At 42.8% G+C, this 56,727-nt stretch overlaps 1 protein-coding gene and 1 pseudogene across 2 annotated transcripts; both read right to left on the reverse strand.

The window, feature by feature from the left end:
• Positions 1-1,396: 1,396 nt before the first annotated feature.
• rc3h2 (ring finger and CCCH-type domains 2) lies at positions 1,397-36,650 on the reverse strand. 2 transcript variants are annotated; one of them, XM_015940742.3, is made up of 20 exons: positions 36,429-36,650; positions 20,718-21,035; positions 20,517-20,634; positions 17,807-18,040; positions 15,666-15,841; positions 12,883-13,083; positions 12,673-12,805; positions 11,701-11,819; positions 10,556-10,668; positions 10,142-10,402; positions 9,730-9,935; positions 9,114-9,415; positions 8,891-9,034; positions 7,887-8,021; positions 3,647-3,811; positions 3,319-3,550; positions 2,630-2,714; positions 2,222-2,426; positions 1,898-2,061; positions 1,397-1,796 (listed from the first exon to the last, which is right to left on the reverse strand). In XM_015940742.3, the coding sequence occupies exons 2-20, from the start codon at positions 20,946-20,948 to the stop codon at positions 1,622-1,624; spliced, it is 3,399 nt and encodes a 1,132-aa protein (XP_015796228.3). In that variant the 5' UTR covers positions 20,949-21,035; positions 36,429-36,650; the 3' UTR covers positions 1,397-1,621. The 2 variants fall into 2 exon arrangements, with proteins under 2 accessions (XP_015796228.3, XP_054600232.2); XM_054744257.2 differs by having other exon boundaries at positions 1,471-1,796; positions 1,933-2,061.
• A 7,095-nt stretch (positions 36,651-43,745) lies between these two features.
• Positions 43,746-48,419, reverse strand: LOC129164393 (zinc finger and BTB domain-containing protein 26-like; annotated as a pseudogene).
• Positions 48,420-56,727: the final 8,308 nt, after the last annotated feature.

Genomic DNA, 56,727 nt, shown 5'->3' on the forward strand with positions numbered 1-56,727 from the left:
ATTTGCAGCATTGATGTTTTATCTACACGAATAACACAACCCTGAAAGAGTTCTGCCATGTTGTGGAGTTGCTAATGTTAACAGTTAGCTTCTAGTAGCTCAGCTCTGCTCTCTTCTGGGCACTATATCAACAACAGCCTGTGTTGGAAGTCTAGATGGGTGAGACCATGACTGCAATTTTACAGTACAATGCAGATCTGAGTGACTTTTCTAAGCCAAACAGTACCCGGTCTGTTTTTTATCGGAGATTAATGCAAGAAATAGGGGTAGAGGCCTACTTTCAAATTTAGCCTGCTTGTTAAATTAATAGTTGCCAATCATCTTTAACTCATTCACTGCCAATCACGATTAAAGTCGTCATTAGCATTTTTTTACTGTGTGGGCATCAGATCGAGCCCCAGCACCGTGAGAACAAACATCTCAGCTCTAAAGCCGATCATCCACATACGTCACACATCACGTGATCAGGAAGCAGAAAATCTTTGTGTTAGGAGATCGTTTTGGGCCACTGCTATAAAAAAAAAGTGAGGCACGAACCAGAAAAGCTTCTGCCGATCACAATACAACAACGGATTATGAAAGAACGGATAAAGCTCGAAACGCGAGGATTCTTCATGATGTAGGAGGTGAGTCTCCGCTTTATTTTAGTTGTTTGGGGTCGACCTCATTTTAGCGCGCAACGTTCTGTGACTTTTAAAAAAACTGTAAAAACGGCGAGAAACGCTGGCAGCAAAGGGCTTTACCGATCAGGAAATGGCTGGCAGCAAATGAGTTAAAAAATAACAGGTAAAAAGAAAAAAACGGTTTCTCAGTGAACTTGGTTTTTAAAAACAGCAAAAAGGAGCTTAACCCTCTGGAGGCAGGCGTTGCAGATTTGCAACGTTGAAACCTACCAGGTTACTCCACATACGTATTTCATGAGCATTTTTTAACTTAGAGGTACCCTGAAGGACTTAGTTGTTTCTCCTTTTATCAAAACTTATTTTGGGCCTGAGAGGGCTAAAAATGTTCCAATATGGATACGAGAAGAAAAACAGAACTTGTATTAAAAGTTTTGGATATTGTAATAAATTAAATTAAACTTGACCAAATCCCTCAGCGGAAACCTTCAAAGTCTAGTTAGAATTTTAAAAAGGCTTTAAAATATACAGCAACTCTACACATTTGTAAATCGCTGCCCATTAATATGTTTTTTTCCCCCCAGAATTAGATGTCCAAATATACATAAAATATTTCACAATTAAATATATGTATTAGTAACATTATGACTAAAATGTTGAGTAGTAAACCTGTGAATGGGTTTTTTGTATGGTTTCTTTCTGGGAGTTTGTAATAAGGCATGCTAGAGCAGTAGAAGAAGCTAAAAGGTTGGCCAAAGGTTCTCAGAAGTGACCAATCAGGTGCTGATAACGTGGCCTTTCCAACCCTGAAATGCCACCAGGTTCAGCAACTATTTCTTTATAAAATTGCTACTTTGGGGCAGTTTAGCATGTTTTCTGTCTTCACTACAAAGACTAAAAATCTATAATTGCCAGGTCTTATTTAGACACTTAATTATTAAGGCTGGAAATAAGTGTTATTCCCTTTACCAGGATCTGGTTAAGAGCTGCTGAGCTTGAGCTCAGTGTAGGTCAGACTTTGTGTCTTCTGAGCTTCCACTGAGCAGCATCTCTGTCCCAGGTGTTTCAGAACACACCCTGTTAGAGGCATTGCCCAATTGAGGAGGTCCAGTTCGCAGCACCAACTTCCCAATGCCCAGACCTCCTGAGGCCAACCCCCCTGGAGACATAGACTTCCTGAAAGAAAGGATATAAAAATATACAGCAAACACTTTCGCTACTAATATTCTCAAGGACATGTCAAACACAAAATCCTGCTAAACGTGAGGTGAATTCACCTAAAGGCCATTTTTTTCAGCAGGTGAGGATCCACCTTTTCTGTTGTAAGACGTTGAGTCTTGGAGTGTTCGTCTACAGGCGAGGAGCAGAGTGGAGATGAGCAGGGAGGTGGGAGGAGGTGGGAAGCATCCTGAGAGGGCGGGCTATGCAGATTTAAGGACTCCTAGATGAAACAACAAGATTTACTGTAGGCATGATTCAGGGAGCTGTGTTTAAAGCACATTTCAACCAAAGGCACCAGTGGCATTTGGAATGAGGTCATAGGAAACATGCAGATATGGTGATTGTGGTTTAATCTCGCAGTCTCTGAAAATCAAACCAACCTCTAAATTGGTCTCATGCTGGTCTGAATCCTCCAAATCCAGAGCACTCAGTTCAAGCTCAATGTCCCGATCAGGGTCCTGCTCACCCCCTGCTTGGTTCCGATCTTGGCTGAAGGTGGGGTGACGAACTTGCAGGTCAGACACTATTTTTTCCCCACTTATTGAAGTTCGGCGGCCATCTAGCTCTGATGTGCAAAGGTGCTCACTAAAATGTGCAATTATCAAAAAGGGTTAAAAAAGAGATTGGTCTAATAAATAATACTAAACTACACTAATCTTGTCTCCAAGTCTACATTTGTGCCAGATTTTAAATGCAGCAAGCAGATTTAAAAGGCTAGAGCATCATGCATAGAAAAATTGCTGCAAAATGCAGAATTTTAATCACTGAATTGCATTTAAATATCATACCTCTCAAGGAAACTGGAGTGGCTAGAAGAATCAGACCCCCTGGAGCCCCATCTATAGTCACCGTGATCCAAATGGTGGTTGTAATCTGTTGGAACATTATGAAAATGAAGCAAAACATTTTCTAAAACTCAAACAAGGTTGAATAATCTAAAAACTGCAGTTAAAAATTAATAATGAAAAAGAATGAATATAAATACACTTATTTCATTTTAACCTTTAAGGGTATTGAACACTCGTTTTATCATTATAAATGGTCTCTGGTAGAAATGAATGGCTTGCAAGCCATACTTGGGGTAAAAAAACCACTGACTCTGTTCGATCTGTGACATGAATGTTTTATCTCCACAAATAACACAAGCCTGGAGAAGATCAGGGTCCCTAACCCATCACCAAGTGGCTAACGCTATCAGTTAGCTGTAGTTGAGACATTCTCTGCTTTTTCCTGGATGCTAAACCAACAACAGCCTTCACCGTCACGAGTCACAACGGTTGATGAATGTTAAGTGACATTGTGACATACCGTAGATCTGTCTGGATTTTCAATTCCTGGAGTTTCACAGTCTATTTTCTATCAGAAGCTAATGTAGGGGATAGGTGTAGGAGACTATTTTCATATTCAGCCTGCATGAAAAACTCAAAGTGACTGATAACAAAATAATCATTAAAAATAGTTTTTCAGTTTTCCAAACCTTTAAAGTTTATGGGCGTGGTGTTGGCACCGCCCTGGCAGGATGTAGCTTGGACCGGGTCCGTGTTGTGGTAAGCCGTGCGGGATGCTCTGGAAATGGCGCCCCACTTGGAGATAATAGGAGCCTCGCTGAAGGGAATGATGGGATCCTCCTCTTTCAAACGTCTATAGTTATCCAACGTGTGCAGCCATTGTTTCCTGGAGACAGCTTCTCCTTCAGTACCGTCCAACTCCTGCATCAGAACCGCATCAGTGCAAAACGTGGATGTGAACAAACTTGTTAGTCTTTGAGAGGTGTGCTAATTGTGTGAGCGTGCAAAGAGTCTCACCGGATGCTTCGAGCAAGAGTGAGCAGATGTGTGTGTGAGAGCTTCAGGCTCAAACGGGCTCAGGGAGGACCCGGTGGACCCATAGGACCACGGAGAGTAGTGTGCCAGACTTTCTTCGTTTCTGATCCTGCATCCCATACACTGACCTCCGCTGCTTTCCACATGCTGAGCAGAACAAACATTATTCAGCTAGTCAGAGACTTCCTAGTGCCACTGAAGCAACATCACTCAGCAGTTAGTAAAATAAAAAAGAAACAAAATGCTTGGGAAAGACAAAAGAGACAATCTTAAAGTCACATCAAAGCTGCAATTAGTTGCTCACAGAAACCTGCACTAACAGGCTGACTAAATCATCATTCATGGCTGTTTGTTTAAAATATAAGGTATTTTACTCACTACCCGAGATTTAGCCCTTTAAAGTGACAATGTGTAGTTTTTACCATTACTCTCTGGAAATATCCATTGAAATGTTGTATATGAATTAAAAGATGCTCAGTTGTTTAAAAATATTGGCGGTTTCATAACATTTAACCATAAAAATCTGTTCTAAAATACATGGGATTGGGTCTAAGTCTCTGGGCGACACCATATTGGATGCCATGTTTCTTTCTACAAGAGCCCATGGGGACAAATTGTTTTACTGATTTGTAACAAATGGTTACAAAAATTTCAGCATTAACTCATTCACTGCCAATGACGACTAAAGTCGTCATTTGCATTTTTTGACTGTTTCAAAATCAGAACGAGCCCCCGCGCTGAGAGAACAAACATCTCAGCCCTGAAGCCGATCTTCATCCGCATACGTCACACGTCACGTGATCAGGAAGCAGAACATCAATGTGTTAGGAGATTGTTTTGGGCCGTTCCTGTAAAAAAAGTGAGGCGCGAACCGGAAAAGCGTCTGCCGATCACAATTCGACAAAGGATTATGAAAGAACAGATAATGCTGAAAACACACGGATTCTTCCTGATGTAAGAGGTGAGCCTCTGCTTTGTTTTGGTTGTTTTGGTGTCGACATCATCCTAGCACGCAACGTTCTGTAACTCTTAAAAAAACAGTAAAAACGGTGAGAAACGCTGGCAGCAAAGGCCGTTAGCAATCAGGAAACGGCTGGCAGTGAATGAGTTAATAAACGTTCTTTTACACAATTACCTCTTCACTCATTGCAAGTGATGAAAAGGAATCTGATGTTCTTGTTATTTTGCTGGAGGTTACACTCTCAAGGATTTTTGACCTTAAAGGGGCATTATGGAAGTCTGACAGCCAAAACATGTATAGAAATAATAAATTTCTTCTTCATACATTCTCCTGCAATACCCTGGTCCTGTAGAATGAGCCCTGGCATTTTTATTGTGATTGCCTGTTTTTCTGTAAAATCACAGAAAAAGAGAGCTGCTCGGGTCAAGCAGGCTGCTTCATGCGCGTTCACGCTCAGGCATAGCCCTCCGAACCGTTCTTTGAACGTTGTTTCAGCTGTCATCAAGAATATAAATGTTACAGATACAGAAGTCACCACCGGTGATTTAGCTCGCCTAGTAAGATTTTGGACTTCCGTGCAGAAGTCCTGGGTTTGATTCTGGAATTGAACATTGTTGTTTTAGAGTTTCTTTTTTACATTAATGATTTATTTTTTTACAGTAAGATGCCCAAATTTTTATTTGAGACTCGCTGAATGGCATTCAATTCACAGATAAAAAAGATGTGGGTTCAACTTTCATTTTGGAACAATTTTTTAAGCAAGGGAATGGAATTATCTGAACATGCAGGAGGACTGACCCATCATAAACCTTTGTCGGCTGTGCTGAAGAGAAAGGTACAGAGCCAAATTATTTAATTAATTAGCTGCGCGTTCTCCTGTCCTCTGTCCTCCGGGCCACACACACACAAACACACACACACACACACACACACACACACACACACACACACACACATACACACACACACACACACACACACACACACACACACACACACACACACACACAAGGGACTGTCAGCTTCACAGAGTCTCAGCTGTTATTTTCGTTACAGCATGTGCGCCTCGTGCACGAGCCTCCTATTGAAGCTGCCGTTACGCTTTTGGCCTAAAGGGGCAATCGCGAGCATAAAAATTCAAAACTCCGTTGTCCCTTTAATGGGCATCTGTTGGTAAGGTCTTACTTGAACACAAAAATGTGTGCTTGCAATGATTTAGGTTACTGCCCCTTATCGCCAAGGAAAATACACACGGTCAGTTTAAGAATAAAATTTATCATATGCAAAATTCCTTTTTCTGAATCTCCAGACCTCTACCTCTTCAGCATGATTACTATTTTCTTTATCTGGGTTTGTCATAATTGTGTTGTATTACCATAAAGGAAAGAAAAGAAGGAAGCATTTATAAGAGCCTACATGTTGGAACAGTGGAATGAGGCAGCCTCTACATCTGGACACAGCCATAATGTAGTTGTAAATTGGGTCAAAATGATTTCCGCAGCAGTTCTGTGTATAAATGATCACATTTCCTTTATTTTTATTACAGATATTATATGATGTAGACTCATTTTAGGGAAAGTTGTGAATTATAAGAAACAAAACAGGTAATCTATAGAGAATAACACTGACTTAAAAATGCAAAAGTGGATAAAAATATCTCCTGGTGGTTAAAGTGTTTAGTTCTGAGGTGAGGTAACGTTACATAACTACTTTTGTGTATTCCTACTGTGTGTTTCTTCTGATTGCATTATTAGGTTATTTTTTTTAACACAGGAAATGTTGTTTCACCTTTTTGCTGACAGTTTTGACCACTCCTGCAGTCTTCTTCAGAGCTAGCCGCTAATGGCGGCGTCACTTCCTTATTCCGTCATTAGCGGCTAGCTCTGGAAAAGACTGGAGGAGTGGTCAAAACTGTCAGCAAAAAGGTAAAACAACCTTTCCTGTGTTAAAAAAGAACCTAACAATGCAATTAGAGAACAAATACTAGAGTAGAAAAGTGTATATTTTTCAGGTCTTGTCAAATTTTCTTTCTGTTAAATGTGCTCTGCTCAAGTGAATGATTCTTTTAATTGTAGGTATGGCATTGGTGTAAGCGCTGTCACATTCAGAGAGGGGAGACACGGGTTTCAAAATGCAGAAAGCATGCACACGAGATAAAACCAATAATAATAATAATAAACAGATTTCTTGTACTAACGCAAACATTTGTTTAACGTTGTACAATGCTGATGCCCTGCTGCAAACTGAAGACTTTTATTTTGAAAAAATAAAATTAAAACTTAACTGGTTTTAAATTAAACTATAGTTTAAGTAATTCACATGTTAAACACATGCTTTAAAGTGAAATCAGAGCTAATAATTTTGGTTTGATCTGTTGAGTTTTGTAATTGTTCAAGATTGGATGATTAGGACATTTGAAATGTAACCTGTAAATCAACCTGAGAGGACTGTGGGCAGCAGCTCAGGGGGTAGAGCGGGTCGTCCAGTAATCAGAGGGTTGTAGGATCGATCCTGACAGAGAATGCTGCCGCTGTGTCCTTGGGCAAGACACTTTAACCCACCTTGCCTGCAGGTGGTGGTCAGAGGGACCGCCCAGTGTTCGGCAGTCTCGCCTCTGTCAGTGTGCCCCAGGGCAGTTGTGGCTACAATGTAGCTCATCACCACCAGGGTGTGAATGTGTGTGTGTATGGGTAAATAACTGATTGTTTTGTAAAGCACCTTGGGGGGGTTCTACGACTCTAGAAGATGTAATATCAAATACATGCCATTTACCATGTAAATACTTAATAAGTTCTGAACTATTATATTTAGATTTCAAAATTTGTGTTTCACAAAAAAATTAATAATTTAAATCATGTGACACAATGAAACTTTACTCAGCTGAATACCTGAGTCACTGCTTGGTCATGTCTCTCTCTCTCTCTCTCTCTCACTCTCTCTCTCACACACACACCCACACACATGCCACAACTGTGCATTAGTATGATATATTTCTCCACAGTTGCTAGGCAACAATCTCCATCTCAAATCGCACTGGTCACAGCGATAGCGTGAGTTTTTGGGATGGGAATTAAATATAATTTTGTTAAAATTTGTAAAATGTCATTGTAAACTGTGTTTTTCCATCATTTACAGAAACTCGTGGGGAAACACGTCACAATGCCCTCGCAGGGCCCAAAATGATGTGTCTGCAGACGCTCTTTGTGATCCTCTGGGCTTGTGTGTGTTTACATATTCCGTCTCAGGTATTCAACTTTCTACCTCCGCTCCAAAATCAGTGAAGATTGGGGAAGACTGGGAGGGCCTGCTGGGATTGTGATGGTGATGAATGGAAGTCCACTGGTCCTGCTTCCTTTTGTAAAGACCCTCGTATCCAAGAGGAACACGTCCAAAGTCCTGGTAGAGAGGGGATGTGAATAAACAAAAACAACTCTTATCACAGCATAATGAAGCTCAACACGCTGGCCTGTGAAGTGATGAGGTCTTCAGGTGGAGAACTTTAAGCGCTTTGAGGTATGTCAGGTTGTTGGTCTAAATGTGCTGAATGGTGGTGTGAATAAGAGAGGTATTTTATAAAGAAACATACCAGAACTCGACAAATCACAGTAGTTAAGAGTTCAAGTGACCACTTTTCAGCTATTTTTAGTTAAAACATCGGGCTGCTTTTGCCACTTTGCTGCTCAAATTTTGAGCAATCACAAATCCCATCACAAATTCACCGGGTGCGATGGAGCCATTCACGGCTCCCTTGAACAGCAACGCCATGGTGGCAGGTTTACTGGTGAAGAGCTGCGTGTGAGGAAGAGAGGAGTGAGTGGGTGAAGCAGAGATGTTTCTGGGTGAGGAAGTGGGAGGACCACAGTGGAGGGAGAAGCTGCAGAAATGTGGCTGAAAGGGAAGGTGGAGACAAGGTGGTGTGTGGGAGTAAAAGCAGAAAGAGGAAGAAGAGGAAAGGCAGAAGATGTAGATATAAATATGCTCTCTGTACATCTAACCGCAACAGAGAGATGGATGGCGTTTAACCCTCTCAGGCTCAATAAAAGTTTTGATAAAAGGACGAACAACTAAGTCCTTCAGGGGTACTTCTGAGTTAAAAAAGGCTCATGAAATACGTTTGTGGAGTAACCAGGTAGGCAGGTTTTAACTGTTGCAAATCTGCAATGCCTGCCTCCAGAGGGTTAAGATTCAATCCTGTTGAACGCTGTTACAGGAGAGCGTTTTCCTCCCAGCTATGACGTAGGGTGTGAATTAATAATTGAACGTACTCTGTGCAGTGCTGCATGATGCTCTGCTCCAGAACAGTAGTTGTCTAGAGAGTTGAACCTCTCCCTGAGTGGAGGCTGGTAGACGGAGGAACGCAAAACCTCTGGAGGCAGCGAGTTACTCCTGGCGTCCTCTCTGTGGTAGAGCTGCAACAGCAACCATCACCAGATAAGACACAGAGTTCTTGATTTGAACATTTCATGTGATCATTATAAGATGGATCACCTGAGGTCTCCAAACTCTCCTGCTGTCATAGAGAGGAGCATAAACACCGTGCGCCGGTGTCAGAGGTCCATACTGCGGCTGTCCCGGGTGAGGATGGAAGGCGGGAGCGCCAATCCGATCCCTGTGGGGGGGTGCTGGGTACCCAGAGGAAGACGAAGATGGCAGGTGTGGCATCTGAGGCTCAGTCGGATAAGAGTAACCCGCTGAAGGTGGCAGAGAGGATTCTGAGACGTTGGCCGATCGAAGAAAGCGAGCCATGCACGGTTTGTGGGAAGGATGAAGCGTAGACTGGTAGTAGGAACCTGCCAGACACAGAGGTGCCGGAATGACTGGAACTTACTTAAAACAACTGAAGAAACCAATCCAGCTGAAAAAACTATTGTCTTTTTTGTCTACATTGAATCTGATCAAACTGTATAAAACTATTTTAAAGTGCGAGTATTAATTAGGGCAAGATAATTGATCAAGACACAGTATTCAGAGTTTTATTCAGTCTTTAACATATTACTATTGTTAATGATTTTTAAACACCAACAAAAACACATGAAATTATCTCAATTTGGACAAAGTAAGCAAAAAATAAGGTGGAAATGCTCTGCAGTGGTCACACACTCACAGGTTGGTTGGTAGTGAGCCGTGTCGTAAGCAGGGTGAGACTCCTGGTAGTACAGCTCTGACACCTGAGGGGGGTGCGGTGAGGAGAGGATGAACTGACCATGTCGAGGCACTGGAGCAGTACCATCAGCACCAGCTGGAGCTGCACCGAATGGAGGCGGACCTGATGAGAGGCTAACTGGTGGCCTGGCAGGAGAGATGGGCTTCCTAAGGATCAGCGAAACAACAAAATATAAAGAATAAAAAGAGACCTCTCCTCAAAACAAATGGAATAGACTTTGCTTTGGCAAAAAACAAAACAAAACAAAAAACATTTAGATGCTTTTGAATAAAAATAAACATACATTGTATTTGAATGACACTGGTTTCTATGCTTTTCAGGTTTTGAGTGTCAAGTGACGAAATGTTCTTACTGCTCTGTTGACCCTGATGTGTTTCTGTTGGTCCCAGAGAGACCGTTGGACCCATTGATCCCACTGGTTCCATTGGACAAAGCTCTCTTCCCTTCCTCTATGGTACTGCTCGACCCTCTGGGGATCAGCTGTGGGTGACTCAAGCCAGCCACTCCCTCCGTCATGGCGGCCGAGCTCTCCGTTGGGTCACTGATGCCTTTACCGGCTGACGGGAACGCACGGACCACGCTGCTGCTGCTCTTCTTGTTCTTTAATCTAAATCTGTGAATAAAAGGAGAAACGCAATGGAACAGATTGGTCATTTGTACTGAAGCAGGATGTGAGTGTGCAGGGACGGACCAGTCAAACTAGGATTATCTCAGAGATTTTCATATTAATATTGTCAAAAAGCTGTTTTTGCGAGAGCTCACTCACTTCTCTAGCTCGTCCTGCGTGTGTGCGAAAGTGCAGTTGGTTCCTCGCGGACAGCCTCCCTGCTGACGGAGATCTCTGCACATGCTGGTCTTGTACTTGCTGTTGACTTGAGGCTTACCAACAAAACAATAACACAAACATTAGATAGATAATAGGTTTAACAACAAACGCATTGACTCTGGAATATCGTCTTATAAATAAATGCGAATGAGTCACATTCATGAGATTCAAATATAAAAAGAAGTACTTTAATTTATAAGGTTTGCAACAAAAATAAAACATTCACATTTTACTGTGAAATTTAGTTTATTAATTAAAAAATGTTCTAGTCTTCTTTATGCAGAAACGTCTCGTACCTGTCTGTTGGCATGGTGTTCAGCCTTTTATCATCTACTCGCGCACTTTATCTGCAAAACGCTCTGCATGGATTTGATCCAAAATCACTTGATTACATGATTTCACAGAAAAGTAAAGCTGTAAAAATAAAAATCTGCACTTTTTTATGAAGTAAAGCTCATTATGTTAAAGGAGCTGATTCAAACTGATCATTGATTTATAAATAATATGCATTTTATTCCCTTATTCTCTATTTTATTTGTTTTATAGTGCTTGTTCAGAACATTTTCATTTATCACTGAAGTTAATCAAGGTTCTGTCCTCTAGGGTGATAACTTTTTAATTTGTTTTCTAATTATTTATTTGTTTCAGCCACACAGGTCCATATTATAAACTCAAACTATAACTGGAATCATAAAAGTAAACAGCATTTGCAATAAATACTGTTGATTCCAAACTGTAACATATTGTATAAATAACATAAGTATGCTCCTTTTCATTTTCCTTTTGATTAATAAACAACATCTCTTCTCAGACATCACCCTTTGCAGTCTTTACCACACACAATAAACACTTAATTGATTCTTCAATAAGAGCTTTTAATGTCCACAGTTTCATTATCTCCCTAACTGTTGACAGCTACTTTATTGCTGCTGCAGCAGGTGATCAAAGCTGTGGTGTTAGTGATCAGAGAGCGTTTCATATCCATCAGAAATTCCTTTGATGCCACAGCCCGGACGACTAAAACGTGCTGCGTGAAGGTGACACGCCAGAGTCTGTTGGTGCTGATCTGATCCATCGGGGAGTACCTGTGGGGTGTCGTGACTCTTTTTGCTGAAGTTCTGCATGAATTCAACCAGACCATGGACCACCAGCTTCACCGCCTGCATCACACTCTCCAGCTCTGCCCACGATGGCACCGGCGCATCTGAACACAGACATAAACATTCTGTTTGGTACGAGCTATTTTAAAAGATGCCTCTGTAAATGAAGAGAACATCATCAATATTTAAGCAAAACTGGAGAGATAAACCATGTGTGGTTTAGGTTTAACCCTTTTAACACTGAAATATAAAGTATTATTGATAAAATGAAGAACTAAGTTAAAATGAATTATTAATTCACCAATATTAATAAAAAACTAAATAATAATCAGTTTTCTTCTGTTAGCACGTAACAAAAATAAAATTGGCCCTTTCCACCTGTAGATCGTCCTTTAGGGGGCAGTAGTAATAGAGACTGGATATGTAAGGTTTGTGGTGAAAATACCAATCCTAGTGCTTGATCTGGACAATTCTGAATCCAGATGTGAATTTGTGGCAATATTACAGCATTGATTAAGCTTGAAATAAGAAAGAAACAGAATAAAAGCCTCCACTCGATCATGTTTTTAACTAAAATCTCATTCTCCAATATGTTATCTCATTACCTGATAACTAAATAACACAGTGTAGTGCATTTTCTATTAATTCAGTAAATAGTTTACATCATCACTGGATTAAAGGGCTATTACATCTTTTACATTTAAACAGGATACTTATAAATGAATATGACTCATTCATATCTGCTTCATGGTAAATGTGTAATTTGCCTGCAGTGGACCTCTTCTCAGCTTGTTGTGACAAAGCAAATGCATCAGATAAGCATAATACAGAATACACATAATCTTAGTGCTGACTTACATTTAAATACACTGAAAGCCAAACACTGTGTTATTCAATTGATTCTTAAATTTGTGGTCATTTTTTATTATTTTTTTATTTGGAAGCTTAGATAAGTACCAGGGTTGTGGTCTATGTTGGCTAGCAGCTCCAAGTGAGGTCTAAGGCTTGTGAGGTTGGCAGGGTCTCCGGTCCTCTGCAGAACTATCGTCAGTTCCTGAACACTCTTCGCAAAAGACTCTGGTGACTGCAACTGTGAAAATTGGTTTAATAAATCTAGTACTCATGAAAAATTAAAGTGATTATAAATTCTTATTCAAATAGGAGTACTTTGTCAATGATGGACTGCATATGGGACTTGTGGACCAGGTCTCCATATAACAGAGAAGACCACTGCTCAGGTGAGATCCGAAGGCCGGCCTCCATGGCGATGTGTACAGTCTGAGCGTCGTGTTCCCTCCTCAGCGCCTCATAGGTACGAAACTCCTCCTTCAGCTGCATCAGTGAGGAGTCTTCGTCACGCTTGGTCACCTGATGGACAGAAAAATTCACGATGCAGAAAAAGACACAATAAAAATCTAAACAACAATAAATAAAACTTTAATTTGTTGTCTAGTATGTATTTATCTTTGCATGTGTCCAACAAAGGCTTCAACAGTTATTTCAATGTAGAACACACATCAATAACTCATCTAATTATTGTTTACTTTAAATACATTTTTTGAGGTATTGGGGTTAGGGTATTCACTTATTGTTTGGACAAATTGATTAGCTTTTGCAAACGAGTTTTATTTAAAGGTTAAATTTTACTTCATTAACTATAAATGTGCAAGTTAAATGTCAGAGACATGTGATTTCTGGGGTCTTCAGACTCATAAACTCAAATTCTGATCATGAAAAGAGACTTTCTCTTTTAATCAGAATCTGCCCTATGAGTAATCATCACAAGACACCAACACACACACCCACACACACCCCACACAGCCAACATTAAAACACAATAAAACACAATTAGATCAACAGGGTCTATGCCACGAACCTCCGTTATGACGCTTCCTGACTTTTCATCCAGCTGAATGACTTCTGGGTTGCAGTACTGTTTGTATTCTATATTGCGCTTTTCAAGCTGTCATTGCAGGACCGGCCAAGGATAGTCAACAGGATAACGAGTGCAATGTTTAAGACACCACATTCAAATAAAGACAAAGGTTTTAAAAACTATGTGCAAGACGGCCAACTTTTGAACATTTAAATGCGCGAGAGCGCGCGTGTGCAGGATTGGAGGTGATCAGCATGAGATATTGGACGAGTGGCGAGAGAGCGTGTGAAGAGGGTCAAATGTGTGTGTATCACATTCAGTGCGTGAGAGTTGGCAGCCCTGACGTGTCCGCCAACAATATGTATGAAGTTGGATTGCCAAACTCCTGCTTTGACTTGTGATGATGCATGCTAGCTCTTTACTAGCCAAAACTAGCCACCACTGAAGCAATGCTAACAATGTTATCAGAGAGATAGGTCATGAGTCTTTGTTGTTTCTTAAATGCTAACTCTCTGCTAACGTTGTTAGCATTGCTTCCTCATTGTGCTAGTAAAGAGTTAGCATGTATCAATTTGCAACCCAAGGCTCTTGTTACCTTCATAGTTATTAATGTAGGTGGACACATACAATTTAAAACCGTTGTCTTTGATTGTGGCGTCATTGATGTGGCCTAAATTATCCTGTGTACGTTGTTGATCATTATTCTCGGCAGGTCCTGTAGCAATAGCGTACAAAAACCCTATAGAACAGTTACTGTGACTTGGAAATTATTCAGCTGGCCAAAAAGGCAGGAAGTGCAGGGGGTCTGTGGCGTATTGCCTATTGACTTCATTCAAAATCAATTCAAATTCAAAGATACTTTATTAATCCCAGAGGGAAATTAGAGTTTCAGTACACACAATTCAGAGATCAGACATACACGGGCAAGACACATGACAAGAATTGATGACTGTGGTCATATACTTCTCTTTGATTGCACATATTCTTATCATCTGGATCTGTTTCTGCCCAGCCAAAAGGGGCATTGAGGGGCAAATATAGATGACAGTTACATCACATGAAGATAGCTAGCATTTCTGCCCTACCAGCAATGTCTGTTATCAGATTGCAGGTCCAGAAATACACACTCACACACGCACACACACACACACTGTTTACAGATGATAATATCCTGATTACAGACTTCAGTCCCAAACACTTACCCCTGCTTCGCACTGGAAGCATCAGCAGAGCGGAACAGCAGCAGAATGGTTTACTTGTGACTTTCACTGTGTACCAGTACACACGGGGAGAACGTCAGCCGTGGAGCGAATTATCTGCCATGCTGCTTGTTTAACATGCAAATTTGCTAAATCTCTCGAGACTTCAAATGTTATGGTTTGTTTATGCCATCCACCATTAAACCAAAAAGAAGAAAATCACATTTTATATTGTTGTCTGATGCCATATGTGATGGTGTTCCTCCGCTGCCAGAATTAAAGCCATGAAAAATGCACCGTTGTACTTCTGGAACGATGCTGGGAGTAAATAAGTATTTAGGTCACATGTAATGACATAAAGTACATAGATATAAAATTGCATCGCTGAAATAGTCTTCTATTTTGAAAATTACCGGTTTTACATTGAAACAGTATGTGATTTCCTGTCTAGCCCCATGTTAACTACGGAAATTGACGTGTCCCAGAAGCATCTCACAGGAAATATAGATCCCCATCCTGTCTTTAGCAGCACAGTGCAGCGAGCCGCTTCTGGGCCTTCTGGCCGGAAAATGTCTGCGTCGAGGCTGGTTTGAATCACCCCCCACAGACTATATTAGACGTTCCGCTGCTGTTCCGCAGCGCTGATGCTTCCAGTGTGAAGTAGGATTTGGACTGACGTTAGGAGAAAATATTGCTTTTCTTTGATTTGAACTCGACTGAACTTTTTTTTTACTGAACTTCTCAAGGCAGCCTCAAACTGGTGACTTGTAAGATTTTGATGTCCACAGCAGCTGTGGTATACTACTTTTTACAATTCAAACTGAAGTTTTATTACAAATATTATTTATTACAGTAAATGTGCACATACATGTTACCTTAAAGCAGGAGGCCCTGTAGAGGAGCTGCACCACATGGCCTATGCTGGTTTTGGATGCCTGGGGGAACCGAGCCTCAAGCTTCTGGACCACAAACAAAACCAGCACCTTCCTGGAGAGAGCAGACCCATCCTCCAGAGCCAGTAGAACCAGCTTCAGCGCATCTTCTTGCATTGCTGAGGAATGTGGAGTGAAGGATGACAACAGGTGGTGAATGAAGAAGGCAGAATGAGTAAAAGAGGACATGAAGAAGTGAGAAATGTTTGAAAGGACACGTTCAGTCACCGCTGAGCAATCAGACCCAAACAATAGAAAGCTTAATACTTTCTAACACAAACAGGTGTCCTCAGTCTTCTCATTGAACTCGTTCTGTTATCATGATGAGAAACTCGTTCCCAGTCAGAATCTGCCCTATGAGTAATCATCACGGGACACCAGTTTGAAAAGACATAAATTTTTCCACTTTTCACAAGTAAAGATGGGAAATATTTGTGGTGTGAAGCACATTTAACAAAAGAAAACACTTGTGAAATAAGTTTTCTGCTCTAACATTGTACTTTCTGACAAAAGTTTGTATTTATTTAATCTAGGTTTGTTTTGTTGACTCACTTTGTTGAAGGATATTAATGTTGCATCAAAGTGAAACTACATTTTTCATTGCACCATGCCAATAATGGGTTGGACCCATTCACTTGTTTTTTAAATACATTTGCAGTGGTCTCTAGTATACAGGTAGGTGAATGTCTTGTACGTCAAGCTCTGTGGGAAAATGGTCTGGTGCTTCTGTTTCAGATAGTAGTTAGCCAGAAAATGATTTGGAGTCTTATTTCCGGATATATGAACATCTGGGCACTGATTGGCTGACGACAACACAACTCTTCCACTGCTTCCGTTTGTTCTGCAACGTTGATGTTTTATCTCCACAAATAACACAAGCCTGAAGGAGTTCTGTTGGTTACTTCTATTAGCTGGAACAATCTCTGCTCTCCCCTGGACACTAAACCAACAGCAGCCTTCCCCGTCATGGGCCAAGATGGGTGAGTCCATAAACTTTAATTTTCAAACTGACGTAGATCTTATTGGCTTTTCTGACCCGAGTGTTTCCTGTCTATCTGCGGCTAATGCGGGAAATAGGGATAGATGACCATTTCTTATTTCTCTTACTACTTCTTCAGGTATTCATAGAGCACAGACGCTTTTTCTCCTATCTCTTCTCCCTTATCTTTTGCCAAGGTTCTTGTCCTGTCTGTACTAGAGCGCTTCTCTGCTTTTCTACAAAAATCTAAAATTTTTATTAAATCGTGGATTTGTTTAGCTGGTCATTCCATGCGATTGACAAGATTTTTTCAATGAGAACGGAGCGGGGGGCTCTATCTTCTTGTCCAGATGGAACGCACCCGGTGGGGTATATTTTGGATTCCTGGAAGGAGTGGAATATTATCTGCCTTTCCCAGCTGTCCATGGAAGACGTTGAAGACGCATAGATTTTTGGATTTATGATTACTGGATTTCTTCTGATTGAAATGAGAGAATTTCTGGTATTTGAGAAATTTGGAAAGTCTGGGGGGATTGGAGTGCCACCCGAACTTAAGGAAAGTCTCAGTCGGGCGGGGACTGCTCAGACTCAGATGTTGCTCAATGTTAATAACAAGCTAAAGGTTCCAGCTGCGAAAATGGGTGTGAACTTGGAGAAAGTTACTGCAAGATACGGAGAAATTTAAACCCAATTGTTGGATTCACTGAGGGACTGAAGACCAGCTAACAACTCTGAATCTGACACCTTTGCAGCTTTTAAGCTGCAGAGAACACTCCCCACAAAAGAAATGCAAACAGATGCTGTGCACCAAGATTAATCAAATAATCAGTTATTAGATTCTAATTGAGCTACTAAGCAATAGTAAATTCAGCAAGTCCAAAAACGTTTAACTGGACACAAAGACTGTTTCAATAAATTCACAGCAAGTTATTATACCTTTAAAAGCTACGACAAAAAAAATCTTAATTAAAGCCAGACTGAATTTCAGTTATGTTCTTTGTAAACAATTAAAAAGTACTTATTATTTTAAATGGCAAACTTGTTTGCATCTCTCACATTTATTTGCCCGTGTGAAGAAGTTTTCTTATTATTCACTCGTACTCACCAGGTCCCAGAAACTGGCAGCCCCGCGCCCTCACTGCTGCCCAGAGGTTGGCCGAAAGCTGCTGGGGGTTCTGGTGCTGCAGGATGAGCTCGGTTACTGTCCGTTCCCCCAGGGAGCGGGCTGCTCTCACCGCCCTAACTCGGCCCTCCTCCTCCACCAGCTGGCAGTTCACAAGGGTCACCAGCTTTCTCTGCATGGGCCGACTGAGCATGCTCGGAGTGAGGTTAGCCACAGCTGCAGGAAGTGGCCAAAAGAAAAAAATCATCAACATCTGTAGATTGTTGCAAGGGACCTTTGACTAATTATGACATAACATCTAGAATGAGTTCAAGCTATACAACAATAAACCTACTTTATTCACCTAACACAGTTTAAGCCTGAGGGCTATTCTATGTGCCAGCTTCCTTCTTTTTTCTTTCACGATTCTGAGGAGCTTAAACATAATCAAGTGTAAATTATCCGAATGACACCATTAGCATATAAATGTGTCATCATTAACTAGATTTGTCTGTTTTCATTAACAATAATAATTATAATCTATTAATGCATAAAGTTTAAAAGTGAATAAAGAAAGAATGACATCCTGTGGTCAAATTTGGGTACTGCACTCTGTGTATAAAAAAACAAGGCCGCTCTGAGCGACTGTTGGCAGGTACAGCTCAGCACCAGAAGGTTCTAGATGATGAGCAAAGATGAATCATCCACAATATGTTGATAAGTAAAAAAAATAAAATAAATCATTTCACTGTAATATCCAGTTGTTGGTGACTGAAAAAGTAGCGTGAGATATTTTGAGAGCAGACTGCTTTTTTTCTTATTCATCATTGGCATTGTTGGTGCAACGTTGGCCTCTGGCCTTCTTTACGTGATGTTAGAGTAAAAAAAAGATGTCATGACTTCTTAGGGGTAAAATAATTCAAAAATACTTTATTAATCCCTGAGAGAAATTGACTACAGGGAAAGAAATTACTTCTGGGTCGCTCCTGTTACTGACTAACATTCTTTAACATTCTCTAACATTCACAGCGTTGCTGTTTTTTTGCCGGCTGGTGTCAAATTACAAATGTTGACGAACACTTGACAACCTTGTATGCTCAAACATGATTGGCTCTGGAACCAGGAGGTCAGGTGACAGATTGTGAACAATGACCATGTCCCTCATCTGCCTTTTTAAAAGAGAAACTAACAACCCCCCAGCCGGCTGAGAAGGAAATGTGTTTCAATGTTACCTGCCTTTAGGGTGACCAGATATCCCACTTTGTGTGGGACAGTCCCTTATTTTCATGACTTTTCACGTGTCCCGCAAATTGAGACTCGTGTCCCGCATTATTGACAGTTTTCAGTTTGAGTTTCAATCTCATAAAAGAAACTTTGGAAAAATCTGACTTTTGCTGTCAATCAAGCGGAGGCGGGACTTTAACGCATGTCCAGAGTGCGTGTGGAGTGCCCCCGAACCACCAAAACAAGCGTGAGTGAGCACGGGGGAGAAAATGCTGTAAACTTGTGAATTAAACGTGTTCAGAGATACTCGACAGAGTCTTTGTTGTTCCTCAGTCATTTTTTCATGTCTCGATGCGGAGTCTGATATGAAGAGGTCAAAAGCAGGTTTTCCAGTAATTAGACAGATCCATGATGAACACAATGGAGGTTCTAACATGGACAAGTTGCTGCGGTTTCAGAGACCTGCGTACATGCTGAGCCCCTTAAAGCACAGTAAAGAAATAATGAGAATAAATGGAAGCTTTGATCACTTATTCTCAGAAATTTGAGGCGAAAAATTATAGTAAGAAACTCTTATTAGATCAGAATTTTTAGAGATGAGAATCTGTTTATTCTCTCACCTAAAATTAGAAGAAATTTGTTGTCATGTTAAAAAATGTTTTGTTTCTGAATTACGAAAAAAATTGCTAAAAAGTGTGGATATTTTTTCTATGAGATGCTGATTTTAGTGGAAAATTAATTAAAAACAAACATAAATAGATCTAAAAAAATTACTGGTACTTTTGCTGTCATTCTGTTGTGGAAAACATTCAATGAAAACTCTGAAAAGCTGCTTAAACCTACATTTTTATTATTGTGGGCCTATCTATATTATTAAAATGATCAGAGCCACTACAGAGTTATGTTGTGGTAACTTGAGAGAAACTGTGAAAGAGTAAAGCTTTTGCTGTATGTTTGTTAATGTTGAATTCAAATAAAATATATACAATAAACATATGATGATAATAAGAATAATCATTTTATTAGGGCTAAAACTATACGTTTTGCTTGTTTGTTTTCTCATTGTCCCACATTGAGTAGTCTCTGTCCCACATTTGGCAAGTTGGGATCTGGTCACCCTACCTGCCTTCCAATATAATTATGACATTAGACCGTTTTGGGGTTAATTTGACTGTAAAATTCTTCCTTATTGTACTTTTATTTTCTTGCAAATTTCATTAAAGCGCAGAAGCTTGCAGCACCAGGATACGTGTGATAAGTCTGAATGCCAAGTCACACAGGCAGCTCAAGTGCGGCCCCCGCACACTGAATTTGAAAAGCTCAATTCTTTTCCACAAATGCCCAAATGTTCCATCATACACACACACACACACACACACACACACACACACACCACACACACAGACACACACACAGACACACACACACACACACACACACACACACACACACACACACACACACACACACACACACACACACACAGTACCTTTGGCGCTGCTGATAGGTTTCAGGTAGAGAGCCAGCTCTTCCACACACAGTCTGCAGACCTCATAGTGCTCAACATCTGTTGCACTGCTCAGGCTCACCGGTGGAACATCTGGGACCTGACAGCATCAACAACAACAACACACGGTGAGTTGTTTCTGTCTCACAGTCAGCTAACAGGAAATCCATCCGACCGCCTCACCAGGGCTCCGACCAGCTGCAGTAGGGCGCAGTTGACTGGCAGCAGGTCGATGTCGGTGCTGATCGGCGTCTGGTCGAAGGGGCAGGCCTTGCGGTGCAGCTTGTGGAGGCACGTCTTGCATACCGTGTGGGAGCAGCCCAGGCTGATGGGCTGGTGGCTCCTGCTGTCAAATTCATTGTAGCAGATGGGACAGGACAGGAATTCTGTCCACTGGGCTGCCTGCACTGGCATCCTGCCACCACGCCGCTGAAGGAGGCGTCACGGATCTCAGGGGGAATGCATGTCACAAGTCGCAGCAGATGCACGCCAACTAGGACTCTGGAGACATAACGAATTATCACAAAATTACCTTTAAATTTACTTTTTACAAACACATAATATTTAAATTAGGTAGCTTTTATTGGAACAAGATGACGTAACTTGGTTAAATAAATTTAACATTTCATTTCGTACAGTCTAAAAGTATGAATGATATCCTCAAAAGCAGCAATAAAGGTCTGCTTTCTGCTTGCCATATTTCATCTTTAACAACAAGCCAGTGAATTACATAATGAGTGAAGTGGGCAGAAAAGACAGAAAAACTTTCTTCTCTAATCAAAATGCAGCATTTTTTGTGAGAATGCAGAAAAATAGAGCGTTGTCAACAAAAAAGCCCTAAATCTAAGACTGATGTGTGAAAGTATGCGATCAGTGACACACACCTTCACTGGTTGGAGAAAGGCTGAGCTCATGTTGAATCATAATAACACTGGAGGGACGAATCAGTACACAGAGGGCAGATCGACACAGACAGAAATGCAGCAGACAGACGGGGGAGAAGGACACCAGAATCCTGTTTCAGGGAAAGTTTTGTCTGTTTCTGTCAACTGTTCCCAACTTATCTCTGTGTGTGTGTGTGTGTGTGTGTGTGTGTGTGTGTGTGTGCGTGCGTGCGTGCGTGAGAGAGAGAGAGAGAGAGACAGAGAGAGAGAGAGAGAGAGAGAGAGAGAGAGAGAGAGAGAGAGAGAGAGAGAGAGAGAGAGAGAGAGAGAGAGAGAGAGAGAGAGAGAGAGAGAGAGAGAGAGATGACAGTTTCTAGGGTCAAACTGACCTTGGACTTATATTGAAGAGTGGGGTGAGTTTACGTACTGATGTGAAAAATAAAAGTAAACATCTGGTCGCAGTAATAAAGAAAATTAATTTATTGTACTTTACTGGCAGCTAATTATGTAAAGGGTTGAATGAAAATATAAAATGTGGGCAGGTTCTTTTGCTACATTTGATTTATTTGAATAGTTTTGAAATCATTATTATTGATATTGTTGTTGCTGTTGTTGTTATGACAACTGCATCGAAAGAAAACTTGCAATTTATGGAATGAAATGTAAATTTTTTTTAATAAATTAGGAAAATTTCTACTGATTTTGAAAGGAAACTGCTGGACTTTTTCTATACTAACAGAAAATGTGTGATAAACTTGGAAAAGAGGTTTTAAATCACAATGGGATATGGTAACACTTTACAATAAGGGTCCCTTTATTAACATTACTTGGTGCATTATTAGGCATGGATAAACAAATGATCTCTTTATTAATGTGACTTTGTGCATAATTAAGCATTAATAAACAACAGATCCCTTTATTAACGCTACTTAGTGCATTATTAAGCATTAATAAACAAACAAGCCCTTTATAATGTCACTGCAGTGGTCAGCTACTCAAAAATGTTATTTTTATTTTGCTATTAAGCACAGCTAGACTTTATTGCATTTGAGCCCCCCTCCCCATTGGACTCTAGTAAGTTTGGCCAACATATTTCATGTTCAGAGCGCACGCTGTCCACTGAGGTAGACATGTAATAAATTAATTGTAAGATAAATTTTGAAGAAAAAAAAATTGTTGAAATTTGTTCCAGTCATACCTTAAGGTGGATGAAAAAAAATGTTCAAAAAATAATGGTTGAATTTCCTAATTCATGCATCAAAGTGTTAACGTTGCTGTTTTAGTAATATAAAGGGCTGGGAGGGTTCTCTTAGTAATGCATTACTAATATTAACATTAATATTAAGCAGTTAATACTTTATTTAATAGTCTATGAATGCTTAATAGTGCACTATCGTAACACTCTGCTATGAGGCAAGGATGCTCATAATTAATTTGTCATGCAGCGGGTCCTGCCTGTCTGCACCACACCACAGCCCACCAAAACCACCAAAACAAGATGTAAAGTGCAACTATTCAAATTGGTGAGATGCTTCCGTTGATCTTTTACTTTCAGATGTTAGATCAACATTTTTCTTCCACCTTAATGCATCACAGAGTTCCAGCATTCAAAACATTTTATTGTGGAGATAATAAAACTAACTATGGATTTATTTTAAAGTTTCACAATCAAACTCAGCATGAGGAACATTTTAAACACATTTTGTTAGATTACCTCTAAAAAAAAGGGTGTGCCCCTATTTTTAATTAAATAATATAACATAGACTTATTCAGCTTTACTATAAAGCAATAGTTTTAGTAATTTTTTGTTCAATAAAATTCTAAACATTAAGCAGCCAAAGTGCACTGTTGCACTGATGACAGAGTGACCAAAGAAACTGAACTTGGGCCTAACAATATCATAAAGATGTAAAATATCACTCACATGTAACGGCTGTTCTTTGAAAAGAAACTCAAAGGTTGCAGTGAATTTCTGCTCTTAAATCAGAAGTTCATAAATAAACTGCATGGTTTATTTTTTTTATGTTTACTCTGATCATGTATTGGGCTGCAGGTACTCTTATCATCTTGTAGTTTTCATCACATGCATAGGCTGTTTATGATGATTTAATCAGAACAAAAATATCTTGGGTGTTGAGTGAAGAAATACAACAGATGTTAATAATTAATTGTAGATTTTTCATCGCATAATCAAACTATTATTTAAGTAACACTAGTTTATTTTAAGCTCCATAATAATCATTTGAAAATTTAATTATGGGGATAAAGGGCAGGAATATCTCGTGTGATCCTTCTTCTATGTGGATAAAAGCTGATTGGTGCATTCAGTCAATAATAATAATAATAATAATAATAATAATAATAATAATAATAATAATAAACCAAAAAACTGAACTACTGGCTGAACCAGTAAACGTAACGGGTCTGTATTAATTATTTCCACCTTCTTGATAAGATAATCATAATAAAACTCTTAACTCTTAGCATCTTCTGCCCCAAACCTTCTCTGATTCAGCATAAGTACCATCTACTGGACCTCCTGCAGGCTGTTATATGTGATTAATGAAAACCAAAGTTATTCATAACACACGCACTCTGTCAGGACTCAGGTATCTCCCGGCTGACCTTCGGACCACAACTCCCGACATGCCCCTCGTGGGGAGCTCCCAGCGTGCTCCTTGCGGGGATTCCCTCCACGTCACAGCCAAGCAAGGCTATATATGGAAGACGCCGTGACCGGCTTCTCATCTCAGTCATCGTTTCTTCCTCACAGAGATACGACCAGAGAAATAATAAAACTGTTAAACGTCTCACCTTGTTCGTCTCCTTCATCCAGTCTGATCAGCCTGACAGGATGACTGAGATCCGAGTAGATTCGACGGAGATCGATCGTCTCCGCCACGAGAACGTGCAGCTGCGTTCCATGGTAGATCAGCTCAACACCAAGGTGAACTCCTTGTCCGACCACACCCTGCGTCTATCCACGGCTCTCACGGCTCTCCAACAACAGGCAAACGATCAGCAGCAACAGATCGCTGCACTCCAGCAGCCAACCCGCTCTGCTCCTAGGGAGGAGCCCCACTTCAGCCTGCCGGAGAGGTGGAACGGGGAGACGGGGAGCCCCGATGGTCTGCTCGCCACGCTGGACATGCAGTTCGAGTGCCAACCTGGACGCTACCCATCTGCGTGCTCCCGAGTGGCGCATCTCACCTCCCTGCTCTCCGGACGCGCCGCGGAGTGGGCTGCTGCGCTTTACAATTCCAAATCCCCTGCCTGCAACGACTATGCTGCGTTTGTGTCCGCTCTCCGGAAGACCTTTGTTCCCCCCAGCAGCGAAGTGGGAGCAGAGACACGCCTTCTCAAACTCCGCCAGCGAGAACGCTCGGTGTGCGCTTATGCGTCGGAGTTTCGCACCATCTCCGCCAAGCTGCAGTGGAATGACTCCGCTCTGCGGGCCGCCTTCCTGGAGGGGCTGGCACCCTACATCCGTGATGAGTTGGCGGGAAGGGAGCTGCCTCAGACCCTGGATGAGGTGGTTGATCTGGCGCTGCGCATCGACCAGCGGGTTCTGGTTCGACCCAAGTTATCCACGCGTCCACCCAGGACGCCGGTGCCTCGCCCTCGTTCACCCACGCCAGCTCCTGTACCCATGCTGGCGGAGGAGCCCATGCAGCTCGGCCACCTTCCCCCCGAGGAGAGACAACGACGGTGGCGCGAGGGCCTCTGTGCCTACTGTGGCTCTCCCGACCACCGACGCCTGGACTGCCCGCTACGATCGGGAAACGGGGGGCCCCACTGAGTATTGGGGTCGCTCAGTCTGGGTCTTCTTCTACCCCTGTCGCTACTAACCGTCTCCTTATTCCTGTCACCCTCCTCCATGGTAAGGCCTCACTCCACGTAAACGCATTGGTGGACTCGGGAGCCGCGGACAATTTCATGGACCTAGATCTGGCAAAACGCCTACGGATCCCCCTACAACCCCTGGAGAGAGTTATACCAGTGACCTCGGTGGACGGTAGGCCTCTCCAACCCTACCCAGTCCGAGACCGAACCCAGTCACTCCGTATGATCACCCAAGGCCACCAGGAGACCCTCCATTTCCTGGTCATTTCTGCTCCCTCTTCTCCTCTAATCCTGGGGTTCCCCTGGATCCGTCTCCACGACCCTCATATTTCCTGGTCCCAGAACCGCCTGCTGGGCTGGGGGACCTCGTGCCAGACCCACCTCGTTCCTCCTCCATCCTCGGCGGGTCTTCCGGACGGGGGCCCCGGCTCCACACCGCCCCACCTGCCGCTGCCCTATCGGGACCTGGCCGCGGTGTTCGACAAGCGGCGCGCCACCTCCCTGCCACCTCACCGGCCATATGATATGGAGATCAAGCTGCTACCCGGAACCAGTCCTCCCCGCGGGCGCCTTTTCTCTCTCGCGCCTCCCGAGACCAAAGCGATGGAAGAATACATCGCCCAGGCCCTCCAGCAGGGGTTCATCCGACCCTCCTCCTCTCCGGGTGCCGCTGGCTTCTTCTTCGTGAAGAAAAAGGAAGGCGATCTTCGCCCCTGCATAGACTATCGGGGTCTGAACAAGATCACGGTCAAGGACCGCCATCCTCTGCCGCTCCTCACTACCGCTCTGGATGCCATCTCCCAGGCACGGATCTTTACGAAACTGGATCTCCGGAGCGCCTACAATCTGGTCCGTATAAAGGCCGGGGATGAGTGGAAGACCGCGTTCATAACACCCACCGGCCACTGGGAGTACCTGGTTATGCCCTTCGGACTATGCAATAGCCCTGCTGTCTTCCAACGTCTCATTAATGATGTCCTCCGCGACATGCTGGGACGGTGGGTGTTCACCTATCTGGACGATATACTGATCTACTCCAAATCCGAGGCCGAACACATCCATCATGTTCGCGCCGTCCTGACCCGGCTCCTGGACCACAACCTGTACTGTAAACCCGAGAAATGCTCCTTCCATCAGCAGTCCATATCCTTCCTGGGCTACATGATCTCGGACGAAGGGATAACCATGGACCCTCAGAAAATCCAGGCGGTGAAGGACTGGCCCTTGCCAACCAGCCTGAAACAACTGCAGAGTTTTCTGGGTTTCTGCAACTTTTACCGCCGTTTTATAAAGAACTATAGCACCCTCGTAGCCCCTCTCACCTCTCTCACTCGACCAGGCTCCCCTGGCCAGCTGTTTCGTCTAACTCCCGACGCCATTCGGGCCTTCCGCCACCTGGTCACCCGCTTTACCTCGGCCCCGATCCTCCGCCATCCAGATCCTGCAGTTCCCTTTGTGGTCGAGGTCGACGCCTCTGACGTCGGCGCCGGCGCCATCCTGTCTCAAGGCGGGCCCGACGACAGGCTCCATCCCTGCGCCTACTTCTCCAGGAAGTTTTCCACCACCCAGCAGAAGTACGGTGTGGGCGACCGTGAGTTACTGGCCATAAAATGGGCATTGGAGGAATGGAGGCAGTGGCTTCTGGGCACCACTCGGCCTTTCATGATCTGGACTGACCATCAGAACCTGACCCACATTAAATCTGCCAAGCAGTTTAACCCTCGCCAGGCTCGCTGGGCCCTCTTCTTTGAACCCTACGACTTCCATCTCGCCTACCGCCCGGGAGCCAAGAACCAGAAGGCGGACGCCCTCTCCCGCCAATTCACCCACTCCACGCCCTCGTCCGAGCCAGCGCCAATCCTCCCGGAACACCGCTTCCTGGGCCAACTGAGGTGGCCGTTGGAGGAAGCTATCCAGAACGCCCTCTGGGACGACCCCGCGCCTCCAGAGACCCCCGCGGGTCGCCTCTATGTCCCCACGGCCTGTCGCAGCGAGGCGTTGTCCTGGGCCCACTCATCACGCCTGTCTGGCCACGCTGGTTTCTCCAGAACTCTTAAATTCCTCCAGCGAGCCCTCTGGTGGCCAGGCATGGCGAGGGATGTGAAAGAATACACCAGCGCCTGTGACGTCTGTGCCCGCTCCAAGAACCCCAACCAGGCCTCGGCTGGTGCCCTCCGACCTCTTCCGGTGCCCAGCCGCCCCTGGTCCCACGTGGGGCTGGACTTCGTCACGGGTCTCCCGCCGGTCAATAACCTCAACACTGTCATGACGGTTACGGACCGCTTTTCCAAGTCTGTCCATTTCATCGCCCTTCCGGGTCTCCCCTCAGCCCAACGCACAGCGGAACTGTTCCTGGAGAACGTGGTGCGCCTCCACGGGTTCCCAGTCGACGTGGTCTCGGATCGGGGGCCCCAGTTCACGGCCCGGTTCTGGAAAGCTTTCTGTCGGCTGATGGGAGCATCGGTCAGTCTATCTTCAGGCTACCACCCGCAGACCAATGGCCAGACGGAGCGGGCTAACCAACAGCTGGGTCGGTACCTTCGTTGTTTTGTCTCGGCTCAACCCTCGCAGTGGCCTAAATACCTCCTCTGGGCGGAGCTGTCCCACAATCTTCACACCTCATCTGCCACTCGGCTGTCCCCTTTCGAGGTCTGCTATGGCTTCCAGCCCCCGGTCTTTGCCCACCAAGAACCCGAGGTCGCCGTTCCGGCAGCGGAAGCCATGGTGAGACGCTGCAAGAGTGCCTGGATCAAAGCACGAGCCTCCATAACCAGAGCTAACACCAGCTATGCTCACCAGCATCTCCGTCGACACCGTCCTGGTCCCTCCTATGCTCCTGGGGACAAGGTCTGGGTGTCCACGGCTGACCTTCGGGTCCGTGCCGGGTCCAAGAAACTCGCCCCTCGGTTCCTCGGCCCATACCCCATCCAAAGGGTCATCAACCCGGTCACGTACCGGTTGCGGCTGCCGGCAACTCTCCGCATCCATCCCACCTTCCATACCTCCCGGCTCAAGCCCTACGTGGAGTCCTCCCTTCTCCCGCCTCCGGCTCCGGCACCGCCTCCTGCCCGCTTCCTTGACGGTGAGCCTATCTACACCGTCCGGCGCATCCTGGACGCTCGCCGCAGGGGTCGGGGCTGGCAGTACCTGGTGGACTGGAAGGACTATGGCCCCGAGGAACGCTCCTGGGAGCCGGCTCGGTCCATCCTGGACCCTTCCCTGATCTCTGACTTCTGGGTCCGCCGGGGTCGCGCTGGGACTTCTGGAGCCGTCCCTGGACCGGGGGTCCTGTCAGGACTCAGGTATCTCCCGGCTGACCTTCGGACCACAACTCCCGACATGCCCCTTGTGGGGAGCTCCCAGCGTGCTCCTCGCGGGGATTCCCTCCACGTCACAGCCAAGCAAGGCTATATATGGAAGACGCCGTGACCGGCTTCTCATCTCAGTCATCGTTTCTTCCTCACAGAGATACGACCAGAGAAATAATAAAACTGTTAAACGTCTCACCTTGTTCGTCTCCTTCATCCAGTCTGATCAGCCTGACACACTCCATCCTCAGGCTCCATAATGAACAACTGTTCTGAACAGACAACGAGCACCTGTTGCTTTTCATAATCCATTTGTTCGAACTGCTCTCCAAATCCACAGCTGGCGCCCTCACAGAACAGGTGGCACAACAAACACATTTTTTTCTCAAATGATTTTAGAGTTAACAACCGAAAGACGGAAACATAATCGAGAGGAAAGTACCTTAAAACAGTTTTACTGTTTTTATTTGTCAGATTAGCGTTACATATATCTCATTAGACAATAACAATATTTTCTTAACCTGAACTCTGAAATTTCGACTGGTCAGAGCTCGTAAAACGACCTCTCATCAAAAGCAAACTTGAAAAACAAGAAAGTGCATTATTACGCATGCGTAAAAATGATCACCAAACAGGCGCCTTCACGTTGCCTTAAAAATGTGTTTGTATGCTATTTTGTAATGAACGCACCTACAGCTCGCCGCTCGCGCTGCCTCCTCGGGCGCGTGGACAGATCCGCTCTGCTCTTGCGCGTGATGTTTCCTTCCGTGAGGAGCCCAAATTTAAACATTGTAGCCCACAAACTGCTGAACCCACGTTCAGGCTAGAGTGAGATTGAGCTCATGTGATCAAACCGGTTCAAGAGGTTGTTTTCTGAAGAGGTGGGGGAGTTTTACTCTCTCTATTCTCCTAAATTAGGGAGTGGTGTCTCACCCCTCGGGACAGGGGTGAGGTGGGGGGAGTGAACAGTGATTTATAGGCTGCAGTCACGTTGGCAGACACCTGTTCGTGTGTTCTGCTGCACGCAGAACTGAGATCTATTTCCATCTGTGTCTCAGTGCAGACACCAGTCCTGCACACCTGTCCTGTCTCACAGCATGCGCGAGCTCCTCACATCACCATCCGAAACGTCACTATTCTCACAAGAGGCTGCCATTAGCATGTCACATGAACTCTCACACGAAAGCCCCAACAGTCATGAATACTTTCAGACTTGTGACCGCACGTGCGTGCGTGCGTGCGTGCGTGCGTGTGTGTGTGTGTGTGTGTGTGTGTGTGTGTGTGTGTGTGTGTGTGTGTGTGTGTGTGTGTGTGTGTGTGTGTGTGTGTGTGTGTGTGTGTTCCAGGACACAGCTTCCTCAATAAGATCCTCTTTCTGAGCTGACTCATTAAACGAACTGATCTCTGAGTAGAGGAGAACCTGAACATGTGGCATTTAGGACACCTGCAGAAAACAAACTGAGCTAAAGACCTGAGCAGTTATGTGTAAAAGTATTTCATATATTTCAACAATGCGATCAAGAGTTTGTGATAATGGAGAATAAACATGGCTGTGGAGGAGTTTTGGCCATTTCTTCACAACTGTTTTAACCACCTTTAGATCACTGTAGCAAATTCACATCAAAGCACTTCTGGTCTTAAACTGTCCAGATGCAGCATCAGGATTAGTCAGTCATGGTTACTGCCCTCTAGCAGAGGATGTAATATTTTAATATAGCATTTGTGCATTTTTGAAGTCAGGAACTCCAACGCCTTTTTTTACACTACATTCATCCAGCCATGCACACACACATTCCCACAATGATGATGAGCTACATCGTAGCCACAGCTTCATGGGGCAGGCTGGTGAAAGCAAAGCTGCTCAATGCTGGTGCCACCAGCCCCTCTGACCACCAGCAGCATGCCGATGGGGCAAAGTGTCTTGCCCAAGGACACAAGTGACATGAATAAAACCTGAGTTCAAATCTGCAACCAGGGCGATCAACATGTGAGCCACTATCGCCCTGATCTACGGGTGGCAAGGACCAAATTAATTTCTGCATTTGTTTCATATTGTTTTACAATTGCATATATTTATTGAATAATTGTTACATAATCATTGTTATTTACTGTAATTGTTAAAACTGTTATTATGCTTTAACATTTTTAAATGACTCATAAAAAGCTACTTGCCATGCATTTACATTCATGTTTCGCAAACTCACTGATTTGTGAATGTTTCCTGACATCCTGACTTCTTTGTATCTGAATTTATTTTACAGGTTTGCCACCCAAAAACCTGTCGACATGTTTATGTTTTGTTTTCATGGTATTTAGAATTTTCATGCTTTTAATGTAAAATTAGTGAGAACATTTTTGTCAATTAACAGTTTTTTGTGGAAGGTTAGGGTGCTTATAATAAATTAATTTAAAGCGTAGGCAACAATATAGGCTCAATAAGAATATGCTAGAGCTGTAAGTAGCCAGTCACAAAGGAGGATACCAGCTTTTCTAGCTTCTGATTGGCTGGTGGCTTCAATGCTTTTTGTAATACATGCAGGAGTCACATTTAGGGTTTGAATTCTAGAAATACGCATATATTACAATATGTAATGGCCATCATGCAATTTAGCCTTCTCCTCTTTGCTACTGGCTCATAGTTTCACAAATGCATAAGGACTTAATGAAATTTTTATTTTAACGTTAAAAAAGAGATGTCATTATTCTACAAATCTGGTGTGTGTGTGTGTGTGGGTGGGTGGGGGGGGGGGGGGGGCAGAAGAAGAAATCTGTTAGGGAGCACATACTTTCTGACAGCAGGGTATTTGTTGAGGGGGTTTTCCCAGCTACCCTCTCTGCTGAGTGGACGATGAGAAGTACATTGTGTCTTTACAGCCAACATTTGGCCAGCTGTCATCTGGCTCAGGGTAGCCCGTGAGTCCTCACTTAGCCCCCCTTCGAGAGGAGGGGGTATCTGGAGTTTCCCTTGGCAAGTCTCAGAGGGAGATGCAAACAGAAAATGACTGTTTTGCAGACCATTTGTTTGAGTTCTTTATTAAAAACTAATTTAACTCACATGTACGAGGAACTAGATCCAACATATATCACAATACAGAGGAGATGACACAATGGATTGTGATACTAAAGCCATATGACAGTCTCAATTTTTAGGACTGAATTTAATTGGAAAACTCAGGCGAAACACTTCCAACACACATTCAGTATAGACTTCTTGAATGTTACTGTTTACATCTGGGTAACAGTGCACATCCTCACAACGCTGGAGGGCAACAACATTGTCTCCAGCCATTATCCAGCGGCGCTGCCTCTGCTCAGCCAGTTCTTCTTTCCCGGTTACTCATGCTCCGCAGCTGCACATCATTTTATATAAAAACATATAAGTCATTAGATGGCTTTTACTTGTTCACATCTGGATATGTGGGGCAGATATTTCACTACTGTATTCTGTCATGTGACTTTGACTGCCACAATGTGGGTGGATTATCCACTTTCTTCGTGGCTGTTAACCATTGCCTTCTGTGTTTTTATCAGCTGGAAACCTGTAAAGTTTTACGTTGCTGTTCGTCTTCGGTCTGTTTGTGCAGCCTACAGATGTTCATGTGATAACCATGCTTTGGTTTTTGTTGTTGTGTTTATCTCGGTTAATTGACAACTGACAGGTAATAAAAAGGGTGGTCAACAAGGGAGGCTGTCTTCTTGCCCTCTGGCCTGAAACTGGAGGACATGGGTGCCTGATGTCATGTGTCAAGGGGTCTATTGAGAGCCTAAGTCATGCCCATCTACTTCCGGACGAGTAACAACTCCCCCCCCCCCCCCAAATTTATGTGAGTCTACAGGAGGTAGAAGTTTTTTGCTGATCCTGTTTGACATGTGCCATGGATTTCACACATGACGTCTGTGAAATTTAAAGACATTTTGATGCAAAACAGCACTTATTTTTGACAGGCAGCAAAAGTCATTTTAGGTTTTGTGTGACAAGACGTGCAGTCAGATGGACGGCAAATGTTCATCTCATCAAACTAGACACGAAGAAGAAAAATGACTGTGATTTAAGCAAGCTTCGAATCCTGTAAAACAGAAAATCACTCCAAAACTGACCATAGCTACACTGGCGGAGAAGAGATTCTGCCGTGATGTCATATGCGGTGTCTGATTTGTAGTTGTTTTATTAACAATTTATTACAAGCTAACAAATCTAATATTACATGACAGACATAGTCAAAACTCACATCATTTCTTTTCATTTAAATTGAAATCCAACATTTGTGCGATTCAGAGCGTAAGGCAAAGCGGATTAGAAAATAGTTATTATAGCTCCATTCACTTGAATTCATTTTTGTGTTGTTCAAGGGGGGCCATGAGCCTATGTCTCCTCATATAACTTGAGCTAAAAGGGAATGGGGTGGTAGCAGAGAGTTATTCCCAACATTTACTATGAGATTATGTAACATAGTGCACTACAATTGTGCTCGGCTTCTAACCAAATCATCAAAGTTGACCCACGTCACCCCACTTCTCAAGCACCGTCATACATTGGTGATCTTCTTAGTCCTTACACCCCCAGCAGGTCCCTGAGGTCCCGTTACCAAAGCCTACTGGTTGTGCAGCGCACCAGGCTAAAGACCAAAGGTGACAGATCATTTGCTGCTGTGACCCCCAGACTCTGGAACTCTCTCCCCGTGAGCCTGAGATCAGTGGACTCAGTGGTCTCCTTTAAAAAGCAGCTTACTATTGCTTTTTTCACCTTATTTTTCAGATTTGACCAAAACGGCGATAAATCCATCATTTCCTAACATAAAAAGATCTCGGTTCCAAACTCTGATGCTAACATGCATTTCTTTAAATGCTGCGCTTAGATTAGACTTAGCAAAAAAACTGTTTTCACAACCCAAAAACAAAATAGCCATTATGTAATTTTGGTGCACTGTAATTGTATTTTAAGCAAAACACAGACATTGAATTAATTCCCTCTAGATTATTTTAAATGAAAATAGAAACATCAACAGGACTGATGCAGAACTGTGAATTACTTTTTGGGTTATTCGTACCAAACTGAGATGATTCATGTCCGTAATGTGAGATGTGGAAACTGACCATTTTTGACAGTGGTGGTTGAGTCGCACAATGTTTCAAACTGTACTGCATGGTGAGATTTTAACTTTGACTCCAGTGGAATGAGATGGCAATGTTGAACTCTAAATCACCCCTGTAACAGCCGCCGGACACATCAGGGACAATATAGCATGCATTATGAGGACGTCTGATGTATTTGAATTCAATGTAAGGTAATGTTCAAAAACATGGAAAGCAGAAAACTCAATTCTGATTCCATTAAGGGCAAATTGTCATGAGTCCAAGAGGCACTCAGCAGTTGTGACAGAATGGATTTTATTTGGGTTTACTGGATGACATCTACTGTTTCTGTCCAGATTCCATCGTCTAATCAATGCTGCAAGATGCAATAAAATATGTACAAATGTATACCCACAGAACAGCAGTCTCAGCAGGGTTAATCAAATCCATTTAGACAGGTACAATGAGATAAACTGAGAAAAAGTGAAACAGACTTTATTGTGGTTTTTCATGCACATTTGATTATTCCGATCTCCCCACTTTCTGCACTTCTTAAAAGTTATTTGAACCCCATCTACACAACTGTAATATAACATGGTGTACTTGACAGGGCTTAAAATTCTCCAGAAGAAAAGTCATTCATCATGGTATAATAACAGTACCATTCTCCTACCAGAACACTTTTCTACTATTTCAATCTTCTCACTTTACTGAGTGCCATTCTAACCACAATGCTTATATGATCGGGCAAGGTAGCTCAACCATCAAATGTGATCTGATTCCAGTCTTCCTTCCTTTGCACACAGGAACAAATTAGTGATTGGGGGGAAAACAAATAAAATGTTTTGGCTGCATTGCAAATACAAGAAACTAATCTAGAGGATCCAAATGCCTGTGATGATGCTGTGACTATTTTGAGATTTTGACTTGAAAGGTCAAAAGGTCCCACAACCTTTTCAAGGAAACAGAACTATGGCAAACCTTTCTAAACATTTTGAACGCTGTGAAGGAGGTGTACACGCTGACACCAACGGTTGGTTACAGCTCAGGGAGACACTGGCTTCAGCATCACTGTGAGTAGACAGGTCCATCTGATGGGATGATTTGTTATCAGGATGCAGAATCTATTATTGTTGTTTTCCCCTCCCATCCCCCACCACTGTTCTAGCCTCTCCTGTTACTTTCTAATGTTTGATCCTCGTCTCTTGCTTCTCAGCTTGTCCGTTATGGCTCAAGCCCAATAAGGTCTGTTGGGCCACAAATCCAATAACATTAACTACACAACAGGTGGCATATCTCAGACTCCTCTTTTATAGAACATTTTTGAAAATGCTACATGTGCACACAGGCGTTGGCATTTTGCACCCCAGAAAAAGTAAAAATCTTTGAATCACTCATAACCTTTGTCACTTTCAAACTCAGAGTTACACCCCCCCCCCCCACACACACACACACACAGCTGTATCTACAAGATGAGCGACAATAAAAAGGTTAAACAAAAACTCATTTGAAGAGCCAACAACGCAGTCTGCAGCAGAGTTACACACGTGAGAACCGAAACCTCACACCCACCGCCACACTGCTTTAAAAAACAACTACTAAACACTTAAGGGCTGCACTGCTTGCTCAAATGAACTCTCATGCATAGTTAGACTTATTTACATCCATGATCAGAGTTTATTTGAAGAGAACACGTTCACTCTCAGCAGCTTCAGAAACAGCAGGAAGCAAAGCCTGAAAAGCTCCTCAAGTGGATGAGGAAGTTAAACTTTAACACTTTAACTGTTTGAAGGACTCTCAGCAGACACACACACACACACACACACACACACACACACACACACACACACACACACACTGATAGAATGACGCTGAAAGAAAGCCGTTTTTCTTCCAGATCGTGCTGACTTGTTTGAGTGTACAGTGGGGGGATGTGTGTGTGATTATTTATTCATTAAAGCTGTCATTCCAGTGTCTGTGTGGGGGTTGTGTGTGGATGGGAGGCAAGGCCATCAGATCTCAGGCTTACATCAAACTGCACATGACTGCAGGAGTCCTGCATAATGTCTCAGTGCAGATCAGAGGTGCAGATGCACCGATTCTGGTTTTCAGGGCCAATACCAACATTTGATTTTTTTTTGTTACACCAGCAGATACAGGTTTATTAAAAGAAATGGTGCATAATTCATATGAAATAAATACATAATTATAATACATGTAAAATGGAATATAAATTAAATAAATCACAGATTACCAAAGAAAAACACAAATAACTAATCAGCATGACACATTAAAATTCTTGTAAGTGATGACGAGTTCACTGACTAAATATATATATTTAAAAAACACAATCATGCTGAATTTTGGCTGATTCTTTTAACATGTCACTAAATCTCAATTTTGGTTTTCTTGTCTCCAGTTGCAGATGATTATCCTCCACTAAAGGCAGGTTGCTGCATACTTGAACTCTATGATGACATCCCCCAAACCAAAGCCTTGGAGCAACTGTTTTTTACTGAAACTCCATTCTTCACCATTGCAGCATCTCATTTGGCTCCTATGCACCCAGAGTGTTTTCAATTCTGCAAATAAACCTGCAATCTATTGTCCACCACTTCCATCAGCACCAGTTGTACCTAACCACTATTGATCATGCCTATAGGTCCACAATCATTTTTGTAATGATTTCTGATGTTTTTCTCTGACATAAACATGAGAACTAATGAAAGCTGTTGCATCCACAAACCTCAGCCAGAGAAAGTAAACTCTGGACTAAATCACTCACCTCAACACCAAAGAGTAAACATTTCCATGGACGCCCATGCACATGAACGCATCAAAAGAAGAAGATGATGATCAGTTGCAAAGCATCCGCAGCAGATGGGCGGCTGTTGGTGCCAGAGTGATTTGGCACTGCATTTCAGCGCAGCACAGGTGCCTCGGTCCAGATCCTGCTCTGCCCCCTTTAGATCCAGGACGTGACGGACAACACTCAGGTACGCTGAGCCACACACCCTCCGCCTGTCAAACCGACGCAGAGGAGAGAGGATGGACGGTATCGCTCCGCCAGCAGTGATGGTGCTGAAACTGCACGTAGAGCTGCTGCTGCAGGGCACTGGGAGTTTCGCACGCATCAAGCACGCTCCACCTGGGATGCGGCTGAATTTGGCATTTTTTCGCTTAGCGCAAAAGACGGTGTGTAACTGTCGGAAGGCACTATTTTAACGTGGCGAGCAAGGATAAAAGAGATGTAAAGGGGCAAGCCGGAACAAGCCGCTTTTCGAGCGAGGCGTGGGCTAGCTGCTGCGTTTTTAAAGGAGCAGAGCGGAGACGCACACCGGCAGCAGCGTGTGTGTGTGTGTGTGTGCGTGCGTGCGCGCGCGCGCCTGGCAGGTATCAGGAAGTTTATCACTGAAAAACAGAGCAGACGAAACTCTGAGCGCCTTTGTTTGTCTTTACAGAGCCGAACAAGGAAGTTAAAAGGCGGAAGAAAATGTTTAAATCCTGCCTCCTTGTACCACTTTGGTTTGGCAACCAAACATGAGCAATAATCAGCCAATAAATGTGATTTGGGAACTTATTTAACACTTTCCACCTTAAAAGAAATCAGTGTCACATTAAATCCTGCTGCAGGGAGTAAAATAACACCAAGAACTGCTGACCAACCTTTCAAGTCTTTAATCCAATTAAACGAGTCCAGGCCTTGCTGACTTAGCCATGCATCTACATTATCTCACGCTTCATCAGTTTAATATAATAATACTTCCTTAAAGACTAGATGCTCTTAAAGAGAAGTTTAGGATAAATCTAAGCTCTGGATATGGTTATCCTTCAAATACTAGCTCTTGACAAAAAAACAACTTCTTGCATTTTGTGAATCAACATTTTGTAAATTAGCTTGTGCTTAATGATGTTCATACACTTACGACAAAACAAAACAAAACAAAACATTTTTTAGTTGATCAGCTATGTGTAAAATGTAGGCTGTTTTAGCTTTATGCAAATGCTTAATCTCGTGACAAAAACATGACCCCCAGCAGCCTTAACCCTGATTTTTTTCAAAAGAAAACCCAGATAAACTACAAATAAATGACTGAAAAGCATTGTATTATTTGTGAGTTTTGAAGGAAAGGATAACATCTAAAATCACATGACCACTGATGTCACTCAACACACCATGAGAGCATGAGTACAGACGCTTCTGCTTTTGCTCCCTTATCTTTTTTCCCAAGGCTCTTTGTCCTGTCTGCCTACAGAGCGCTTCTCTGCATTTCTTCTGGAAATCCCTATTTTTCAGAAATGGTTTTATTTAATTGGTCATTCACCGCGATTGATAAGATTTTTTCTACGATAAAACGGAGGAGGGGGCTCCCACTTGCCCGCAAGGGACACATGCAGCGGGATATGCGTTCGATTCCTGGAAGGTGTGGAGGATCGTTTGTCTCTCTCAGCTGTCCATTGAGGACGTCGAAGATATGTGGATATTTGGCCTGATGATCACTGGATTTCTTCTGATTGGAGTGGGAGGATATCTGGTTTTCTGGAAATTTGGGAAGACGGGAGCGATTGGAGGGCGACCCGCACCCACAGAAAGCACCGCCCGGGCGGAGACCTCACAGACTGGGACGTTACTCGAGGTGAATCGTAAGGTGGACAATGTCCTAGCTGCGTTGCCGGTATTAGTGCGCAAGATGGATATCATCTCGGAGAGGGTCACCGGACGGTGTGGAGATGTTTAAAACCTAAATTGGCTTCACTGAAGGACTGGAATGACTAGTTACAGACTGAAGGCAGAGAGGAAAATTATCTCTGCCTGACCCAAACAAAGTCTTGTTATCCAAATCTGACGCCAAGGCAGCCTTCGAGATGCCAACAACAACAACCCCCACGAAGGAAGGAATGAAGATGCTGTGAAAACCCGACCCCCCCCCCCCCCCCTTCAGATTGTGGACTTCTGCCTAGCGAGGTCATCAACCTGCAGGGTATGTGCTCTGCGTTCCTCCCAAGATCTCCCTCCCACCTGTGGTCTACAGTGGAGCGCCGTACATGCCGTACATGGCTGCTCTCGCTGGGGGAAACAGGATCCCAGCCCCCCCTGCCTTCCTATTGTGATGTTGTGGTATCTGTTGCTTATCTGTTGAGGTGTTTTTTTCGCAGAGCAAAGCTGCCCTCCTGGGGGGAGAGTAGCTGTGAAGTGCCTTTTTTCCCCTCCTCCCGAATCCATTCCTCATGTTATCCTTTTCTCTCTCTATTAAGGTAGCGCGACTCGGTTGCGAATGACCACAGTCACCAATTCTTGTCATGTGTCTTGCCCAGTATGTCTGATCTCTGAATTGTGTGTACTGAAACTCTAATTTCCCTTCCCTGGGACAAATAAAGCTTTTCATTTCATTTTCATTTAAGTGTGCAAATGAAAGTTGTGCATTAATGACATCAAAGTCACTAGTGAGAAAGTAAAGAGGAAGAAGACAGAAATACATATGTACCTTAAATTCCTGCTGATATTTCTTCTACCGTCTTCTGTTCTTTTGCCTTTGAAAAACAGATTTCAGTGCGAGGCAAGGAAGGCCAGTGGCTGCACCAAGAAGACCCCAATTAGTTCAAACACATTGGATCCTGGCAGTATGGAAAAAGCTGCAAAAGGATGTTGCCTCATGAAGAAACAGTGATTCGAGAATCTGAAAGATAAAATCGAGAACCCATTTCTTCTGCAGAATCAGAACTCTTGAGTCTGAGGCTGTCGAACAAAAATCTCCTCATTGCAAAAGTGAGAAAAATGACTAAATTTCAGAGCAGGTCATTGATCTTGAATGAAGCAGGAAGACATGAACAACTGTCTTAATGAGAAGAAAGAAAAAGGAATGGCTGCACATAGCATTTGTTCATCAACAATTTAAAGAATAGTGATCTGAGGAAGAAAATGAACAAGGATCAGCATCAAATCTGCAAAGATGTCAGAACAGAAGATGAGTCCAGATTTTTAGGCCCACAAGAAAATACCCCACTGAAAGAAAACTGGTGAAAGGAGAGAAAACAGCGAAGCATTTAAATATTGGAACAGCAGCTGAGACTTGGTAAGGAAGACAAGGAAGAGGAAGGCCCAAGATCTCTGAAGGAGATCAACGATCTAGACAAAAAGAACGGTGACCTGGGTGTGATGGTGATTAAGTTGCCTCTAAGAAGATACATGCAGAGAAGAAACTTCTTTAGGAGCAAAGATCATTTCAGATTCCAGCTAAAAAAAAAGCCATTGTTCTGCAAGAATTTGGAAAATAGACTGAAAAAAGAAATCTAGCTAAGACTGAACTGAAGAAAATCAGAGGTCAAGTTAGTGTAGAAAATGGGAATCTGAAACAGAATATCTGCAAAGAAAAAGATGGACCAGCTGGCCCAAACTAGCAGGAATAATCAGGCAGGCATCAAGAAATTGGAGGAGCTGAAAACATTTAAACATCAGTTGGAAGAGAACGTTTTACTGTTTGTTTCATCAACTCACCCAGGTTTACAGTGCATCAATTTAATTTAATTTATTTCTAATGCAAAATATGACTAAATACTCTCAGATTTGTTTTCAATCTTTACTAAGTTAAAGACAAACTTTAAAATCAACTATTAGAGTAATTTATTTGATCATTTTTAGCTAAGTGTTGTTTTGTCAGATAAAATATTCCAACATTAATCATATATCTTGAGCTATAAATAATTAAAATAAACACATCTGTGCCCTCTGTTTCCTGTTCCCTTTAACCTTTACCTCCATGTCTGTCTCCCAGTCATAATAAAGCCCCCTCCTGCCATTTCTACTGGTTTGGTGTGTTTATGCATGCAGCTCTTTGGTGGTGCACATGTGTATGCAGGCATTTGACCCACTTCTAGGAGACAGTAGCAGGGATTTTTAAGAGGATCTAAAATCAGTGGCACAAGCAGATGAATAAATCTCCATTGGTCCCCCATGCTCAAACAAAGGCATGGAGTTCTACAGTGAATAAACACGCTGCCATGCCTTCTTTGTTTGGTTGCACGAAGATCCAGTGGTGTCTCAGATGCCCACCGGCTAGTTGTTGCATTCAGTAATATAAGTGATGATGACATTTCTGGGCCAAAAGGATAACCGAGGGATAAAAGTAGCAGCGTGAAATGAAGGAGCTTGGAAACCCTCTCAGCCGTGCAGGAGAACCCAATTGCTTGCAGAGTCATGCACACGGTTTCAGAGAGGTCAAAAGGTGAAGCAATACCTGTGTCTGAAACTCCTGTGTGCTTCAGCGGTGGTAACAAGTAAACACTTAGCATTTTTATAAGACAGGGAACTAAAACCTATACATCTGGTTTATTGAGTTTTTAGAATTGGACATGAAGTAAATTACACTACATGTGTCATGGCTTAAAATTACAATATATGTGATGTAAAAATACCTTTGATGTAACTGTGTGTTCAGCCACATCAAGCAGAAAAACTGAGAGTATTTTTTCCTGAACATATTGATCTGTCATTGTGAAAAAAAAATTGGTTAAAGTCTAAACAACAATGTCTACATGAATAGTTTTAAACTCTCGCATTGCTGCTCAAATTGCCTTGTTTTATTCTTTTTATTCTTTTTTATTGAAAATTGTTTGCAATTTTAATCTGTTTTCTGTTTATTGTTGATCTCTTTGTATTTTAGTTAAGTGTATTCTACTTTTTAGAAAGGTTCTATGGACAAGTGTTGCAAATTAGCACGTGTGTTAACACACTAAACAATGCATCTGGTTCATCCATTGTAATTGCTGTGTCCATGTCAAATAAACGTCACATACATCGCTTGGGGCATAGAAAGTCTTTTGCCCATACCTGCTTGAATTATTATTTTCAGCTGCACCCAAATCAACAATTCTAATTAGTCATAAAGCTTTGTTTAGATCCAGCAAGAGGGTTGCAGGTTCATATCTTGCCAAAAGTGTTTTTGCTTTGAGTTGGCATGTTCTCCTTATACATGCATGGGTCACTCCACCTTTCTTCAAGAGACCAACCACCTACCTGTCACGTTAACTGGATATTCTAAATTGTCCCTGTGTGTGTGTGTGTGTGTGTGTGTGTGTGTGTGTGTGTGTGTGTGTGTGTGTGTGTGTGTGTGTGTGTGTGTGTGTGTGTGTGTGTGTCTCTGAAGTGATCAACTGGAGATGTATACAGGGTGTCCCTAGCCTCTCACCTGGGGGCTCAGAGCCCCCTTCAGACAGGCCATGAAAAATGGAAATGTTCCGGAATCTGTCCGTAAGACCTTTGTGTCTGAATACAAACATCCGGATAACATGTTCCGGAATTTATCCGGACGAAGCCCCTAGTAACAGGTCCGGACTTGTTACGGACAAGGTGGCTGCTTCAGACTGGTGAGGTAAAGTTCCGGACAAGGGGGAGGGGGAGGACGAGGGGACCGGGGGAAACTGTGCGCACCTAGATAACGTATATATCATGTGACTGGGAAGGTATACCACGTGATGTCCCTCCTGAGCACAAAAACACAGAGGAAAGAAGGCGAACATCTGAACAGCATCTCCAACATGTCGACCAATTGGACAGATTCAGAGATTCGAGACCTACTCACAGTGAGGGGAGACATGATCATTATGAAAAGTATTCAAGGTACAGCGCGAGACTCTGTCACCTACGACCGCCTAATAACGGAGTTGCGTGGGAACGCACCGGAGCAAACAGCAGGCCATATCGAAGGTCAAGGCCTTAAAGCGTCGATACCACGAGGTATGTGACCACAATAGGAGAAGTGGTAACGACCGGATGGAATGGAGCTACTTCGACTTATGTGAAGCTATATGGGGTGCTCAAAAAACAACAAACCCTGCTGTGGTGTGTGGAAGCATGGCGGCGGCTTCCAACCAACCAGAGGACTGCTCTGAGGCCAGCTGCAGCTCCCTTGAGAGGACCCAAGAAGACGCAACGGATGGCAGCGAGAACCACAGGCCCCAAGTCGCGTCGGACAGTGACTGCACTTCCATAGCAGGTAAATATTCACTTTAGCAAGCAGATGCTGTTGTAAGACTGGGTGTGCAGATGTACAGCTTATAGCTATAAAAACATTAACTGCAGACAACTAAGACCTAAACAGCAGGCTTTTAACTTCTGGTATCTAAACTGCTCCAACTGAGCATGTGATGAGAAAAGCGCTGGGTGACGTGTTTGAGTTACGTGCACATTGGGGGTTACAGTTATTGGAAAACTCACCAAAAAATATAGGAGGACATACATTACATGTCCCATTTTGTATTTTGTTATATCTGAGTTGAGTTTAAATGTTTGTCTTTGTGGTAAACCTGTAGTGCACCATATTCAGATAATCACCCCACTGCACAAAATACCTTGAAACACTAAAGCATATATGTGACACTAATGTCTGTCTTTTTCAATAGGGCCATCATGCAGCACCCCATCGCAGGCGGCATCCAGCACTCCAAGGCAAAGAAAGAGGAAGAGAGACAAGTCTTCCTACACAGAATGGAGCGAGGCTTTGGAACGCATGGATGAGAGAAGCCATCAGCGTGACAGAGAATTAATGCAGGAGCAGAGGGAGTTTGAACAGCAATATATTCGTGAAAACTTAGCGTTGAGGCGACACGAAGCGGCTACATTCCAGGATATAACATCTTTGATGCGTCACCTTGTTAACAGGTTCACTCAGCTGCAGCAGGAATGGATGCCGGGTCCAAACTACCACAATTTGTAGTTCATTGCCTGGGAAGTTGTCCCTCCACCTTCACTCTGGCTGATGTAACATTCTGACCTGCAGAGCTCCATCAGTGCAGACTGCTGCACCCCACATTCTCCATCTGTAGACCGTTACATTTCAGTATTAATTTTCAATTTTTATTTGTTACACTTTATTTAAACTTTTGCCATTTATACAATCTGCTAAAATGAGTTTTTTTTGTGTTTTTTTATACAAGCCTGTCAAACCTTTAGTCTCGAATTAATTGGGGGGGATATTGATTTTAATTTTTTTTGACAAGTTTTGCACATTTTAATTAATCTTCTTTTACTTGAAGTGACAGATTTTGCACAACACAACTTATACCTCTGTTTGCAGTGTCTATTTTACTTTTTTTGCTTGGCAAATAAAAACCTTTTTGGGTGAAACTATGAATGCATTCTGATCTATGTGAAGAATGGTTAACACTGTTAAAAGTTTTCTTTTTAATTAGGGGAAGCTGACATAGTTACAGTCCCAAAATGTACAACGCAGTTTTGGACAAGAAGCACAATCAATTTCAAATGCAGTTAAAGTACTGACATGATTGCCTCTCGAATTTGCTGTGCCCCTACAACTGGAGGTACATACACAGCTTCTGCATTAGGTTCAGGTAGTTCAGTGGCATCAGTATTCCATTCAGCAAGGTAATTGTCTTTGTTGATCTCACATTGTGAAGAATACAACAAGCAATCACAATGTCCGGCATAATGTGAATGTCCACATCACAACGCTTGGCCAGACACTTCCAGCGCCCCTTAAGCCGCCCAAATGCACTTTCAACAACCATCCGAGCAGAGCTTAAACGATAGTTGAAGGTGCTTTGTTCAGGCGTCAGACGATGGTGTTGTGTGAACCCCTTCATCAGCCACTTCTTCAGTGGATATGCCGCATCCCCGATCAGATGAACGGGTACCTCTACACCATTGATGTCTCTGGACATCTAGAAGGACAGAAAACAAAGATTAGAGGTGTGTGTGTGTGTAGGTGTGTGTGTGTGCGCGCAGATTTAGATGTTGAGGCATACCTCACGGGGGAACAGGTAGCCGTCTTGTTGTTCGGCTTTGATGAAGATGGTAGAGTTGCTGAGTACTCTGGCGTCATGTGTTCGACCAGGCCAACCAACATAAACATCTGTGAAACTGAACAAAGCATTTCGTTAGTGCTGCAACATAACAGCCCCAAACAACAAAGGGACGCATAAAATGTATATTTGCTCTTGACAGCAACATAGAAATTCATGCTCTCACAAAACCAGTCTTACTAGAAACGATGGTCAACAACAGCCTGCAGAACAATGGAATGCCAGCCTTTTCTGTTGTGATATGAAGCTGGATCGTCCTTCGGAGCAATGATTGGAATGTGGCTTCCATCTATAGCTCCACCACACATTGGGTAGCCGCGTGCAGCAAATCCATCCAGTGTGACCTGTAGCTGGTCCAGCTTTGGTAATGAAATGAAACGTTCTAGCAAACTGTCCTTCAGAGCACTTGTCACCTCTCGCAAAAAAACACAGACAGTGGACATACCAACACCAAACAGGCAGCTTATGGTTCTGTATTCGCTCGGTGTGGCATACCACCAGATAACAACGGCTAGCCTGAGGGAAGGTTCGTAAGGCCTGCGCCAGTTTGTAGTTTTCCGTGTCAAAACAGGCCTAACCAAACTTAACAGGTAGTTGAAGGTCCTGCGAGACATTCGAAAATGTTAATACCACTCCTCATCTCCAAAGTTTTTCAACGCGTTTGACAAGAAAACTTCGCCACTTGGTCGTGAATGTTTCCATATACGCCGGATCGCGGTCTCCTGCAGCATGCGGCGAACCATGGCAGCTCGCCTCCTACGGTACCGTCTCCTAGACGCGCGACGGAGCGCTTCACACCGCTTCCGTGATTCCTTTATTACCAATTGAGCTTCGTCATCCAGGTCTCTAATGCGTTTTCGTGTGCGCAGGATTACGCTTAACATAAGTCCGATCAGTGAGAGGAATTCTAGCTCTTCGCCGGCCATGTTTGACTGAATAGCTTTGTTTGGGGAAATGACGCATGTACGCCCGCCGCACTTTGTTTACGCAATATCTAATATATAAAAACCGGATTGAATTTTCCACAAATGTTCCAGAATGTCTATCTGAAAAGGGCTCTGCTGATGACTGCTGGAGATAGACACCAGCCCCCAACACTACTGAGGAATAAACAGTTGAGACGTGAGCGAGTGAATTATAGTTATTTTGTTGCTCTTCTACCTCAGTGTCATCATCACAGATGCAAATCCCACCAGTTCTCAGACAATATTAAATATTTCACACTGTCACAGTGTCAGTTTTATTTATATAGCACGTTTATTTAACAACTTCAGTTGCCCAAAGTGCTGAATAAGAACGAAGATTTCATGAAATCGATGCTTTGTTTTAGCAAAAATGGATATAAACATGGGTGGGTGTTTCCTTTAAGTGCAAACGTTTATTACGTCATTTAGATTTGGGCAAACTGCACGTGCTCAGAGATGTGCTGTTTGGCAAATTTGCTATGGCTAGGTGGAGGAGCAAAACACTCATTTGCACCTGCAAAAGATCTGTGAGCCCTTTGTACACAGTGGTCATCTGTGATGCAGACATATTTCTCACCTAAAATTGCGTTTTTTTTTTAACAGAGGTACAATCAACATTCACCTAAAATTTTCAGCAGATGGGACGGTTAATGAAGCACTTTCTAGTCCCTGGTGTTTGTTATCCCACTTTGACTTAAATGAACTTTTTTGGGCAAATTTTCCAAAAATGAATGAAAAAAGCCATAAAATCTTGATCGTCTTTAATCCGCTGCTTGGCCCTCCTTTTTCAGGACTTCTGTTGAGTTACACTTCATCTGATGACCCCTGAGGATGTCACGCCTGTAAGGTCTCCCCCCGATGTGCAGGTGAAGATGCTCTAGCAGCAAGGCCTCCAGGGTAAACGTCTTGTGGTACAGCGGACAACCGAACGGTTTATGAATGGCGTGGACTCGCATGTGACGAGATAATTTGTTCTTCTGAGAGAAGAGTTGCCCACAGATCAAACAGGAGTACTGTGTGTGCTCCTTCAGGTGGCCCACGTAGCTCCACAGGTTCTGAAAGATTTTGCCACACCTCCTGCACAGGTACGGCCTCTGGACCAGTATGTCGTCCGAGTCCTCTCCTGTGTCTGCTGAGCTCACATGGGGGTTTGACGCATGTGTCGCCGACAGCTCGCCACCTTGTTGAAACATCTTTCCTCTTGTTGTACATTCTTGCTCATGTTGTTTCTGGAGACTATCCACCAATTCTCCACGAGCCTCAGAACTTGCGACCTTAGAGGCTGTGAAGGCAATTAGGTTCTGTAAAACTTTGGGAGGGTGTAGCCTACACTTGGGGGTGGTGTCTAAACCATCTTCAAGTGAGTCTTTCTCTGTTTTCTTAACTACTCCTGTCTCACCCATCTCAGGTTCTTCCCTGACCCTTAACCCTTGTCGGCTAAGAACCGCTCCCTCTTCCTTTGTTTTATCGTCCTGGATTCTGGGCAGGACTGCATCCTTTTCCCTCTGGTTTTCAAATATGGAACTCAGCCAGCCACAGTCAAGATGCAGGTTTTCCTCCTCGAAGCAGTGCTTCTTTGGTTTAAAAGAAGAAAAAACAGGGTTTGAGGTAAAGTGAGAAGGCGTTGATGCATTTGTCCACCACTTGGGCTCATCTGGAGAGCACTGGCTGCAGTCAGGTAGTGGATCAGCCCTTCCAGAGGAACCTTTATTGCAAAAACAGAGAAATAAAACATTATTTTACTAAAAAAAACACGACTAAAAAGCTTTACATTCAATGAAAAAGTCCTTTGCATCATAAAATATTAGTTTAGGGACATAACTATTTGGTGTTTTAGTCTCATTTTGGTGTTTTCTCCATCATTTCTGTATGATTTTAACTCCTGACACTGATTATTGTTTCCAATCTATCTCCATTTTGCAGAAATGTTGCATTGATTGTACATTGTAACAAAATAACAAAGAAAGAGAGAAACTGCTGAAGCAGTACACCTCCAGGATCCCAGTGTAGCAGGACATCAGCAGAGTCTTGGCAACCCTCACACTGGTAACAACGCCTACACTCAGCTCTGCCCGGCCTTCGTGCAGCAGGAATTGATCACGGAGGAAGTCTGACTGTGCTGCAAGCACCACTCTGTGGCCGTGGAAATGGTAGGGCAGGCCAGCCAGGCCATTTGGACTCCCGAGGAGGAGTGTAACGTCACAGAAGCAGTGCTTTTCTCTCAGATCCTTCATCTTGTAAAGGATGGAGTCTCCATGTGTGGACAAACAGAACCGCAGAGTGGCTGTGGAGCTTGTCATGATGGTCTCAATGGCTACTGAAAAGATAGTTTGTGCACACAGATTTGTTAAAAAGTAAAGATTGTATTTGCTTTGTCCATTGAAATAATTAAAAAAATATTTTCCATTGCATCTTGTTTTAATCTGATGAAAGTCTTTTCATTCTTGCAACTTACATGCGAATGACCCCAGGAATCAGAGATAATCGTATAATCAACCATTTAAACGACACATGTTGGTGTAGCCCCACCTTTGATCCATATGCGACACCAGGAAGGAATATTCCTCAGATTAATGCGGAAAATGATCCGTAAGAATCCACTTTTTCAGAAGGACAAAAGCACATCCTCCAGCAGCAAGGTGATGGCCAGTCTGCTCTGGTCACATCTGGTCCCTCTGCTGAGCATCTATGCAGCGATTGATTCGTTGTGTTTTGCAGGAGAGTCCAGAATAAAATTACTCTATCAGTGCTATTACCAAGTTCTAACAACCAGCTGCTCCGAGACACTACTGTAGCTCTGAGCTTCCGCTAAAAAGAGTTTGGATTTGTTGGGAAAAAAGGGATTAAATCAGCAAATATTGAAAACAGGTGCACCGTTGCAAATCAGCCACACGAGGGCGACAATGTTCACATCAGAGCTTCTGTACTTCAAACATTCTTCATTTGTTTATCATGATTTTAAAACAAAATAAAATAAAAAATAAACACATATTTTTACTGTAATGTAAATAAATCTGTAAATGCAACTTGATCTGATTTTATTGTGAAGTTTGAAAATCAGAAAATGATAGTTCACTGTTTTATCTAGTGTCTACATTTTTCACCATTACTGAATTTAATGGAAGCTGCTTGTTATATTGCTGCTCATCCATATTTTAATAGTCATAAATGTGTCTACCTCCAACTATTGTGTTTGCATTAACTGTTTCATTTAAAGTAAGTAATCAAAAACCTGTATGGGTAATAAAATGATCGATGTAAAAAATAAAAAAGGATCAATCAAAGCTGGTGTATTTTGAATCTCATCCTTGTTTTGATCGTCTCAGACTGAAGACGCTTTATCATATGTGTGTTTTGACCTACTGCATAATGTGTAGTAGCCTACTCTTAGAGGCAGTAGAGAAGTCTGATGCACCAAACAAAACTTCTAAGTCACTGATTGTTATGTTGCTTTTCTTACAGGTGGCTGCAAAAGAAGTGCATTTTGTATTTGAAACTTACTGAAGATTTAGACACAAATGGTCAATGGCAAATGCTTCCATAGACATTTTGCTCTAGTCTTTTCTTGCTTTCCAGGTAATTATTTAGTTATCTGCAGCATCCTGCTTAGACTCTATTAAAACCTGGATGGCTGGGAGCTTTCTACAGCTGAATGAAGATAAGACTGATCCTCATCTGTGCCCCAGACAAGCTGGTTCCCAAAGTCAGAGACTCTCTTGGTCAGCTTACTTCCCACACCAAACCCTCTGTGAGAAATCTTGGCGTGACCTTTGACCCAGCTCTCACCCTGGATTCTCATGTCAGTTCTCTTGTTCGCTCTTCCTTCTTCCATCTCAGGAACATCGCTAAGCTGAGTCCCATTCTGTCCCGCTCTGAACTTGAGACAGTTCTCCACACCTTCATCTCCTCACACTTAGACTACTGTAACTCTCTTTTCACGTGTCTGAGCAGAACCTCCCTGAACCGTCTACAGGTGGTTCAGAATGCCTGTGCTCGGCTTCTGACCAAGTCTTCCAAACACACCCACATCACCCCGCTTCTCCTCCAGCTTCACTGGCTGCCAGTCAACTTCAGGGTTCATTTCAAGATCCTGGTTCTGGTCGATGGGGCCTTACATGGACAAGCACCATCTTACATTGGTGATCTTCTCAGTCCCTACACCCCCAGCAGGTCCCTGAGGTCCAGTGATCAAAAAGCCTACTGGTTGTGCAGCACCAGGCTAAAGACCAAAGGTGACTGATCATTTGCTGCTGTGGCCCCCAGACTCTGGAACTCTCTCCCCCTGAGCCTGAGATCAGTGGACTAAGTGGTCTCCTTTAAAAAGCAGCTGAAGACTCACTTGTTCAAGCTGATTCTGGTGTGACCATCATCATCACCCTCTACTTAGTTACAATTTAGTTACTAGGGTGACGGTGGCACAGGAATTAAGTGCTCGCCCCATAATCGGAAGGTTGCTGGTTCAAGTCCCGTTCAGTCTGTCGCTGTCGTTGTGTCCTTGGGCAAGACACTTAACCCACGTTGCCTGCTGGTGGTGGTCGGAGGGACTGGTAGCGCCAGTGCTCGGCAGCCTTGCCTCTGTCAGTGCGCCCCAGGGCAGCTGTGGCTACATTAGCTCATCCCCACCAGTGTGTGAATGTGTGTGTGAATGGGTGAATGACTGATTGTGTTGTAAAGCGCCTTGGGGGGTTCTAGGACTCTAGAAGGCGCTATATCAAATACAGGCTATTACTGTGCTGCTCACATATGGAATCAGCTTCCCCATGACCTCAGATGTGCCCCTACCCTAATGTTGTTTAAAACAAAACTTAAAACCCTAATTCACTCATCAGCCTTTAAATGAATTGTTTCTTATCATGCGTCATCTCCACTGTAATCTGCGCTGTACCTTTGTTTTCTCCTTTAGCTCTAAACTATAGTTCCATTTGTGTGTATTTTGTTTTTATGTATTTTCACATCATGTCCTGATAATTGTAAATTGCCTCTGTTTAAAATGTGCTCTAGAAATAAAGCTGCCTTGCCTTGTTCTGCTTTTATTCTGCCTTTCCTGGGATCCACCGATTTCCCTCTTTCCTGTTCATTTTTTCTTTTCCTTTCTTTACGTTTTATTTTTTAATTCACAATTTTAATTTTTTTTCATTCTTCACATATTTTTAAGAATTATTTGAAATATTTTACATAATTTAATTTCATTTGTTAATGTGAAGAGCCTCGTCATTTTTATCTTGATAGGCGCCATAAAAAAGATAATTTTCTTTCTTTTTTCTAGAACATTTCTCAAGAAGAAAAAATGTATCTGGGCTTGCAACTTTTCTATCTGATCTCATCATCTTTGTCTTATTTATTTTATCAACAAACAGCTAGCTCACAATTTGGAATCCAGCAGTATTATTACCCCCATGCAGTCCAGCTTCTGAACTGGCCATGGATGTGTCTCTGCAACACTTAAAGTGCTAAATGACATCATATGTGCCATTGACAATAAGGAATATTGTGCGGCTGTGTTTGTTGACTTGGCTAAAGCCTTTGACTGTGGACCAGGTGGACCATAACATCTTACTTAGCAGGCTCAAACAGACAGGACTTACTCAGGCATCCGTGGCATGGTTCAGAAGTTATATCTTAGGTCATACGCAAACAGTGAGAACATAGGGTTACCAATCTGTTACGCTACCTCTATCTATGGGCGTTCCTCAAGGGTCGATACTGGGCCCAACCTTAATCAAAATCTAACATTGTTCACGCTGTTGACAGTTCTCATATACATATGCAGATGACACCATTTTATATGCATGCAGTTCTTCCTTAAATGCAGCTTTGTCCTCCTTGCAGCACAGCTTTAATTGTATTCAACATGATTTCAACAACCTTCATCTTCATTTGAACACAAGTAAAACAAAGTTCATGAACTTCAACCGTAACTTACCACAATTGACTTTCCACCCTATTGTTTCTCTGGATGGTACAGAACTACAACTTGTCAGTTCTTATAAATATATGGGTTTCTGGCTTGACAGCACATTTTCATTTGAAAATCATATTAATTCATTACTTTCTAAAGTCAAGTCAAGAATTAGGCTTCCATACCACAACAGGTCATCCTTTATTTATTCTGCAAAGCAATCCTTGGTCAAAATGACAATCCTTCCCATCGTAGATTACAGTGACATCATTTATAGAACTGCTTCTAAAAACTTCTTCATAAACTCGATGTCATTTATCACTCAGCAATCCATTTTGTCACTGGTGCCTCTTTCACTACTCATCATTGTGATCTGTACTCACTCGTTAACTGGCCATCACTCCACTCCTGCAGGTTGTTACATTGGTATCAGTTCATGTACAAAACAATCATCGGTATAACACCAACATATCTTCTCTCGTTACTCATCACTTCTAACAACCAACACAATTTACGTTCCAGTAATTTACTTAATCTCTATGGCTATTCCCAAAGCTTGCACCACCTTGGCCGCTCCTCATTCCAGTTTGATGCTTCCAATGACCGGAATGAGCTACAAAAATCACTGAAGCTCTCTACCTACATTCCACTATCTACCTTCAAGTAATTCATTGCGATCAATATTTTTTGATCAATGTGCTTCTGATTACTTAAAGACTGTTTTAAATCTGTTTTGATTACTTGTGGGAGACCGGGGATGGTTGTAACACGGGTCAGTTGTAACACTTCCGATATCTCCAATCAGGAACCATTTACAAACCATGTGATTCACTCTGGACATGCTCAGTGTGGTTTTTATGCCCCATGTGGGGAAAAGGGTGACCTGCAGCACACACAACAAAATTTTGGAGCAGAAATGACATTTTGATGCCAAAAAGTAAGTTTTATAAACTTTTTAGTTTTTGTTATAGCATTGCCTTCTTTGTAGTTAAATCCATTAAACTTAAATCATGTTTATTGTGTGTTTATGGAGTAATATTCTATGCTAGTTGTTAGTGCTAATGTTTTATCTGTTAGCTGCATCGACATAAATATACTGGACATCACCTTTCCATAGGCTCCAATATCACGTTTTTGAGGCCAAATGGGAGGTGGCCACCACCGCCAATTTGACCGTGTCGCAGGTTCCGTCAAGCCCAGACAATTCCAAAAAAGGGAAGAGAGGTGGAGCTGAGGGTGGGGCTGTAAGGCTGGGATCAACTGATGACACCGGTTGAACTAGCTACAAGCTGACCTGAAGCTAACCCTGGCTAACCCAAAGCTAATGCGGAGGTGGGAGCTAAGCTAACGGAGGTAGCAACCTAGCTACAACCGGAGTTAACTGTGCACAACACCAGAGCTCCTGAGTCAGAGATACGCCGGGCTGACCGCTGGGTAAAACCGGGTGGAACACAGAGGTCTCCGAGACCTCCACAAGCCGGCAGCTGCACAGCACAGCGCCTTTGCGATCTGAGATGCGCAGAGCTGCCGCTGGGGAGAACCGGGTGGAATGGTTTCCATCCCAGAGCTCCACAAGCCGTCAGCCCGCGCAGCACACAGAAGCCGTGCTCAGACAGAGATGCGCCGAGCTGCAGGGAGACCCAGCCGGCAGCCCGGCGCATCAAACAGAAGGCGCAATCAGACAGAGATGCGCCGAGCTGCGGGAAGGGGAGAACCGGATGGAAAACATCGGTCTCCCGAGAGCTCCACAAGCCGATAGTCGGAACCCAGAACCACCAACATGTTATATTTCAACCCATTTTCTAAAGTGCAGCATTATAAATTTCATGGTTAAACAGTACATGTTAAAATCTAAGCTCAGCTCGGCAGTGACCTAAAATACATAAATATAATTTTACTTACCGAAAAAAATGAAGTGGAGACATTGTACTAATAAAGTGTCCAAGGAGACTTTATTAGTACAATGGGGCAGCAGTAGCTCATGTACTTTGTATTATCTCCCTGGGTCTGTACAAGCCATAGATGCCCCACTATAGCCACAGCCCTCATCTCTGACAGATTACATAAATGTTAAAAATATAGCTTACCTCAACTTTTGTAAAGTTTCAGGTGCCACTGAACAGCAGCAGCAGAGACAATCTCTGAAAAATTGCGTCACGGACTCCGTAGTTTTCTGGAAAGTTTTTTTTAACAAGTTAAGAAAGAAGGCGAACGTGTTACCTAAATCACGTCTTTTTTACTAATTAATTATAATTAACATGTTAAAGTCCCAGTCCTAATTTGTTTATGACCCTAACCCTATTTTGCAGGGAGACGATGAAGCAGCCTTTGGAGATTCTGTTGAAGGAACTACTGTGGGGATCTTCACAATAAAAAGACACGAAGCCCAGCCTGGCCCAGATTATGTTGGAATTGTCCTGGAAGGCCATATCGTCATCCAGGAGCTGGACAATGTTCCACTGGCTTTTGCTCTGCTGTTTGGGCTTTTGTACTGTTTAAACATGGATTAACCTCATCAACTCAGGTACACTTTTGAAGTCTTCCAGAAAGTACTTACGGAGCTAGATGCTGCCTCACTTTCAAAGAAAGCCCAGGTCTTGAAGAATAGACTCTGTGAGTAATGCCAACTTGTGAGTACAACCTGCACAGTGGATTACTGCTGTTCTATTTTTACTACTGTGCAAACACGCACACATACAGTTTTTAATACATTTTCAACACATACAACAGCACAAACCAGCCATTGCCTATGCGTTATGTCACCCGTTCGGAGACTTTAAGATATGCAAGTTTGTCACTCAAGTGGCTAAAGGTTAAGTGTGGATCTACTGTGATCAGAGTTTTCACTGTATTCTTTGGTGTGTTCTTTCTGAGTTGGGTTTCTAATTCCATTTTTAGTTCTTTTTAAAACACAGGAAAGGCTTTTCTTTACCTGCTAACGTTTCATTTGCGGTAGCAAACATCGTCAGAGCTGACGCTGAAGGTGGCGTCACTTCCTTCTCAGTTTATGTGTGCGGATAAACGGATAAATGTGTGTGTGTGTGTACATATATATATATGTGTGTGTATATATATATATATATATATATATATATATATGTATATGTGTGTATATATATATATATATATATAAATGTATATGTGTATATATATATATGTGTGCATATATATATATATATATATATATATATATATATATATATATATGAGAACACTGCATCTGAAATGTGTAAATGAAATGTAATTTCATTACAAGCTCATAACATAAAATATGTCCTTACAGCATGTATGTAACATGTCAGATTTACATAACTACATCATGTACATTCGGTTGCGTGAGATTAAATTATGTTTTGGTTTTATAATTTTTTTATTTAGTGGCAACATGTTAAATACATGTTGGATTTACGTAATTGAATCATGTACATTCGGTTGCGCAAGATTAAATTATGTTTTGGTTTATAATTTTTTTATTTAGTGGCAACATGTTAAATACATGTTGGATTTACGTAATTGAATCATGTACATTCGATTGCGTGAGATTCGATTATGTTTTGGTTTTATAATGTTTTTATGTAGTGACAACATGTTAAATGTATGTTGTACTAACATGAAATGTTCCTGTTTAATTAACATGTATTTAACATGTTGGCATTACATTAAGAAGTTATAAAATCAAAACATAATCTAATTTCATGCAACCGATGTACATGATTCAATTATGTAAATCCAACAGATCTTTTTTTTCAGTGCAGGTGGTAGAGCGGGTTGCCTCATGATCGGAGGGTCATGGGTTCGATTCCTGCTCCCACCAGGGGTATCCTGCTGTTGTGTCCCTGGGAAAGACACTTCACCCAACTTGCCTGTGTTAGTGGTGGTCAGAGGGGCCGACGGCGCCAAATGGCAGCCTCACCTCTGTCAGACCTCCCCAGGGCGGCTGTGGCTACAAGTAGCTTACCATCACTAGCAGTGTGTGAATGTGAGAGTGTGTGGAAAGCATCTTTGGGTGTCTAGAAAAGCGCTATATAAGTTCAATGCATTATTATTATTATTATTAATTAATGCCACAGCAAGTCATTTTGTCCAACAATTGCACTAAAAATATCCAAAAAAGAACACACAAACACAGAGACTCAAAATGCCGGAGCAGTTTCCAAGCCAGACCGAGGCTCTACTGAGGCCTTTCCACGGAGCTAGCTCTGTGGTCACGTGGGTCTGATGCTCATTAATTATACAGAATTTTAGGCTTTTAATACACAAACAGAAGAGTGAGAAAAAATTCACCCCCCTCATAGTTGTCATGAGTGTAAACTAGATCATTTAAACAAAAAACATGTTTTGGTACCAGGCTGTAAACATGTTTATTTCTGCTGTGAAATTGGTATTTTTAACATGGGAGTCAATGAGGATTTGCTCGCTTCTGACAACAGCCCCCAGCGGATGAGGGTGGAACTGCAATTTAGTTCATTTCCGGGTTTGCCTCAACTTTAGAGCTGCATTGTGTGGGCTTGGTTAGCTGTAATGTAAGCTAGATGATGACTACAGGGTAACAACAGGAGTCTGGGTCAATTGTAACAACCAGGAAAATGTTACAACTTACCCAAATTAAAAAAATTTCTTTTATTTTGATGTTTTATTTGAATTTCAGCATGCCTACAAATTGGAAAAGGAAGACTGACCAATGGGTGCCTCTCTGCATTCTGGAGAAAGCATCCAATGATGTTAAAAGTCAGGGAAAGTCTATCAGATCAGTGGCAAAAAAGTTTGGTATTTGCACAAAAAAAAAAAAACAAGACAAAAACACCCAACCAAACCAACAAATATGCATGAGCTCTAAGAAAACATCCAGAAAGAAAAATCAGAAAAAGAAAGACATGAAACTAGAGAACACGGATTCTGATGAGAACATTTGGTGAATCTTGCACATGTTGTTAAATGTTATTACAACAATGTTCAAGTGCCATTCATGCTTCACTGTTCCTCTCTCTGTCACACGCACACGCACACTCACATGCACACGCGCGCAAACGCGCACACACACACACACACACACACACACACACACACACACACACACACACACACACACACTGAGCCAGTATCCTGTGGAGGTTTCTTCCTGTTAAAAGGGAGTTTTCCTCTCCACTGTCGCTAAATGCTTGCTTAGTATGAGTATTGCTGACACTAGTCAATGACTCAATGCAATTTGCTGGGTTCCTATAGGAAACTTTTTTCTGATTGGCTTAATGAAATGACCTGTATTGGAATGTTTACCATGTTAAGTGCCTTGAGACGACTCTTCGTGATTTGGCGCATTATAAATTAACTTGAATTGAATTGAATTAAAATGGTCTGGATTATTATCTGTTCTGTTTACCTCGGCTTCAAAGGTTTCACGGGTA

This window comes from Nothobranchius furzeri, chromosome 6, assembly GCF_043380555.1.
Source record: "Nothobranchius furzeri strain GRZ-AD chromosome 6, NfurGRZ-RIMD1, whole genome shotgun sequence".
NCBI lineage: Eukaryota > Metazoa > Chordata > Actinopteri > Cyprinodontiformes > Nothobranchiidae > Nothobranchius > Nothobranchius furzeri.

What these genes read in the sequence shown, in the direction of transcription:
- rc3h2 (XM_015940742.3), bottom strand. Translation starts at nt 20,948, where the DNA reads ATGCCAGTGCAGGCAGCCCAGTGGACAGAATTCCTGTCCTGTCCCATC. An exon ending in TGCAGCTGGTCGGAGCCCTG is followed by an intron (nt 20,635 to 20,717) that starts GTGAGGCGGTCG and finishes TGATGCTGTCAG; the next exon opens with GTCCCAGATGTTCCACCGGT. An exon ending in GGCTCACTACCAACCAACCT is followed by an intron (nt 9,416 to 9,729) that starts GTGAGTGTGTGA and finishes TGTGTCTGGCAG; the next exon opens with GTTCCTACTACCAGTCTACG.